This window comes from Canis lupus, chromosome 2 (assembly GCF_003254725.2).
Source record: "Canis lupus dingo isolate Sandy chromosome 2, ASM325472v2, whole genome shotgun sequence".
In the NCBI taxonomy this organism is placed as follows: Eukaryota; Metazoa; Chordata; class Mammalia; order Carnivora; family Canidae; genus Canis; species Canis lupus.
This window is the reverse complement of record NC_064244.1, coordinates 79553856-79623265: the sequence shown is the minus strand read 5'-3', so window position 1 is coordinate 79623265 and position 69410 is coordinate 79553856. Positions and strand designations below refer to the sequence as shown.

Below are 69410 nucleotides of genomic sequence, written 5' to 3'. Positions count from 1 at the left end.
CTCCTTGGACTATTTTAAAGGTAGTCCCACTAGAGGCTTGGAAACTTCTAAGCTGTGACCTTGCTCCAGGAGGCTACCCAGGCTACCCAACTCTGTAAACTAGCAGCCGTTTGGCCTTGGCAAGTCCCCTACCCGCATAGGGCCTCAGGTGCCTTCTCTGCTTAATGGGGTTGGTGACAACCAGGATGGCGTTCCTTGAGGGGGGGCCCCTGCACTAGTGCTTTACACATAGGGGTAACTGGATCCTCACGGCCACCCCGCGAGACGGCTGCTAGTGAACAGAGACGCAGAGGATTCTGCGTGGTAATGCTGCCCAAGCGTTGGCACCGCGTCTGGCCCTGGGGAGCACTCTGCTCTAGGAGTTGCCAGTGAGGGGCCCCTGGCTGGCTCAGCCGGTAGAGCTAGAGCATGTGACTCTTGTCCGTGCAGGGCCTAGAGCTTATGTAAAAAAAAAAAAAAAAAAAAGATTAAATCTGCATAAAAAAGAAAGAGAGGGGGCACCTGGGGGGCTCAGTTTTTGAACGTCTGCCTTTGGCTCAGGTTGTGATCCTGGGGTCCTGGGATTGAGTCTCGCATAGGACTCCCCACAGGGAGCCTGCTTCACCCTCTGCCTGTGTCTCTGCCTCTCTCTGTGTGTCTCTCATGAATATATAAATAAAATCTTTTAATAAAAGAAAGAAAAAGAAAGAAAAAGAGTTTCCAGTGAAACGGAGGGAAATCTATCCCCCTTGAGGAGAGAGCCCAGGCCCTAGGACCCTCTCTGGATGCCGACTACTAGGACCGAGTCAGGATGGGATGGTCCTCAGAGTTCTGGGCCTTGACACCCGCCTGTGCGAGGGGTCGTCGGCACATGCCAGGACTCCCTCTGGAGCCTGGTCAGGCCACCTACCTCTCTCTCTTGCTGTTCCCCCCGGCGGTGGCATGAGTCATGCCGTGCCGCCTCCCTGGCTGTAAGCCTGGCCGGCTACCTACTGTGCATCACGTTTTGATGTCAGGTAATTACAGCCATTACTGTCATTATGAAAAAGTTACGTGATCGTGCAGGTCCAGGAAGCCCCAAAATGCCCCGGGGGAGCTCCTCTCCACGGCTGGGCTGCTCGGGAGGAGGATCCTCCTTGCCAGCCAGTTCTGTCTTCCTCCGTTGGACGAGGAGCTCCTTGAGGATAAAGAGGGAATCTCCCTCATGGGGCCGGAGCTCTGGACACAAGATCTAAAAGAATGTTTTAAAATGCATGACTGAGCTGGCAAGAAAGGAAAAGGAGCACTCAAAAGCCAAAAATAGGTTAAAAAAATTAAAGATAAAGAAAGAAAGGCTGTGTACACACATCGAGAGGGGAAAGTGAGCCCTGGACTGGTAAGTCCCCCTGAAAGATGCCTGTAAACCAGGGCTTTGTTAGTTCGTCAATGGCAGCCAAGTTTACAAAGCAGGACAACTTGCCTCTTTTAGCATCAAGGTCTTTGAATCGTGGCAAATGCAAAGACAGTTGACCCTTGAATGACATGAGGGTTAGCGATGCCGACCATGCCTCGTCCTGCGTAGTCGAAAATCCCAATATAAATTTTGACTTCCCAGACCTACCTACTAAACAGCCTACTGTTGTCCAAAAGCCTTCCTGATAGCAGTCAATTAACACACTTTTGTGTGTTCTGTGTACTGCCTACTGCATCCCCACAGTAGAGTCGGCTAGAGAAAAGAAAATGTTATGATCATTGTAAGGAAGAGAAAATACATTTGCAGTTCTGTTCTGTATTTATCAAAAAGAAATCCAAGTAAAAGTGGACCCACGCAGGGTCCTTCGAGGGTCAACGGTAGTTGTGTCCACATTACCATGGTCAAGATCTACAAGGGTCTTCTCCTCTCAAATATCCGTGTCCCCCTGTAGTCAACCTGTTTTCTCCTCTCCGGCCCTTGGCAAACTCTTATCTGATTTCTGTCCCTGTGGTTTTGCCTTTTTGCAGGATGTCATAGAAATGGAATCCTATAGTATGTCACCTTTTGTGGGTTGGCTATATATATATTTTTTTTTTTAGCACAAAGCATTTAAGATTGATCATGCAGTTGTGCAACTGGTAGTTTATGTCATCGTATGATGTACCACATTTTGCTGATCCGTTTGCTTGTTGAGGGACATCTGGGTGGTTTGGAGTTTCTAGTGATTATAAATAAAGCTGTTACACACATTCACGAACAGAGAACGGTGTGAACGTAGGTTTTCATTTTACTCAGGTAAATAGTTAAGAGTGAGATCGCGGGGCTGTATGGCATGTACATGCTAGACTTTATAAAGGACTGCCGAACTGTTTTCCTAAGAGGCTGTGCCACTTTGCATCCCCTCCATGACCAACACTGTGGAGCTTTATTCATATATATATATATATATATATATATATATATATATATATATAATTAGCAGCTTTATTTTATGTTCTATATCAAGTGTTTTTTTTTTAAGATTATTTATTTATTTATTCATGAGACACAGAAAGAGAGAGGCAGAGACACAGGCAGAGGGAGAAGCAGGCTCCATGCAGGGAGCCCGACGTAGGACTTGATCCCGGGTCTCCAGGATCACACCCCGGCCGAAGGCGACACTAAACTGCTGAGCCACCCGGGCTGCCTGCTTTATTTATATTTTAAAGATTTTATTTATTTATTTATTTGAGAGAGAGAGAGAGAGCAAGCATGTGAGAGTGGGGGGGAGGAGCAGAGGGAGAGGGACAAGCAGATTCTGTGCTGAGCACAGAGCCCGACACGGAGCTTGATCCCACAACCCTGAGATCATGACCTGAGCTGAAATCAAGAGTCAGATGCTTAACTGACTGAGCCATCCAGGTGCACCAGGAGCTTTGCTTTTAATAGATGCACATGGGACAGAAGACATAGCCCAAGACCTGACCAGGTAGGAAGGGGGATCCAAGATCCCCCATAAAGTCAGAACCTCTGCAGACAACGTCTTCACTGAAAGGGTAAACTTGAAAAGTATCTATCTTCCAGGACATAGAAAGAAAGATGTTAATCTTGGCTTTGACTCACGATAAATGGGAAAATAAACTCTTCTCTGAACCAGCCCTCAGGTAAGACCAGAGCCCAAGTTCCTACTTCTCACTTGGTCCAGAAACTTCCAGCTAAGAAATTTTTTAAAATTTTATTTATTTATTCATGAGAGAGACACACAGAGAGAAGCAGAGATATAGGCAGAGAGAGAATCAGGCTCCTCGCAGGGAGCCCGATGTAGGACTCGATCCCTGGACCCTGGGATCATGAGCTGAGCTGAAGGCAGACGCTCAACTGCTGAGCCACTCAGGCATCTCTCCAGCTGAGAATTTAAAGTAGTTCCTGGTGGATAATACTCTCAGGTCTCTAGCAAAAACAAACTAAAATCCTTTCTGGAGGGAAACATGTCAATGAAAGCCTTATAAAATTCCCACAGATAGAGTCCTAATGATCATGAGCTCACAATGAAAAAAATTTAAGAACACACAAAAACCAAGGTTCCATGGACACAAGTTTTAATAGAAACAAGAAGCAGCAGAATCAGATCTGCCAACACTTCAGGGATGGGATCTAGAGCATTCATTTTAGGAAAGAAAGGTGCTAAATAATTTAAACGAGTAGAAGAAAGTATTGAAAGTATAAACAAGGAACAAGAGACTATCATGAATGACCAGGCATGGTTTCTTATAAAATTAAACATATACTTAGCCATATCCAGCAGTTGTACACCTAGGTATTTGCCAAAGAGAAAGGAAAACATGTGGGTGCCTGGGTGGTTCAGCTGGTTAAGCATTTGCTTTTGGCTCAGGTCATGATCCCAGGGTCCTGGGACGGAGCCCCATGAAGGGCTGCCTGCTCCCTGGGGAGCCTGCTTCTCTCTGTGCCTGCCACTCCCCCTGCTTGTGCTTGTGCTCGCTCTCTCTCTCTCTGTCAAATAAATAAAATCTTTTTTAAAAAGGTGCATATATTCTTAAGAAAATTAAAAAAGAAATGAAAACATATGTCCTAGAAAAATTTGTGCATGGGACGCCTGGGTGGTTCAGTGGTTGAGCACCTGCTTTCAGTCCAGAGCATGATCCTGGAGTCCTGGGATCGAGTCCCATGTCAGACTCCCTGCATGGAGTCTGCTTCTCCCTCTGCCCATGTCTCTGCCTCTCCCTCTCTGTGTGTCTCTCATGAATAAATAAATAAAATCTTTTAAAAAATTGTGCGTGAATGTTCATAACAGTTTCTAATGGCCCCAAACTAAACAACACAAATGTCCATCAACAGGCTGCTGGAGAAACAAATTGTGGTATGTAGTGGAGTGCTACCTAGCAATAAAAAGGGATAGACTACAGATACTTTCAACTACCTGAATTCATCTCAAAAACACCATGTAGAGGGGATCCCTGGGTGGCTCAGCGGTTTAGCACCTGCCTTTGGCCCAGGGCGTGATCCTGGAGTCCTGGGATCGAATCCCAAGTCAGGCTCCCTGCATGGAGCCTGCTTTTCCCTCTGCCTGTGTCTCCGCCTCTATCTCTATGTGTCTATCATAAATAAATAAATCTTAAAAAAATAAATAAAAATAAAATAAATAATAAAACGAGGTATATATATTTAAAAAAAACACCATGTAGAGAGAGAGAAGCTAGAAACAATGACACACTGTATGATTTAATTTTTATGAACTTTTCAAAGAGGCAAAGGCTAATCTATAGTGACAGAAGGCTGATTAGCAGTTGCTGGGGGTAGAAAGTAAAGGAGCAAAAGGACACGAGGGCCTTTTTTAAAAAAAATTTTTATAATGGAAAAGTTCTGTATCCTGATTGTGGAGGTGGTTACATGAATGTCAAAACTCATCAAACTGTACACATCATATAGATGCTTTTATTGTGTGCAAATTATACAACATAACCGCACCTCGGTAAATTATGCTTCAGTAAAGTTAATTTAAATAAAGCAATAAATTGTTGGGGCACCTGGGTGGCTCAGTTGGTGAAGCGTCCAACTTTTGATTTCAGCTCAAGTCATGACCTCAGGGTCGTGAGACTGAGCCTGGCCTTCCACTCTGCGCTGGGTGTGGAGCCTGCTTAAGATTCTCTCTCTTTCTCTCCCTCTACCCCTCCTTGTGGACATGCACGCTCTCGCTCTCAAAAGAAAAAGAATTAAAGCAATAGGCAGGCAGTGTGAAAAAGACTTAATCTGAGCTTCTAGAGATGAGATATACAAAATTGAAACAGAAAATATGACAGATAGGTTGCATAGCAGACTCAGCCGTGAAAAGAGCTGAGGAGAATCCATGAACCAAAAGGTTGGTAAATAAACACCCTGCGAGGAAGGACAACGAGGTGGAGACGATGAAGAGACGTGAAGGATGGGGTGAAAGCCTCTGAAGCAAATGGGCTCGCTCAGTGTTCTAGAAAGGGACAGCGGTGGAAATAAAGGAGCAACATTTTTCAAAGGGATAAAGGCTGAGAATTTTCCAGATGAACCTTCATACTCAGAAACCCCAGCAGGAAAAATGAAAAGAAATACACATCTTGACGGTTAGATCGAAATTTCAGAATAGTAAGGATAAAGGAAAGACTCCAAGAGCGGTTAGAGCAGTTACATCGCCTACGAAGGGACAGGGACAAGGCTGATAGGCCACCCTTGGTCAGAGACAGCAGAAGCCAGAGGCCACGCCCACAGGAGAGCTCAGAGGAAGAACAGATGCTTCGCGAAGCTTTCCTTGTGGAGCTTAAGGCAGTTTCAGATCTGGAAAAGCTGAGCGTGTGTACAGTTTCAGAGGAGACACATTTGGAGGAGCTCGCCAAGGAAGTGCTTCGGAAGGAAAGAACATGATCTTAGAAGGAAGGCTGAGCCTCAGATGGAATTGTGAGTAATAAGCATGTCAGACCCGTGGCTAAATCTAATTAAACACCAAATCTATAATTAGTGCTAATAATGTCTTTTTTGAGGGCTTAAAACAATAAAGTGAAAATACCAGACAACAGTAGCACATTAAGTCACGAGGGGGTGACGGGATTTAAAGTTGTCTAAGGTTGCTGTCCTGTTTTGGAAGGAAAGTAACTGTAGGGATTTATGTACATAGGCTTTAGGACAGAGGCCTGCAAACTGTGGCCCTTGGGCCAGATCAGGCCCAGCGCCTGTTTTTATACATAAAGTTTTATTGGAACACACCATGTTCATTCCTTTAAGTATCATTTATTGCTGTTTCCAAGCTGCCTATGGCAGCGGAGTGAGTGGTGGTGCCCAGAGAGCTCCGTGCGCAAAGCTCCTCCTGGGCGCTTGTAGGATGCGTTGGCCCTCGCCTGCTTCAGGGTAGCTACCGAAAGAAGAGAAACAGAGGCTATGACATTTAAACAGTTGAGGGAAAACAGAATGAGGAGAAAACTCAATTCAAAAAAAGAAACAAGAAAGATCTAAGATGGGGATCCCTGGGGGGCTCAGCGATTTAGCGTTTGCCTTCGGCCCAGGGCGTGATCCTGAAGTCTCGGGATCGAGGCCCACATCGGGCTCCTGCATGGGGCCTGCTTCTTACTCTGCCTGTGTCTCTACCTCTGTGTCTCTCATGAATAAGTAAATAACATCTAAAAAAAAAAAAAAAAAAAGAAAGATCTGAGAAAATCAAGATAATAGAGCGTGTAAAGCAGGATGTCAAAGTTGGGAGGCCTGGCGGGGGTCAATCTTTAGGCCTCTTCTTAGGCTCATCTTCAACATTTCATGCAACTTATGCTGCCCCTTCTTGAGACACTCTCCCTTCCGGACACAGCCACTCACTCTTGGTTTTCCTCTCCCACCCTGGCTGCTCCTTCTCGGGCTCCTCTGTTGTCCCCAAGCTCTGGAGGACTGCAGGGCATGGTCCCCGGGCCCCATGTCTCAGTTGTCTACACTCCAGCGTCCCGGCTTCGAACCAGCCCTGCAACTCCTACTGTCCTACCTCCAGCCCATCCTCGCCTCCAGACCCCAGTGAGGCGGCCCACCATGCCTCACCTCGTGGAGGCCTAACTGGCACCTCAGTCTCAACACCTGCAAACCAGCCTCCTGATTTCCAGCCCCATGAGCCAGCCCCTCACCCAGGGTCCCCATTTTAGCCAGTGGCAGCCCCGGGCTTCCATGACCCACACCCAAATGTGGAATCACCTTTGGCTCCTCTCTTTCTCTCATACCCCACATTTGATCCATCAGTGAACCCTATCGTCGGATCTGCCTCCCAAACCAATTTCAATCTGACCACTTTTTACCTGCTCCACTGCTGGTTTCTCATCAGGGTTATCATCACCGTCTCCAACTGGTCTCTCTGCTTCATGCTGGCCTCCAATGAGCTGTGGTCAGCAAGGTAGCCAGAGGGATTCTGTTAGAACCCGGGCCAAGTCATGTCTCCTCTGCTTAAACCCTTCCTGGGGATCCTCCACTCATGAAGATGTGTGAGACCCTTTCTTCTGTCTTGAAGGTCAACATGAATCTACCTTCCCCCTTTCTGACCTCATCTCCTAACACCCTGTCCCTTTCCCTGCACCATGCGGCCACACTGGCTTCTCAGCAGGTCCTTGGATGTGTCTTGGGGGTTTTGCACACTCTGTTCCCCTTCCCAGCACTCAGATCCCCCAGATATCCCCCATTGCTTGTTCGCTTGCTTCCTTCCGGTCCCTACTCAAATGTCACTGTCTGAGAGGCTTCCTGGCACCTGTGCAAAACAATCACCTTGGGGCACCTAGGTGGCTCAGTCAGTTAAGCATCTGACTCTTGATTTCGGCTCATGTCGTGATCCCAGGGTTGTGAGATTGAGCCCCACATTGGGCTCTGCGCTGGGCATGGAGCCTGCCTAAGACTCTCTCTCTCCCTCTGCACCTTCCCCTCCCCCCAAAAAGCCCAAACCAAAACCAAAACCAAAACGAAAAAAACAGTGGCCTTGCCCTGCTCTGTGGCGTTGAGCACCACGTCTTACCACTGCTGGCGTTAACCTTGATCACCTGGCTGAGGGTATGTTGGTCAATTTTCTCCACTTGTTATGATTTGAATTGTATCCCACCCCATTCCCTAAATACATGCACTGAAGTCCTAACCCCCTGGTATCTCAGAATGTGACCTTATCTGGAGATGGGCCTTTACAGAGGGAAGCAAGTCAAAAGAGGTTGTTAGGTGGGCCTGAATCCAGTACGCCTGGTGCCCTCATAATAAAGGGGGTGACTTGGAGACTGACATGTGGGGAGAACGTGGAGGTGGACCATTTACAAGCCAAGAAAGTGGCCAGGAAAGGTCCTCACAGCTGTCAGAAGGACCACCGTGCAGTCACTCTTTCGTCCCCCTTTTTGTGCTCTGTGCATTGGAAGAAAGTCATTATGTGCAGCCCATAATTAAGCTCTACCTCTCTGAGGTGAGAGTATCTCCAGAAGCTGCTTGGAATCCTTATCCATGGACATGGTATGTGTTAGTCATGCATTTGGTGTCTGTGTCCCTAACCAGCCTCTAGCTCCTAGGGCTTGATTCTGGCTCTTTGATTCACTGCTGTAGCTCAGCCTCTAGAACAGTGCCTGGCACACAGTAGGGACTTGAATATTCGAATGTCCAAAAGCAATGAGTCAGCAATGACAATAATTAGAAATGGACTGTATTATCTACTTTAAAGGCATAAAGGGTCCACGTACTAAAGAAACTCTCCATATATCAAATCACAGGAAGTTTGAAGAGTAGAATGGAAGAAAGATGAAAAGAAATGCCAACCTAAAGGAAGCTGGTATGGCTTTAACAATCACAGATAGAATGTTAGTTATTAGAGGGGCGCCTGGGGGGCTCAGCCGGTTAAGCATCGGACTCTTGATCTCAGCTTAGGTCTTTTTTTTTTTTTTTTTTTTTTTTTCAGCTCAGGTCTTGATCTCAGGGTTATGAGTTCAAGCCCTGCTCCATGCTGGGCGTGAAGCTTACCTAAAAAAGAAAGAAAGAAAGAAAGAAAGAAAGAAAGAAAGAAAGAAAGAAAGAAAGAAAGAAAGAAAGAAAATCATGGCTAAAACATTATTAGGAAACAGTAATGTAATTATTTATAATAACATTATATTTATAATGTTATAGTAATGTTATTATTTATACCAGAGAATAATTATAAATAAATAAATAAATGTATAATGAAGGGGGTTGTCCTGTAATGTTAAAAGGTTTGATACTTTGGAAAGCTGGAACAATTCTGAACTTGTATGATCTGATGTAACGAGTTCAAAATATATAAAGCTGAGTTTCCTTTTCTTTCTTTTCTTTTCTTTTCTTTCTTTCTTTTTCTTTCTTTCTTTCTTTCTTTCTTTCTTTTTTTCTCTTTCTTCTTTCTTTTTTTCTTTCTTCTTTGTTTCTTCTTTCTCTCTCTCTCTCTTTTTTTAAAAGATTCTATTTATTATTTGACAGAGAGAGAGAGAGCACAAGCAGGGGGAGCAGTGGAGGGAGAGGGAGAAGCAGACTCCCCAGTGAGCAGGGAGCCCTGTGTGGGGCTTGATCCCAGCATCACGTGATCATGACCTGAGCCAAAGGCAGATGTTTAACGAACTGAGCCACCCAGGCTCCTCTTTTTTGCCTTTCTTTTGCATATCCCAGACTAGGTACCAGAGAAGGTAGCAACCCACAAACATCAACAGGCACAGATAAAAAAAAAAAAAGCCCCACAAAAGTCTGCTTTCTCCAGTCAAAGAACCAGAAAAGAGGCAGCTGAGCAACATAGAACAATAAACTGCTCTGTTCCAGTCACACACCACAGAATGAACTGTCTCTGGTATCATCCCACCAGCAAAATTGAAAAGAATTGAAATCATACACAGTGTGCTTTCTGACCACAATGGAATTACAATGAAAATGAAGAACAGAAAAGTAACACAGAAATCCCCAAACTCCTGGAAACTAAAAAAATACACTTGTCAATGATCCACGGGTCAAAGAGGAAGTCTCAAGAGAAGTAAAAAAAATATGTTGAACTGGATGAAAATTGGAATATATCATATCAAAATGTGTGGGATGCAGTGAAAGTGGTGCCGGGAGACAAATCTATACTAAATGCTCGTGTAGACAGTAATGTAGAAGTCTCAAATCAATACTCCAAGCTCCGGCCATAAGAAGCTAGAAGAGGGAAAGAAACCCAAAGCAAGCAGAGGGAAGAACCTAATAAAGTTAAGAGTAAAAATCAATGCAGTTGAAAACAGAACAATAGGGAAAAATCAATGAAACAAAAAGCTAGTTTTTTGAGAAGATCAGTAAAATTGACAAGTGTTCTAGTCAGACTGACAAAGATGAGAGAGAGAAGGCAGGAATTGTCAACATCAGCAATGGAGCCAGGGATATCTATACAGACCCTGCGGATATTAAGAGTTAAGAAGGGAATGCTACAAACAACTCTACACACCTCACTTTGACAACTGAGATGAAATGGACCACTCTCTTGGAAAACACAACCAAAATTCACCCAGTAAGAGATAGGTGATTTGGCCCTGTAGCTATAAAGTAATTGAATTCATAATTGAAAAACTAAAGAGCACGCAGCTTTTGATCTTGGGGTTGTGGGTTTGAGCCCCACGTTGGGTGTAGAGATTACTTAAAGAAATAAAACTTAAAATACATACATACTCCTAAAAAAGAAATCTGGCCCAGGTGGTTTCCTTGGAGAATCCTCATTGAGAGAATTAATTCTGCACAATCTCTTCCACAAACAAATTCTGCACAATCTCTTCCTGAAAACAGAAGAGGAGCAGTCATTTTTCAATTCACTTTAGGAAGCCTGAATCTCACCTGAAAATAGAAAACAATAAAAAGATGACAACGTATCAAAATACAAAAAATAGGGATCCCTGGGTGGTGCAGCGGTTTAGCGCCTGCCTTTGGCCCAGGGCACGATCCTGGAGACCCGGGATCAAATCCCACGTCGGGCTCCCGGTGCATGGAGCCTGCTTCTCCCTCTGCCTGTGTCTCTGCCTTTCTCTCTCTCTCTCTCTGTGACTATCATAAATAAATAAAATTAAAAAAAAAACCCAAAATACAAAAAACACTAAAATCACAAAAAATATGTGAAGGTAAAATGGATTGAACTCTGAGCATTGGATGGGGGGGGGGTGGCGGATTTTAACACATCTCATTAATTGATGAGGTAGACAAGAGAGTGGGTAGCCAAGAGAAGGTTTGAGAAGCACAAATAACGGGCTCCATCCACACAACAGACGTGTAGCACTGCGCATCGATCATGGACAGACACCCATTCTTCTCAAGTGCAGGGAACAGAAGTGACAACTGACCATGTGAGGCCTGTGCAGAAAACAAGGCTCAACGAAATGGAAATAAATTGTATCATCCCAACAACATCCGACTCTAGTGCAATTAACTTAGAACTCAGTAAGGAGAGTAAGAAAAAAGCATTCGTTTGGAATTTAAAAAATATATATATATATTTATTTATTTTACAGAGAGAGAGAGAGAGCGCACGCGCACATGTCGGGGGAAGGGGTAGAGGGAGAGAACCTTCAAGCAGACTCCTTGCTGAGCCCCGAGCGTGGGGCCTGTCTTGCTGCAGCTGTGCTTGGAGGCTGATGCGGAGCTTGATCCCACGGCCCATGAGATGGTGCCTTAGCCAAAACCTAGATGACAGAGCCACCCAGGTGCCCCTTGTTGGGAAACTTATTTTTTTTGGAAACTTTTAAAAACAGCCTTTTTTACTAACCTATCAGTCGAATGGAAATTATGAACTGAACACCAGTGAAAAGGCAACATCTGGAAACAAGTGGGCTCAGCGAAATAGAGCAAGATGCCGCATCTGAAATGTCGATGGCCGGAAATAAGGAAGGCAGGAAATTAATGAATTAGGCACCCCCGGATTGAGAGGTTAGGAAAACAACAAGATTAGCCCAGAGAAAAGAACGAGGAGTAGAAATGTGGGGATTGGTGAAAAAATTAGGATTTAAAAAAATCTGAATTTGGTTCTCGGAAAAGATGAATTCAGTTGGCAAAGTTTGGGCAAGATTCATGAGGATAAAAAGGGAAAGGCATGAATAAAGGGACTTAGAGAGGCTGATGATGTGGAGTAGGCGACCCAAGGAAGCCACGTCAGTGCCTGGAGGGGACAGGCACCGTCTCAGATCTACTGGCTTTGGAAGGACCCCTAGAAGGGGGTCACCCACATCCTGCCATCTTTTGGAGGAGGCAAGCCCGTGCCTCTGGGAGCTTCACAGTCCCACTTGCAAACACGCAGGAGCTTGGGCCTTCAGGGAGGGCCCGCTTCTTTTCTGACAGAAGCTCCCACGGCAGGAATCCCTTCCTTTGATGGTAGCCAAGGGTCAGATTACCACACAGCTGCCTGCTGATTCCAAAGCAGCTACATCCCCGCCAGGTGTATGAGGGTTCCAGTTTCTCCACATCTTTGCCAACACTTGCTGTTATCTGTTTTTTGGACCATAGCCATCCTAGTGGGTGTGAGGTGGCCTCTCATTGTGGTTTTGGTTTGCATTTCCCTACTGACCCCCGATGTTGAGCATCTTTCATGTGTCCGGTGGCCATCTGGATGTCTTCTTTGGAGACATGTCTATTTAAATGCCCGGGGTGCCTGGGTGGTGCAGTTGGTTAAGCATCCCACTCTTGATTTCGGCTCAGGTCAAGGTTGCGGGGTCATGAGATGGAGCCCTGAGTGGGGCTCTGCCCTGGGTGTGGAGCATGCTTAAGATTCTCTCTCTCCCTCTCCCTCTGCTAAATGGGCTCTCTCTATCTCAAAAAAAAAAAAAAAAAAAAAAAACCCACAGAAAACCTTTGCCCATTTTGTAATTGGGTTGGCTTTTTGCTGTTGAGTCGTGAGAATTCTTGATATATTCTGAATATTAGACGCTCATCAGAGCACAGTTTGCAAATATTCACCCCCTCCTCCCTCTTCTCTCCATTGTCTCTCACTTTTTGGATATTGTCCTTTGAAGCACCAAAGTTTTAAATTAAAAAAAAAAGATTTTATTTGTTTTATTCATGAGAGACACACAGAGAGGCAGAGACACAGGCAGAGGGAGAAGCAGGCTCCCTGGGGGAGCCTGATGCGATCCCGTCACGGCCTGAGCCAAAGGCAGGTGCTCCCCCGCTGAGCCACCCAGGTTCCCCAAAAGTTTCAAATTTTGATGAAGCCCAATTTATCTTTCATTAGTTGTTAACATTAAATTTGTTTATTTTTTTAAAAGATTTTTTATTTCTGAGAATACACAGACAGGAGAGAGAGAGGCAGAGACACAGGCAGAGGGAGAAGCAGGCGCCATGCAGGGAGCCTGACGTGGGACTCGATCTCCAGGATCAGGCCTGGGCCGAAGGCGGCGCTAAACCGCTTGAGCCACCCGGGCTGCCCTAAATGAAATGAAAAATATAAGCCCAATAAGTGTGAAAACTCAGATGTAACGGACGGATTTCTAGAAAAATATAACTTATCCATACACCCGGGGTGTGCTGGTCAATGCTTCTCAACTGGCTTTCCAAACCGATAAAATACACAGGCGCGCACACAGAACCCCCTCTGGTGGTGTTACCAGTCTCCGTGCTGTGACCCTTCCCGCCGTGACCGGGGTCAAGCCACGAGTGTGACGTGGCTGAGGGCAGAGGTACGAAGAGATGTGCATGGTCCGGCCTCCAGCGCCCCGCTGAGCCACGACACAGGAAAGAGACACCTGCCGTGCCTTCCTGCACGTGAGGCCCCCCAGGCCCCTGCACCCCAGAAGAGCCGCGGGGGCTGCAGCTAGCGAGGGGTGGCTAGCCCGGGAGCTCCCGCCTCTGCTGGCCCAGCTCCCGCTCTGACGGTGGCCGAGCCACGGTCCTGCCTGAGCCTTTGAACCTCACCAGGCGTGCGTAGACTCCTGCATCGCAGAACGCCAGCGACCAGCTTCTGGAAACTGAGGCTCAGAGAGGCCCAGCAACGTGCCCAACGTCACGCAGCAGGACACGGCAGGGTTCGTCTGGGACCTCAGCCTGTGAACTCTCATCCCGGCCTCGGGACTGTGCAAACTTGGGTGTGGCCCCTCGTGCAGCCTTGGGCTGGCCTGGGGGTCCCCATGGGGTCGAAGGGACCCCCAGGTCAGGTGCGGCTCTGGCTACCCTGTTGCCTCGGGCGGGAGCTCAGCGAGCCCTGGAGGCCGCAGGTCAAGGCTGTGGTGGGGGCGGGAGGCCAGCGGGGAGCCAGCCAGCGGGGCCCTCTATCCTGCGACGACGGAGGCCGCAAGCTCTGAGCACTCCCCAGAGGAGGCGGGCAACCCCTGGGACCTTTCTGGAAGCTGCGGGTGCAGAGGAGGAATAAAGCGTGGGCTCCAGAGGCAGACAGCCCGGCTGGCGTTCCGGCTCCCCACACAGGTGCCGCGTGACCTGGGGTGAAGTGTCTCAACATCCTCGAACCTCCATCTCCTCTCGTCAGGGTGCCCAGGCCACTGTGACGAGCGTGTTCCTCTCCTTCCCCTAGTTTTCTCTTCCCTCCTCAGGGGATGCCGCTGGCTGGCCATGAGGGGCTGGAGGGAGGGGTCATGCGAGCCTCCATGCCCCCTGCCCCCCTCCCCGGGCCCGCTCCACTCGCCCTGGGGCCCCAGAATCAGGGGTGGGGAAGGGGGCTTCAGCCCCAAGGCCGATGCTCAAATATCCCCAACACAGATCTTTCTGATACCAGCTTGTTCCCACGAGGGCAGATTGGGGTGCAGGGCCGCCCTACTTGGCCCCAGTGCCGGGAGAGTCCCAGGCAAGGGGCAGGGGCCAAGCTGTGCTGCGGAGGTGCTGTGTGACCTTGGGCTAGTCCTTGCTCTGCCTCTGGTCCTCACCGTCCCTTTCTGTACAAGGCAGGGGCTCGGGCCAGCTCAGCCCTGGGGTCCCTCTGGCTCTGACCGTTGGAGATTCCTGACATCGGTTCATACAGAAGCTGCGCCCCAGGCTCCCTGGGCCAGACCAATAAACCAGGCTCATAAATGTCTGGCGGGGCCGCAAGCCTCTCTCCAATAAAAACTGTTTCCCAAACAGGATTGAGAAAGGCTAGCTCTGGGCGACCCTGAGTCAGGCCATCACGGGGGCACTGGTCCCCGGCCAAGGGTACAGGAAGCCAGCTCCCTTAGTCATGTGCCGCTCTTTCCTGCCTCCTTCCTCCCCTCCTTCCCTTTGGAGATAAACTTGGGCTCTCATCCTGCCTCCCTGTGTGGTCTTGGCCCTGTCACTTTTCCTTCTGGGCCTCAGTTTCTTCATCTGTCAAACAGGGAGGCCAGTCCTCGGCTGGCCTTGCTTCTAGATGATGAGAAGGCCCAGGGAAGACAGTTCCTGAAAGCTTTTTGCCAGAAGGAAGCGAATGTGGGATGTAAGAGTGACCCTCACCCTCCTTCCACAGACAGGAACAGAGTTTCTTTAGGTTCTTCCCCCAAACCATAGATTGTTCCAGGACAGAACTGTGCTTCCCCCCTTAGATCAGAAGGTTTGATAAAGAGGGAGAGGGGGGCTTTGCCTAACCCTACGAGGCAGGAGCCGTGTTTCCCCCATCAGACTAGCTGATCCGTGTGGTCAGAGGCTGTGCCTCCCCATCAGATTGGAAGCTTCTCAGGGGAAGGGGCTGTGCCTCCCCCATCAGAGACACAGCTCCCGAGGGACAGGCAGTTTGTCTTGTCTCTTCACTCAGTCTGGGGCTCCCGCAGAGCATGGTCGGTGCCTACCCCTTCCGACTGGGGGCTCCCCCATGGCCTCTGCTTTTCTCCTTGGGGGCCAGCACCCAGGATGACCATGTCATGGGCGACTGCTGTGTGGGCGGCTGCCCCCGGGGACCTGGGCTGGAGGTCAGGGAAATGGAGGCCGTGGGTGGACTCAGGGGAAAGCGAGCAGGAAGTAGAGCCAAGCAGGGGCTCGGAACCTGCCAGGCCACGCTGGCACCGGGCTGCCCCAGGGCAGTGGACCAGGGCGGGTTGGGTCCGTCCGGCCCAGTTGGAGCTGCTGGGCTCTCAGACTCGGCCAAACCCTGGCCGGCCTCACTGTGCCTTACCTGGGGGCCCCGTGCGGTGGCGCAGGGCTAGCAAGAGCTGCGTGCCTCACCTGCCCTCCAGTCAGTGCCAGCAGTGCTCTGAGGGCAGCTGCCCCGTCTGCTCATACAGATGGAAAGACCAAGGTCATGGAGTCGCTGCCTCAAGCCACCCCCCGCCCCGGCCAGTCTGCACACAGCATGTTAGCACCAGATCCTGGGGCTCCTGACTCCCAGCCCAGTGCTCCTTCCACTCCGCCAGCCTGCTTCTTGCAGTTGAGCTCTTAGGGGGCCTCCCCTCCTCTCCCAGGATGAATAGAACCCCCCTCCCCGCACCCCCAGTGTTAGCACTGAGCCTGGATAACTCAGGGGAGAGCCCATGGGCCGGTCTGGGAAGACTCGCTGTACCTCTTACCTCTGCTCCCGGCGTCATCCGGCCTCCTCTTTTCCCGTCCCTGGCTCTGCAGCCAGGCCCCTCTTTACAGGAAGCTTTCCCAGATTGACCCTGAGTAAAGGCCCGGGTGGATGCCTCGGGGTGGTGGTGGGGGGCCGGGGTCCCAGACCCCGGGGAAGCCAGCGGTGAGCACAGACTCTCTTTGAAGGCTCCTGCTTAACGTCGTGGCACGTGAGCGTCGAGGCCCACTCGACTTGCCACACGGGGCTGGTGGTTTCTCTTTTGCGTGTGGATTTATAGGCATGTTTCATACAGGCTGTGAGTCCTTTGTCAGATATGCAGGTTATGAGTATTGTCTCCTCTCTGTGGGAATTTAATTCATGTAGCCACTGGCCATCCCAGGAGCCCCCGTGACGACTGGCCAGGCCCTGCCGGTGCCGGGGCCTGGGACTCGCCCCTGCCCTCAAGAGAGCTCCCCTCTGGTGGAGGAGACGGACATGCAGAATGGGAGAAGAAGCAGTTATTGAGAAGCCGGTTCCTCTCGACAAGCTGACGTGATTTTCTTTACAAACGTTTTACCAAGGAGAATGTCTTCCAAACTCAGGTGGTGTGAAAAGAAAGGTTTCCCTGTGTTTGTTTTCTGGGCTGGGTCTTTAAATCCTTTGCAGGGAGCACTGCTTCTAGAAGCTTCCTTGGTTCCACAAGTCCCATGGGTGGACATGTGCTCACTTGGTGACCTCTCCGCTGGCATCTGCCCTGGTTTTGTGCCTTATGGCTGGACCCACCCATCCCCTATCCCCTCCCATGGTGGGGGAGCCTGAGGACACGCTTAGCTGATGTCGGTGAAAGTTAGGGGTGTCTCTTGTCCGTTCCGCATGGGAGTCCGGGTTGGGAGGCAGGGAGGTGGGAGGTGGAGGTGCCCTGGTGATGGCCTGGCCTCTAGGAGATAGGACAAGTTTGGGGGGGGGGGTCCTGAGCTGCCCTTCCTAGAAAAGACAGCAAGAGGTAAGCAAGGATATGACAGAGGGTGTTGACAGCTTTTAGGTTGTTGGCTACAGGCCATCTGGTAAGACCTGGAACCTGTTTGCCAAACACTTAATGAGATTTACTTTGTTTTTTTTTCACAGCCGGGCAAAGTGGCAGCGGCCCTGGCTTTAAGCTTTGGCTCCGTGGCTGGCTGCTGTGTGACCCGGAGCCAGTCACTTCCCCTCTCTGGGCCTCAGTCTCTCTGTCCCTTGCCCTTCCTCCTGCGCCCTGGCAGTGGGGAATCCAGTTTGCTTGGCTGAGTAATCTGATGGCTCCTAGCCTCAGTTTCTTCATCTGCACAGTGGGGATAAACACTACATGGGACAGGTCAGCGGGCGGGGGGGGGGGGGGGGCGTGTCCCCAGCACCAGGGGCAGGTGCAGAAGGCGGGGGGCTTGGGGAAAGGGAGCCCCTGGGGGAAGCAGGAGGTTGAGAGGGGACTCTCTGGGCTCTGGGATTCACGGGGCTCCTGGGTTCTCATCTGCCTCGCCCCGGGCCTCTTTCCTGCTCTCCCATCGGTGTCTCTGTGTCTCTTATTCTCTCTTATTTTCTGTCACTCCCTCTGTCTTTCGATTGTCTTTCTCTGTCCCTGCTGCTATGATGCTCTTCCTCACTTTTGTCCCTTTATTGTCTGTGTTGGACTCTCTGTCTCTGCTTCTTCCTGCCTGTGCCTTCCCCTGTCCCCTCTGCCCCCTACTTCTCTCTGGCTCCACTGGCCAGCGTGGGGAGGAAGCTGGAGCCTGGGTCTGACCACACTGCGTGCCCCGAGGCTGCCCGGCCCAGCCCTACGGTCAGGGTGATGGACCCAAGGGCTGCGTCAGGGGGCGGCTGGAAGGCCTCCCTGGGGACTGGGGCTGCTGGGTCGTGGTGGGTGGGTGGCCGGAACTGCTCTACCGCTGTGAGTCTTGATTTTTTCATCCAAGCCAAGCTTCCTGATCTCCCAGGGCTGAAGGCCCGGCCATTCCCTGTTCCTGTCCCTCTGAAACAGGTAGTCTTGCCAGAGTGATGAGGCAAGTGGTTTTAAAACAAGTGGTTCCCCAGGGGCAGAGCCTGGGTGGGGGTAGGGGGGCTGCTTAGAGAACAGAACATTCCCTGGGAGCCAGAGGCAGGCATGTAGGACGGCTTCCTGGAGGAAGCAGACTGCGAGGGGCCTGGAGGGAGACTAGCGTGCATGGAGTGCCCGCCAAGGGCCTGGCCCATGCTGCGTGCTTTGCAAACATGGCCTTGGAGTCTTCATCTGCAGAGTGGGGCTGAGCACAGCCACCACCTGGGGGGGGGTGTCACGGGGAACATGCTGCAGAGCCCAGCACTGGGGTCGAATGTGCACATAATAATTGTGCAGATGAGGCCAAAGCTGTCCTAGAGGCATCAAGTGGCTGCCCGTGGTCACCCAGCCGACGAGTGATGGGCCGGAGCTGGCCTGCCACCTGGACCCATGTTCTGTCTGCTGTTGGTACAGCCTGTCCAACTGCTGACCCCCCTACGCCCCAAATGCTCCTTCTGCCTTCCTTGGAGGGGGAAACAGAAGGGGCTGTGTGTCTTCGGACAACTTGCTGGCCCCCTCTGGGCCTATTAGTGGTGACAAATCGAGCTGGTGGCTTTCTGAGAGGATCTGCAGAGCCCCAGGCTCCTGATCAAGGGCTGCAGGTACTGCTGGGTGGGAAGGGTGAGTGGGTGGGCTTCAGACCCCTCCGGTGGGTGGTCCTGAGTGTCTACTCTTCTGTCTGTTTTCAGTGTAAACCCCTGAACTTCCAGCTTATCTCGAAAGCCTCCTCTTTCTCTGACTTCTTAGCAGTGTATGTGCCCCCCACCGCAGCGCAGCCATCAGAGCGCACCCCAAGGTGGGAGTCTGCCCCTGGGCTTGCCCCCAGCCCCAGGGCTCAGGCCAGGCCAAGGCCAGCAGGGGCCAGATGGCTGGGGCCCGTGTCATGAAAGCTTCCAGGTTTGAAGGGGCCAGAAAGACAGAGTTGGGCAGCTGGAATCCATGGTCTTAATGGTGTGAGGCATTTGGGACTCTTGAGTCCTGTCATCTGGCCTGTGCCAGACACGGGACAGCCTGGTGTCCCCAGGGCAGAAGGTGGGGGTGTGTGTGATGTCACAGGAGGGGCGAGGCCCAGTGGCCCCTGAAGCCAGTAGGCACCACCACCAGCAGAATGTGGTGCACACGAGCTCCGAGTCCCACGACGGGGCCGCGGCTCTGTTTCCATCCCCATTAGCAGGAGACCTCAGACTACGTTTCCTCCTCTGCCAAGCAGAGGCAAGAGCAGAGTGCTGCCCAGGTCTGCTCCCAGAGTGCAAGATGGTGCCCCAGAAGTGCAAAGCACCCGGCCGGCTCCCTGTAAGTGCTCAATGAACTCTGGCTCCCGTCATTACCATCCTTCTCTCCACGCATGCGTCCCGGGCCTCAGCACCTGTGCCTACTGGGGCTCTTGGAAAGCTTCCTCGTAACAGCACTTTCACACGCCCATGCTCCCCGATAAGGCAGGCTGGGGCCTGGTCTTGTTCCGCTACTCACGCCCTGGGCCATGGTAGAGGTGCCCGAGAAATCTTTGTTGCACGAGTGAGCAAGTGACGTGGGGAAGGGTGCTGGGCTCTTCTGTACAGTGGTTTCTCCACTGGGGGCCTGGGGAGGTGCTGTCTCGCAGAGGTGGTGACAGCTGGACAGGCCGGATCTAGATGGAGGGTCCCTACTGGACAGGGCTGCCCTATAGGAAAGAAGAGATTTTCAAGAAACCCTCAGGTGGCCTGAGGATCCAAGTTCCTAACTCTGAGCTTGATTTCTTGTCTTCTACTTCACTTGGCCTCCATGGGGCTGTGTATCTTGAGGCAAGTTGCTCTCCCTTGCTGGGCCTCTCTGTCTCCACGTGTTTGATAAGGCAGGTGGACTACGTTTTCTGGGGGTGCCTGCCGAGACCTGAAGCGTTAGGTGATGCCCAGCAGAGGTACTGTCCCTCACCCCTTTCCAGGAATGATTCCCCAGCTCTGAGTGAGCCAGTAGAAGGTGCCAGGCCTCAACTGCAGCCAGGTTGGCCAACACTGGGAGATACTGGACCTCTACTCTAGCAGCTGGGAGGAAGAGCCATCATCAGGGAGGGAACCCCTACATTCCCCGCTACTCCTCATTTAATCAAAGGCTTGAATAAAGTGAAGAGTATTCAATGAGGAGGGTCTGAAGGGTACCAAGCACATTTTACATTAGCACCCAACCCCAAAATATGACTGTGGATCAAGCCAGACCCAACCATAAGGATACTGTGGATCATGTAGTTCAAAATCCCACACTTGCCCCATTTGGTAAACTCCACTCCGGGATGGGAGGGGGATGTCCCTTAGTTTTTCAGGGCCCAGAAGAGTTGGGCTTCTCTTCTTCAGTTGGTTTAGTTGTATCTTGTGAGCACCATGATTCAAGAAATCGATTCTATTTCCCTCTTCTCGTGGGCCACCAGGGAACTCACAGCTAGATCTACCGACCATACAGATGTCCACCCCTGTCTTTCATTTTCTTTCTCCACCCTTTGACCTAATTTTCTCATTTGAAAAATAATTTTATCCAGGGTGTATTTTGTAAGCTGTCTCAAACACTTTCTACTAGGGTGTGGGGTAAAAATCCACAAAAGAAGTAAAAAATGTCGAGTCTTCCCTGGAGTGAGCACTGGAGGCAGGGAGGTGGAAGTAGGGGAGGGCAGGCAGGAAGGCTGGAGATGGGCTGAGCTTTATGGAGCCCCCCCCCCCCCCACGGGTCAGGAAGCAAATCCCCAGCAGGGGCAGTGAGCAAGGGTTAAAGAAATATGATCAAAACAGGGGTCGGGCACCGAGTGAAGAAACAGTTGTCAGGGGCCTGGTCTGGGGGGGCCCTGAAATGCCAGGCGAAGTTTCTATTTCTTGAGGATCACCTTTCTCCCAGGCACTTTTCATACGTCATTTTAAACTTCTCCATTATTCCCGACTTTACAGATTAGGAGACTAAGTCTCAGAGAAGTTAAATCATTTGCCGAGGGCTCTGAAATCTGAGAACTGGCTGAGCCTAGACTGGAACTGCACAGTAGGGCCCCAGCGTCTAGACTTTTCCCATCCAGCCACCCTCCTTTATCCGGGGGCCACAGGCCGCTGGAGCAGGCTTGTCGGGGGAAGGGCCGATCAGGTGCATGCTTCAGACGGGTCACTACTGGCCGTGGGGCGGAGTGAGGTGAGCCCGGGACTGGGGGAGCTGGAGGCTGCTCAGGTCTTGGCTGGAACTCGGGTGGGGGTGACGGTGAAGGGCAAGAGATGGGGCCAAGAAGGGTTTGGGAGGTAGAGCCGATGAGTCAGGTGGGGTGACTGGATGCTGGGGATGAGGGAGGGGAAACTGGAGAGGCACCTGGGAGGGAGGCCGCCCCATTTGCTGAGATAGGGGTGCAGGAGGAGGGGGAGCCGGTGGGGGGGCAGGGAAGGAGGTGCTGTGCCTGGGAGGCTGCTGAGTCGGCCACTTGTGGGGTGGGGCTGAGCGCACCTGACCGCAAGCCCCCTGGGCCCGTAGCGCCCGGCCCAGCCCCGCGTGTGATGCCATGAACGCCACGGCCACGTGGAGCCTGGGACGTGCCGGAGCCGAGGAGGGAGTCAGTGATTCCCGAAGGTCCGGTCCGGGGTGCCCAGCAGAGACCTGGGCCTGGCCTTCAGGCTCTCAGGGGACGTGCAGATTGAGTTGGGTGACTCATGGCCCTCGCCACTTCCTGCGATTAGAGCCACTGGCCCCAGGCCCTCTGGCCCTGCGGGAATCAGTGGGTCCCCTGCCTTCTCGCAATAGTTGATTCAGAGCCCCCGAGGCCCACAGGGGGTCCGGGATCCTGCCCTGGGTGCCTGGGGTGCGGGAAGGGATTGGGGCTCCCTGGGCGATCCCAGAGGGGTGAGTCAGTGAAGGAGCCGAGAGGCCTCTACGGGTGCTGAGCTCTGTGACGCCCAGAGCAGCACCTGCCTACCAAAGTGCTCAGGACACGTTGTCTTCAATCAATGAAAACCTTGAACCCAGACTTGGCTCCTGTGCCTCTCGTGTGCTGTCTTGTGTAAGTCATAGCTCTGCTCTGAGCCCTGGGTTTCCCGACTGGAAAATTAAGGGGTCCTAGAGGCCCTTCCAGTTTGCAATGGGTGCATCCTGGAAGGCCACAGGCCCCACCCCAATGGCCATCCTAGGTAAGCTCAGGCACAGGTGGTGTGGGGGTGCTGAAGAGGGGTCCCCCACATAGAAGAGCCCACAGCTGGTGTTAGCAACCATGGGAACAGCCCAGAACCCATTCTGACTGCCCGGGAGGCCTTGCCCCGATCCTGCCAAGCAAGGCTTACCCGGGCCCAGGTAGCTTCCCCTCCTGGGCATCAAATAACTTCCCCAATAACTCAGATTGGGATTATCCCTTCCCACCCCTTCCTTATCCACCAGTTTTTAAATCGTCCATGTTGGGCTCTCAGCAATGGCCCAAGAGCCAGGTCCGACTTACACGGGAGGCCTGACCTATAGGGTTCTAGTTTTAAGAAATACTCATATTTCATGCATTAGGCAAAGCAGGTTTTGTCCCTTTGCCACAGTCCCACCCCTCCCTTTTATGTTGCACCTGGCAGCTTCCCTCATTTGCGGTCTGCCCAACCCCGGAAGGCATCTGAGTCTGGAAGCTCTGCTCGAGCTCCTCAACCCCGTCTTGGGGATGGGGAGATGGGAGGTGGGGGCTCCCGGGTGAATGCGACCCTAGGTTCCTGAGGTCAGAAGAGCCCTGGAGGGCCCTGAAGTCTGCTCTTGGGATCTCTGCTCCAGCATCATTTCCCCAGCGAGGCCTTCTGTGATCAGCCTACTCGAACAGCACCCCGGGCCCTCTGCCCCTCTACCCTCTACCCTGCCTCACCATGTCCCATCAACTTCTGACGCCCCAGGCTTGGTCCTACATGTAGTCCCTGCCTCCCTTGCTCCTCTGTACGTCCCATGAGGGCAGGGCCTCGGATTTATTCACGACTCTACCAGCAGTGCCAAGAATAATGTCTGGCGCATGGTAGGTGCTCAGAATTGTTGCAGGATGGGGAACGTGAGTTCCCAGACATGGTAGCCCGGGCGCTGGACATCCTCTCTGCTGTGGTGGCCCTGGGCCATTCCGGGGACATCCTGGAGTCGTGCTAGGGTCCCACGGTCACTCAGCAGCTGACAGGCCCCTCCCCGTGTGCGGCCGTGTTTGAGGCTAAGGCGGGCAGGCCCTCCCAGCTGAAGCTTCCACTTGCTGGAGGGGAAGGGGGCAATGATGTCACTCAGCTCCCCCACCCCTGCTCCTCCCAAATTGGACCAATCAAGCCTGAAATTCCAAGTTCAAATAGACGACAGCAGGGGTGTACAGGATGTGCCTTTGCGGGTTGTGGGCAGGGCAGGGGCCCAGGCAGGTCATGGTGCCTGTAGGGAAACGTTCTCGGAGCTGGAGGAAAGAGGGAGGGAGGCCTCGAGCAAAGAGCGGGTGGGGGGGGGGGGCTGCAGGGAAGCCAAGAGCAGCAAATGCTTCTTCATTTTTCTTACAGAAAGATTTCATTTTTTTCCAGTAATAAAAATATTTGTTTACCAAATTTTTCAAACAGTACACACAAGCATAAGGAAGAAGGTAAACAACAACAACAACAAGTAAACACAAAACCCTCTCATTCTATCTCCCAGGGACCCGGTCAAAAATTATGAGCCAATCCAGGGTCAGATGGCCTGGGCTCAAATCCTGGTTTGACCACTTTCCAGGGTCAGATCTTGAGAAGGTCCCTTAGCTTCTTGGTGCCTCAGTTTCTCCATTTATAAAATGGGGCTGCACAGATGTTCCTCTCAGTATCTGTGTCCATTCTTTGCTACCCCCCTCCCTCTTTCCTCTGGCTCAGAGAACTTTTCCCTACAGACACCATGACCTGCCCGGGCCCCTGCCCTGCCCACAACCCACAAAAGGCACATCCTGTACACCCACGCTGTGGTCTATTTGAACTTGAGATTCCCAGCTTAGCTGGTACCTGCCACCTGATACTGTGGTGGGGATTAGGTGGGTGAGGGCATGGAAAGGGCTGAGCATGGTACCTGGCACACTGTGAGACCAGACAGGTGTCTGCTGGCATCTCGTCCCCTTTGTCACCATTATCACCGTCATTTTTGCAGATAGCTCTTCATGCACCGACCTTCTTCCCTTCCTCCCTTTGTCCCGTCCATCCATCCATCCATCCATCCATCCTTTCCTAATAGGAATATACCCATGCGCTCTTCGGGAGCTGCTTTTTATGCTCCACACTACATTACATATGAACAAAATGGCCCAGGCTCTGGTTTGTAGGGACAGCAACCAGGGCTGTGCGCCCCTGGAGTGTTGTGTTGCTAGATTCCGCGTCCACCGGGTAAACCTAGTCACCTTTGTGTCGGTGCCATTGAATGTAAAGAACTTTGCAGACCGAGAACACTTGCCCTCGGATGTGCTGGCAATAAAAAGACGTTTCAGGAAGATCTTCAAAGTGAAAGAGTAACCAAGTGAATGCTTATACCATTTTTATATTTCCTGTCTTCTTCATCGGGCTGGGGGCAGAGGGGTTCCCGGAGCAGAGACTGGGTCCCCCTCCTACCCCGTCAGACTGGCAGTTCCCCAGGCAAGGATGGTGCTCCTTTCTCCCTCTTTCTCTCTGCCATCCTCCCCCCACCAGACCTGTGGACGGTGGCAGTTCTGGTTGTGTGTCCTTACTCTGTCCTGTGCAATGGCTGCCTGGGGGCCGGAGGACCCTGCGGCCAAGGGGGTGTCCAGTGCTTCCCCAGGGAACCCCCCTTCTCCTCCTCCTTGACACCCAGTATGAAGGGAGCATGGCACCTGTCAACACTGCCTCCCTCGCAGGCCTAGTAGACACTTCCTGTCTAACTGGGAGCCCCTGCCCACCCTGCACACCCCCAGCCTTCCCCGTCCCTCAGGCCAGCCCTCTTATTCCAGCTGCTGCAGCCCGAAGCTCTCCCGTCATCCCCAACTCCCCTCTTTCTCCCACACCCACATGCAACAACCCTTCCCAGCCCCGTCCTCAAGAGCATTGAGAATCCTGCCTTCTTCCCCATGTTCACGGTTACCCCTGGGGCAGAGCCACCGTTGTCTCACCTCTTACGGTGGCTCCCAGACCAGAAATGCCTTCAGAGCAGGGACTGCGGTCTGTTCTGTTCTCAGCTGCGTCTCCATCGCCTGCAGGAGTGCCAACCCCTGAGTAGGTGCTCTGCAAACTCTTGTCAAGCAGGCCTGAGACCAGGCAGGGCTGCAAAGGAGGGATTTTGAGAAACGAATCAGGCCTCCCCAGCCCCTGGCTCTGAGGGGCCCTCCCCCATGGTGCTGGCCTGAGGGTGGCCTTTGCCATCTCTGGAGTCGGGGTACGAGGGCAGGCCCTCACCTCCTGGGGGTGGTATAGCGGGCCAGGGGGACCTGGGGGCAGGCCACGGCACTCCCACTTACTGACAGCGGGTCCTGCAGCCGTGAGTCTCTTCTCCAGAACGTGAGGATCCCGAGAAGAGTCCTTAGCGTTTCTTTTAGTGAATGCTTGCTGTCAGGCACTGCGCCCAGTTCCCGCAGCCCCACAGCAGTCACCGGGACGGGCACAGCTGCCACCGGACACCCGGGAAATGAAGCCACGGGGGTAGGGTAACCGCCCAAGGTCATAGGTTGTAAGAGGCAGAGCCAGGATTCGAACCCCGGAGGTCTGACTGCCCTGTGCTTCTGAGCTACCTGATTTCTCAGCACCGGAGATCAGATCCGCACCTGGCGCTTCATCAGCCCTCAGAAAATGCTGACGTCATTACGTTGGCGCGTTCAGACAACCAGGAGTCTGAGGATAGAGGCAAAGCTCGGGGAAGGAGAGACAGGGCCGACGGGGAGCTTCGGCTGGCAGCTGGGCCCTGCTCCCTGGGGACCCCTGCCGAAGCCCCCATTTCCCATCCCTCTGGGAGACCCGAGGTGCCTCCTCCCCTGGCCTCCTGGATTGACAGGCCTGAGTGAGAGGGCTGGGCGGGGAGCCAGGAGGTGGGGACTCCGGCTCAGGCAGCTAATCAGGTCACAGGGTGAAATTAAAAGGGAGGAGGAAAGCTCCGACCCGTCAGAAGGCAAGCTCCTTCCTGGCGCGACTTGGTGCCCAGGAGAGGAGCCGGGGCCATAGGAAGTGCAGAGGCCGGCGGCCAGGGGCACGGGATGGCCCCGCAGAGGTCTGTGCGGCTGTCCCTGAAGAAGCCCACCTACGCCGTGTGTGTGGTGGGGGTCGAGACGTCTGTGGACGTTCACAGGTGAGAGCTGAGAGGTACCCACCTGGCTGCAGAGGGCTGGGCCACCGGGGAGGACCCCAAGGCCACGGGGTGGGCGCCCGGTGGACAAATCGAACGTGCTGGTAGGAGATGGTTCTGACGGCAGGGCAGGTGGAGTGGGATGGAGAACTGGGGCTAAGGTTTCAGGCCCATCTTGGGGTTCCATCTCCTGGGCACCGGGGTCAGGTCTTTGGCCTCGAGGCCCCTGGATAAAGGTTCTAGCTCTGAGCCCTGGGCTCTGCGTTCTGATGTCAGCATGGGACTTGGGTGCAACACCAGAACGAACTGGTGCTCGAGACAGGGAGCGGGACTGGGCCACCCTGAATTTCTCCCTCTGCCTCTTGCCAACGACCCATCTGTCTGAGGTGGAGAGGTGTGGGGTGTGTGGCAGCTCGATCCTTGGAGGCCCGCCAGGGTGATTGGGATCAGGAGGGAGTGTCAGAGGGATGATTCAAGGAGTTAATAAAAGACAAGAACCTAGAATAAGACCCGGTCTCATGTTTGCCACCGTGATGACGATGGTGCTGGTGGCGATGGTAGCCCTGGTGACATCTTAAGGGCCCCAGAAGAATCGGCTTCTCCCTTTGGCCTGAGTCCTCTCTGTCCTGGCTCTGCCCAGATGGGGGCCCCGGGAGCTGGACTTGGGGGGTCTTGGGCAGCCTTTCCAGCTCTGACACTGTCTATGGACTCCATCCCTGCTGGATCAGATGGGGCTGGAGCCTCTGCAGATAAGGGGCTCAGGGTGGAGGCCCCCCTCTCCGAGGAGGTGGGGGCTGGGGAGACTGGGCTCTTGCTGCACTCCTGGATCTCAGGTGCTGTGCTGTCCCAGTCTGGCTAGTGAATGCAGGGCCTGACTTCCCACTTGGCCTCAGGTGAGCCTGTGTCCCGGAAGCCCTCCTGACCCCTCTGACAGTGGCTTGCGGCCCCAGGGACAGGGCTAAGGAGGGGGAGCCAGGATGCATGGAGGCCGGACCTCGGCTCTGAGTCCTGTCGGAAGCCCTGGTGTGGGGCTGCTTCTCTGGGACCAGCCTAGACCTTATTTTCTCCTGTCCCTTCAACGTAGCGTTTCCCAGGCTTAGCAAATGGGAAACCAGGGTGCCCAGTTAAGTACGCTTTTGAGAGAGACAACAAAGAATTATTCCAGCATATTGTCTGGGTCATCCTTATGTTTTTAAAAACTGCTGCTTAGCTGAAATTCATATTTAGCTGGGCCTCCAGCTTTGTCTGGCCACCCTGCTTTCACACCAAGGGCAAGGAAGGGGTGGCTAGTGGGCGCCCACGGTCCGATTCCGGACCTTTGCTCTCATCCCCAGGGGATGGTCATCCAGGCCTCTACTCTCATCCCCAGGGGACGGTCATCCAGGCCTCTACTCTCATCCCCAGGGGATGGTCATCCAGGCCTCTGCTCTCATCCCCAGGGGAAGGTCATTTCAGAAACTTAGGCCTACATGGTGCGGCTGACTAAGGCCAGAAGCATTTTACTGGGAGCCCGGAGACACGGGTTCTGGTCCTGGCTCTACTGCTGACTTGCTGTCTGGCGTGGGCCAAGTCACTGGCCCTTTGCTGGGCCTCCTCCCTTATCTGAGTCCCAAGAGGGTGAGCTAAGTCCCCTCCCTCTTGGGGAGGTCAAGCACCAGATTCTGAGCTGGACAGACTTGGTTTGTCATCCTAGCTCCATTCGTGGCTGTATGCCCCGGGCAAGCCGCTGCCCTTCTCTGAGCCATGGCTTCCTCAGCTGACAATAGCACGGACCTCCACGGGGCAGGGTGGGGAGTAAATGAGACCCTGGCTGTGTAGGGTCCCTGGAAGGCAGAGACGGTGCTCACAGCTCCGACAGCTCTGTGGGCTCCCTGTTCTCTGGTCCCTTTTCCTCCCATCACGTCTCAGAAGGTCAGAGGAACAGAGGACAGATCGGGCTGGGTGTGGTGGGAACAGAGGGCTGTGCTGTCTGGGAATCCCTTTGGGATCACCAAGCACCTCAGCATCCTCAGATTTGGGCCCTGGCCCAGCCATGGAGCATGAGGAAGCTGCCTGGGTCAGCCACAGCTGCTGTGCTCTGGTTGACCCTGGGAGGGGGCGCTACTTCAGTGCTATTTCTGAGTGAGCACTTTATTTTGTTTTATTCTACTCTATGCTATTTTTTAAATATTTTATTTATTTATTTATGAGAGACACAGAGAGAGAGAGAGAGAGAGAGAGAGAGAAAGAGGCAGAGGGAGAAGCAGGCTCCATGCAGGGAGCCCGACGTGGGACTTGATCCCAGGACTCCAGGATCAGGCCCTGGGCTGAAGGCGGCGCTAAACCGCTGAGCCGCCCGGGCTGCCCTATTCTATTCTATTTTAAACACGGGGCTTGAACCCATGACCATGAGATCAAGACCTGAGCCAACTGAGCCACCCAGGCGCCCCCTGAGTGAGCATTTTGAGAGATCCCCACCCAACAGCCCTTGAGGACCCTTCACGCTGGGCATTGGTCTTGACTAGGGATGTAGCCACGGAGGGTCTCTAGAAAATAAAGCTTTAATCTGCAGCAGTTTGGTTTAAGAGTAGATGTAAGGAAGAACTTCCCAGCCATCTGGTCTGGGATGGGTAGAGAAAGAGGCATGAAATTATCAGCCTGGGAAGGTTTGAAGAGAGCCTAAAGGTCACCCAGGGCCTGGGCTGCACATGATGATCAGTGTGGGGCCTCTCCACCCCCATTGCCACGAGTCTGGCTCCAGCTGAGACCAAGCAGGGGTCTCTACTTAGCCTTTGCTGGTAAAAGTGGGGGAGTACCCCGCCCCTGCACCGAAGAGGTGGTTTGTGGGTCACCTGAGCTGCCGGGAGGCCAAGCCCCCCAGGAGGGCCAGAGGGTGGGCATGCGGGGTGACATCATGGGGAGTGATGAACTCCCCTGGTGCTGTGTGCACTGTGTGGAGCAATGTTTGTCTTTGGGGTAACTGTGTGCCCCAGCCCCGGGAACCTTTGGAAAACGCCCGACTCTGGGTGTGCTAAGATTCTACACCATCCCCTCACTCCATGGCCTAACTCACCATCCTGACCTGTCACCCCAGCGCGCTGGCTCTCCATCCTGACCCTCCCGGTCTGGTCAGACTGCTCTGCTTGTCCCTGCCCGTGCTTGGAGGTGGCCCCCAGAGGACGCACGCCAAAGAAGAGGGGGTGGGCGGTGTGGGGGGGAATCGATTCGTGGTGCAGTCTCACCCCCTTTGTCTGCCCAGAGGCCAGAATCAGAGCTCCAGGCCAGAGGCGGTAATGAATGTTTACTCCCTGGCCAGGACGAGAAGGCTGGCTGGGTGGGGGACACAGACATCCTCCCGGGTCCCAACCCAGCCTCCCCCAGTTCTGCAAAGCATCAGGGCAAAATAGAGTCTTCAGATCAGGCTGGCGGAGTTCGGGTGCCCAGAGAGGAGGCCTCCGCAGGCCGCTGATGAGCCAGATACTGGCCCCAGGCTGCTGCTTTTCCCTGGGCTGCTGTGTCTTTCCAAAACCCCGAAAATGCCAAAACAGAGTTATAAAACCTGTGGTGTGTATATTCTTAATGTTTACATTGAGTAAATTGATGCTTTTAACGTGCACAGAAGTACAATGAAGCATAATTGTGCTGCTCACGGGATAATGACAGGGTTGTGGAGACGCTAATTCGTATGACGGACAGGCCCCAAGAGCCGGGCTGGACCTGGGCTGAAGGGCCGGGTGAGGACCGTGTCTCGGCCCGGCTCCCTCCTGGGCCACACCGCATTCCTTCATTAGAAGTAATGTCACAGTTTAGACGTGAGGTGCTTGGAGACTTCGGGGCTTCCCTACGCCGCGCGGATGGCGATCCATGTAGAGTGTGGACACGGGCCGTGGAGTGTGTGCTCTCGGAACGGGAAGCGTTGGCATCGGGTGGTCCTCCGAGGTCAGCCGCTCCTCCATCCTGCAGGCGTCCCTGCCTCCCTGGTCCGCCTGGCCACCTGCCATTTGAGACCACGGGCCCTCCCCTCCCTGCCACTCCCATCATCTCTGGTCTTTGAACCCAGCCTCATTCTGCGCCTTCGGTTTTCCTTCCTGCCGCCCTCACTGCCAGCCCCCAGCTGCCCCTTCTCCGCCCAGTCCCTGCCCTTCCTCGCTGGGGGGCCGACCAGCCGGGGACCCTGAGAGAGCGCTCGAGACTCCAGGAATGGGAGGGTGGCTCACATGTGACGTGGATTCCTCTCGACCCCAAAATGCTCTCCGTCTGACATGTCCTCAGCTTCGCGCCCTCCAGAGAGGCTTCCACTCCCTTCTTGGTGGCTGCTGAGCAGCTGTTTAGCTCTGCCAAGGGGTCCTGAGGCTTGCAGATGTTGTGGGCGGGATGTGGGCTAGAAGGAACTGGCAAGTGGCCCCTGGGTGCCTCAGTTGGTTGGGCATCCGACTCTTGGTCTCGGCTCAGGTCGAGATCTCAACATTGTGGGGCCGAGCCTCATGTCGGGCGTGCCATCTACTTGGCATTCTCTCTCCCTCTCCCTCTGCCCTCTCTCTCTCTCCTTCCCTTTAAAATAAATAAATAAGTAAATATGTGAATCTTTTAAAATAGAGAAAGAAAGAAAGAAAGAAAGAAAGAAAGAAAGAAAGAAAGAAAGAAAGAAAGAAAGAAAGAAAGAGCTGGCAAATTCCTCCCCAGCTATGGGGGGAGCCCAGGAGGTGGGCCTCAGCTGTGGGCCTGGACGGGCGCCCTGCAGACAGCACGAGGGAGCTGGGACCATCTGGGAGCTCTTGGCGGGGGCCTGCCCTCTCCGGAGGTCGGGCGCTGTGTTCGGGCCTCCAAATGGCCCGGGGAGGCCAGTCACCCGCACTGGAGTCCACGGCCACGTGGGGCCCTGAAGGTGCTCCAGCCACGGCTGTGAGCCCGCCCGCCCCCACCGGGGTCCCGGGCACCACGCTGGGACGGGTGGGCTAAGGCAGGGCTGGTTGGACCCCGTGGCGGGTACAGCTGGTGCGTCTGCTGGGCCCGGGCGAGGACTGGGAAGGCAGGCGGGTTCCATCCTCCCCGGGCACCGAGGGGGAGCTCTGTGGCGCTGGGACCATCTGGGAGTCAACGCAGCACCCGCTGCTGAGAACAGGGTGGCTGGTAGTCACGACCTCTGGGTGGGGCTCAGGCTTAGACTTGCAGGCTGTGTGACCTCGGGCCCGTGGCTTAGCCTCGCTGTGGCTGCTCCGCCCACGAGAGGTGGGGATAACATTGCTTGTTGTTCATACCTGTGGCTTTGGCCCCCATTTTACAGAAGAGGAATTTCATAAGGCACGAAATGCATACGCACGGGCATGCATGGTGACCCCACGGGGAGAGGGAAGGAGTGACTCATGGGTGACTTCCTATCCACAGCTCTGGGCTTGCGCTCTCTCCGTCTGTCTCTCTCGCTCGTGCGCACGGAGAGGTTCTCGTCCCCAGCCCCTGCGTGCCTCTGCTGGGGAGGCCTGGCGCTGAGACTGGCACCCCCCGGCCCAGCCCCCACTCCCAGGAAGGCAGGGGGTCCCAGGAAGGCCTGCCCCGGGTGCGCCCTCCTTCCTTCCAGGCCCTGGGCGTGCCCCTCCGTGAGCAATGACAGGGCACAGGTTACCCACGATTGTAATCTCTGGGAAGGAAGGGAAGAAAGAGGGAGAGAGCACAGCCCTGCCCTGCGCCCTTCCAGGTTGAGGCGAGAATGTGTGCCCGTGATGGGGAGTCTGCAAGGTGCCAGCCGTTTGCCTTCCCCTGACCTCTGTCAGCCGCAGCCAGCACCCCGGGGAGGCCCAGGGAGAAAGCCGCACCGGGGTGGGGAAGCTGGGGGACCTTCTGCGGCCTTTGCCCCATGGTGGTCACTTAGCAGATGCCTCTGCACACCTGCCCTGTGTGCAGCTCCGTGCTGGGCTCGGCACTCGGCGGGGACACGGCCCAGTCCTGCCCGTCACGGGCTCCTGTCGCAGTCTGGGAGCCAAAAGGACTTCAGGATGCGGATGTTCCCAACCCACATGTTAGTGAAGGGAGGTACGGGGCTCCTCTTATCCACCAGCCCTCGCACCAGCACCTGCTCGCTCCCCAAGCCCTGGCGACCGCAGGGACAGGGGTGACACCGTAGCAAGTGCTCACTGCCTTATCCCGATGAAGTGTCACAACAAACCTGTGCGGTACAGACATCTCAAATGATCCCCAAATGGCAGTTGAAGAAAGTGAGACGTAGAGAGGTCAAGGGACTTGTCCAAAGGCACGCAGCCCACGAAAGGCTGGAGCTGGGATTTGAACCCAGGTTTACTTCGACCCCCAAAGGCCTCATTATCCTTTTTTTAAAATTTTTTTTAAGGCCTCATTATCTGAGCATCTCCTCCGTTGCTGGGTCCGCTCGAGGGGTGGAGTGGGGTCAAGGCTGAGGTTGGGCTTTGGAGTCAGTCCCCGGTGGGGTCAAATCCCAGCTCTGTCACTCAGGTCCCCGTGTGTGGCCTCCCTTTGAATCTCAGTCTGTAAAATAGGGAGAGGAATATTTAACTTCCCTGCCCCGCAGGCAGGGCCCAGGCGATGGAATTGGAGTGGGATAGAAGTGCGGCGCAGACCGTGGTGTGGACTCGTCGAGGGCAGGGCCGGGGCGATTCCTCTCTGCTTTCACCGGACACACAGCAGGTGCTCGGGGAATGTGCGCTGAGGCCGAGCGGCCAGCGGCACTAACCGGACGCTCCATGTGCCCCTGCGGGGTGATGCCCCTTAGGATGGGAGCCTGCAGGGGGCTGGTCGGCCCGCTGGGACTGTCGGCCACGGCGGGTCTGGGCCCCCAGCAGAAGCACCCCCAGGGCTGGCCGCTCCAGAGAGGACCCGCCGGCTGGCATTCCTTGTGGCTTCAGTCCAGAAAACTCCAAGTCTAGGACATTGGGAGGTGGCACCTTGGGGGCATCCAGTGGGCAGGTGTCCAGTCAGGTGTGAGGGTGGCTATTGGCTCGGCCGGGCCAGGCAGCTCAAGGGCTGCCCACTGGCTCACTCTTCAGTTCTTCCATCTGATTCTACATCATTCTCTTCTCCTGCCTTTGCCTTTGCCCAGCACGGTGCCCTGGGCAGCCCTCCAGGGCACACGAGTCCCATCCCCACCCACCCAGCTGGAGGCCGAGTCAGCACCATTCTGCCCTCCCTGCCCAGACCCTAGGCTGGGAAGAGGGGCCCCAGACCCCCAGCTCTATTCCCAGGGGCTGGTATGATGGAGGGCATGGGAGGGACTTCTCCACGACTATTGTGTTTCTCTTCTCCTCGGAGGCCAAGTGGTAAGTAAGGTGTGGCCTGCTGAACCCCCGTGGGAGGAGGCTTCCGGGAGCCAGGGTGCAGCTAAGCAAAGGAAAAGCTTTCCAATTACCTGAGCTGTCAAAACACAAAGGAGTGTGAGGTAGTGAGTTGTCTGTCACCGGAAGTATTCAAGCACAGCCCTTTTAAAAAATTTTTATTTATTTATTCATGAGAGACACAGAGAGAGGCAGAGACACAGGCAGAGGGAGAAGCAGGCTCCAGGACCCCGGGGTCACGCCCTGGGCTGAAGGCAGATGCTCCACCGCTGAGCCCCCCAGGCGCCCCTCAAGCACAGAGTCCTGCGGGGGGCAGCAGGCAGGCCAGGATGATCTCTGGGACCCTTCTCCGACCTGAGGCCTATGAACACCCTGCAGAGGACTCACTGTTTAGGGCAAGCAGGAGCCAGGAGGTCATGGGCGCTGGCTGCCCTCTTGCCCTGCACCGACCTCACCCCTGCAAAGTTCAGGTGCACGTGTGGCGAGGAAGGGACATGGCTTTCCTGACTCGGTGCCCCACACGCTGCCTTGGCCACCGCCTCCGTCCCCCACCCACTCCCAAGCAACCATGTTGAGGAGCTTGTGTTGCAAGGTTTCGACATTTTCCTTTTTCCTTCCTACATCTTCCCCACCTAACTCATCCTTCCGGTCCCCGCTGGGGGCACGCTCAGGGCACGCATGCTCCTTTTAACGTCAGCCAGGCCAGCACAAAATAGAAGACAAACCTGCTGCTCCCTCCTCCCTCTGCCAGCTGTGTGACCCTAGGAAAGTTACTTAACCTCTCTGGGATTTCTTCGTGGGTCAAATGAGGACAGCAACACATACCTGGGAGGGTGCGTGTAGATGAGATCATGGGTGTCAAAACCTGAGCACATGCCTGCAGCATACCCCTCCCCACTATTACCCCCGGGACACCCTGTGCTTACGCCTTATCAGGTGGGGGGGCACACACCTCGCCACAGCAGGTGGGCTGGGTTCTTGCTGACTTGAGATCCTCCGTCCCACCCTCTGCACCTCCTTCTAGGAGATTCTCTAAGCATTGACTCTTCTCCTTGCAGCCTCTTTATGAGCCTGGCACACAGGTCCAGGCTGGGCACGGGGCGCAGGGATGCGCAGGACGAGTCAGCCAGGACGCTGCTCTGGGTGACACAGACGGATGGTGAAGGGGCCCCCAAGGAAGGTCTGAACCAGTGCTGTGGGAACACAGGGGACGCGGAGAGCTGGCCCGAGTGGGCTGGTCTGCTGGGGGTCCCGGGGACAGTAACCGTAACGGTGGCAGTGGCACTAATGCCTATGAAACTCCTACTGTGTGCCAAGGGCTTGAAATGCATCATCTCATGGGATCCCCCAACAGCCCTAGGAGGTAGCTCCCTGGGTTATGCCCCTTTCACAGAGGGGGGAAGTAGAGGCTCAGAGCAGTTGAGTGAGCGGGTTTGAGCCCACGCTCCACACAGAACGCGCACTTCCCTCCGTGGAAGAGGTGGCAGTTGAAGTGGGTCTTCAAGAATGCAGAAGGTTCCACTGCCCCCATCCGCATCCTCACCCCGTGCCCCTGCAGAGGCAGGAGAAGGGCTCTGGGAAGCAGGGCAAGGTGAGGGCACCCGCCGGTGGGCGTCAGCATGGACGTGATGACAAGGACACGATGACTGCATGCGTGGGAATGACGGAGACCCTCTCCTCTGAGGGGAGCTTTCACATGCTTTGTGTCACCTGCCTGTGAGGTTGGGGTGGGGCTGGGGGCTGCACCCAAGGGCGGCAAGCGGGCAGGTGTCACCTGGAGGCTCCTAGCCCACAGCCCCCCCCAGCAGCCCTTCATCCACGGCCCCCGCAGATCCGGGAGCCCGAGCCATGGGGAAGGCAGCGCGAGTCCCCCCCTTCGAGGACCGGGCGGGTTGGGGGAGGCCGTCAAGGGAAGAGAATCTGAGCTGCAAGTGCCTGCCCCGCATAACCCATAAGCCGCCAGGCATGCGCACCAGCCGGAAGCCGCAGCCCCCTCCCAGGGTCCTCTCCTCCCCCCCCTCCTCTCCCCCTCCCCTTCCCCCTCCTCTGTCCCCTCCCCTCCCCCTCCCCTCTTCTCCCCCTACCCCCTCCTCTCCCCTCCTCTCCTCCTTCCTCTTCCCCCTTTCCTTCCTCTCCCCCCTTTCCTTCCTCTCTCCCCCTCCTCCCAGTCTGCAAAGCTCCCGCTGGAGTCCCCTCAGCTCTTTCACACCTTTTCCACCCTGAGCAGCGACCTAAGTGAAACCACCTGGGTGGCGGTGACAGACCAGGGAAGGCTGCGGGGAGCTGGGGGGGGTGGGGGTGGGCTAGAGGGCGGGAGACACCTGCAAGGGTGGAGGCGGAGCCCTGGGCGTCCCTCCTGCCTGTCGCCCCCCCTCCCCGAGGCCCGGCCTCCGAGGGACTCACCTGGCACCTGCTGGCCCAGGACCCCAGGGATGGCAACAGCTGAGCAGGGGCACGGGCGGCGAAAAGCGGGCTGGGCTTGGAAGCCCCAGGGCATTTGTTCCCGCTCTGGCCCCTCTTCCTTTACCGTCTTGTTATTACTGTTACTGTTATTTCTTACCCTAAATAGGGAGTCCGGAGCCAGGGCCGTGACTTGGAAATGTCACCTTTTGCCTGAAGCTGGGGATTGGCTGCACGGAGCCCCGCCCCCTCGAAAGGGCAGTGCCTGGGGCTGGCAGGTCCTGGCTGGGCGTCTCCACCTCCGTGGAGCTGGAGCCCCTCTGCCGTGGGTGCCACCGGCCCTCGGGGTGCGCGGGCAGAGGCCCTGGGGCCAGGGGGTCGGATTCTGGTCCAGCGCAGCCCCCCCCCCCCCCGCTGCCCCCAGCCTGGCAGTCCCAGTTTCTGGCTTGCCCTGTCCTCATTGTTTGTGCCCCTGGTGGGTGCTGGGCACCAAACGGGGCGCTCAGGTGCCAGTAGCATTAGAGAGAGCAAAGTGGGGAATAAAATCCCTGCATTCCAGAGGGAGACGCAGGAGGGAAAGGCAATAAGCAAATACGTCAAAATAAGGAGACTGTGTCAGGTGGAAGGAAGCTGGCTCACGGGGGAGGGAGCCTGGGCCTCATGGTGTCTTCCTCTCACACTGTCCTAAATTGGGCAGAGAAGACCTCTCTGAGAAGGAAATGAGGGCCGGGGACCCAATGGATATCTACCAGCTGAACATTCTGAGCGAGGGGAACGGCAGGTGCAAAGGGCCTGAGGTGGGCGTGAGCTGGGCGCGCTGGAGGCAGAGCAAGGAGCTGGGGAGGGCGGAGAGGGGAGCCAAGTGGGCAGGAAGCCAGTTTGGCTCTGTGGAAGGCTGATGAGTGGGAGGGACAGCATAGGACTTTTTTTTTTTTTTTTTTTAAAGAGGACCCTTCTACTGTTACATCCAGAACAGACTGAGGGCCACAGGAGTGCAGGCGGGAGACCAGCCTGTTGTAAAAATCCACGTGGAAGCGGTTGGTGCTCCGCCCCGGGGTGTGAGCCGTTGGGGAGGTGAGAGTGTCCGCTCTGGAGGCGACGTGAAGGTGGAGTCCTTAGGCTTTGCTGGGGCGCTGGGTGTGAGCGCGAGGGAGGGAGGGGACCCCAGGCTGAAGCCGAGGATGGAGTGGTTTAGATCACGCAGGGGTGGGGAAGTGGGAGTTTGGTTTGGGACACTTTAAATCAATCAATCAATGAATCAATATTGCTTTTTAGAGTAGAACTTCTTTTACTTTTTTTTAAAAAGATTTTTATTTATTTAGTCATGACAGAGAGAGAGAGAGAGGCAGAGACACAGGCAGGGGGATAAGCAGGCTCCATGCAGGGAGCCCGACGTGCGACTGGATCCCGGGTCTCCAGGATCAGGCCCTGGGCTGAAGGTGGCGCCAAATCGCTGAGCCACCTGGGCTGCCCTAGAACTTTTTTATTTTTATTTTTTTTAATTTATTTATTCATGATAGACATAGAGAGAGAGAGAGGCAGAGACACAGGAGGAGGGAGAAGCAGGCTCCATGCTGGGAGCCCAACATGGGACTCGATCCCGGGACTCCAGGATCGCGCCCTGGGCCAAAGGCAGGTGCTAAACCGCTGAGCCACCCAGGGATCCCCCTAGAACTTAAAAAAAAAAAATTATTCCAGTATCTGACATACGGTGTTATACTAGTTTCAGGTGCACAATATAGTGATTTGGCAACTCAGCGCTCATCATTTTAAGTGTGCTCATTAATTCCCATCCTGCCCCCGGCCTCCCACCCCAACCTCCCCTCTGTTAGCCATCAGTTTGTTCTTTATAGTTAAGAATCTGATTTTTGGTTTGTCTCTTTTTATCTTGTTCATTCGTTTTGTTTCTTAAATTCTACATATAACGGTAATGACGGGATATTTGTGTTTCTCTAACTTATTTCACTCAGCATTATACCTTCTAGATCCATCCATGTTGTTGCAAATGGCAAGATTTATTCTTTTTTATGGCTGTATAATATTCCATTGCGTATATAAAAATATATATTTATATACTATAAATATTGTATGCATATAGTATACGCATGTTTATACATGCATATTTATATATTTTTATGCATCTTTATACCACATATTTTTTATCCATTCATCTATCAACAGACACATGGGCTGCTTCCATAATTTGGCTATTGTCGATAAACTTAAGGGTGCATGTATCTTTTCAAATTAGTGTTTTCACATGACTTGGGTAAACACTCAGTAGGGGAATTACTGGATCATAGAGTAGTTCTATTTTTAATTTTTTGAGGAACCTCCATACTATTTTCCACAATGGCTGCACCGGTTTGCATTCCCAACAGTGCATGAAAGTTCTCTTTTCTCTGCATCCTCACCAACACTTGTTGTTTCTTGTGTTTTTGAGTTTAGCCATTCTGACAGGTGTGAGGTGATTCCTCATTGTGATTTTGATTTGCATCTCCCCAATGATGAATGATGTCGAGCATCTTTTCATGTGTCTGTTGGCCATCTGGATGTCTTCTTTGGAGACATGTCTGTTCATGTCTTCTTGCCATTTTCAATTGACTTATTTGGGTTTTTTGGGTGTTGGGTTGTATCAGTTCTTTATATATTTTGGATATTGACTCTTTATTGGATATATCATTTGCAAATATCTTCTCCCATGCAGTAGGCTGCCTTTTTGTCTTGTTGATTGTTTCCTTCACTTTGCAGAAACTTTCTATTTTGATGTAGTCCCAATAGTTTATTTTTGCATTTGTTTCCCTTGCGTCAGGAGACATATCTAGAAAAATGTTGCTATGGCTGATATCAGAGAGATTACTGCCTATGTTCTCTTCTAGAGTTTTTATGGTTTCAGGGCTCACATTTAGGTCCTTAATTTATTCTGAGTTTATTTTTGTGTATGGTGTTAGAAAGTGATCCACTTTCATTCTTTTGCTGCCTAGTTTTCCCAATACCATTTTTTGAAGAGACTGTCTTTTTCCCAATGCATATTCTTGTCTCCTTTGTTGAAGATAATTGACCATATAATTGTAGGTTTATTTCTGGGTTTTCTATTCTGTTCCATTGATCTACATGTCTATTTTTGTGCCAGTATCATACTGTTTTGATTACTGTAGCTTGGTAGTGTATCTTGATATCTGGAATTATGATATCTCTAGTTTTGTTCTTCTTTTTCAAGATTGCTTTGGATAATTTGGGGTCTTTTGTAGTTCCATACAAATTTTAGGATTATTTTTTATAGTTCTGTGAAAAATGCTGTTGGTATTTTGATAGAGATTGCATTAAATCTTTAGAGATTTTTAAAATTTTTTTTTAATTTATGATAGTCACACAGAGAGAGAGAGAGAGAGAGAGAGAGAGGCAGAGGCACAGGCAGAGGGAGAAGCAGGCTCCATGCACCGGGAGCCCGACGCGGGATTTGATCCCGGGTCTCCAGGATCATGCCCTGGGCCAAAGGCAGGCGCCAAACCGCTGCACCACCCAGGGATCCCCTAAATCTGTAGATTATTTTGAGTAGCAGGGACACTTTAACAATATTTGTTCTTCTAATCCATGAGCATGGAATATCTTTCCATTTGTTTGTGTGGTTTTCAATTTCTTTCATGTCTTATAGTTTTCAACATAAAGGTCTTTCACCTCCTTGAGTTTACTCCTAGGTATTTTATTATTTATAAAATAATTTTTATTTATAAATTTATAAATAAAAGGTATTTTTATTTATGGTGGAATTATAAATGAGATTATTTTGTTAATTTCTATTTCTGCTACTTGATGTTTAGTGTATAGAAATGTGACAGATTTCTGTATATTGGTTTTGTATCCCGCGACCTTACTGAATTCACTTCTCAGTTCTAGTAGTTTTTTGGTGTAGTCTTTAGGGCTTTCTATATACGGTATCATGTCATCTGCAAATAGTGAGTTTATTCCTTACCAGTTTGGATATCTTTTATTTCTTTTTCTTGTCTAATTGCTGTAGCAAGGACTTCCAATACTATGTTAAATAACAGTGGTGAGAGTGGACATCCTGGTCTTGTTCCTGATCTTAGGGGAAAAGCTCTCAGTTTTTTACCATCGAGTATGATGTTAGCTGTGGACTTTTATTTAAGACTTAAAGGTATGTTCCCTCTAAACCTACTTTATTGAGAATTTTTAAAAAGTTATTTAAATTCAATTTGCCAACATATAGTATAACACCCAGTGCTCATCTTGTTGAGGATTTTTATCATGAAGGGATGTTGTACTTTGTTGAATGCTTTTTCTCCATCTGCTGAAGTGATCATATGGTTTTTATCCTTCTTGTTATGTGATGTATCATGATGATTGATTTGCAAATATCGAACCACTCTTGTATCCCAGTAATAAATCCCACTTGATTGTGGTGAATAATTTTTTAGTGTATTTTTGCTAACATTTTGTTGAGGATTTTTGCATCTGTGTTCATGAGAGATATTGGCCTGTAGTTCTCTTTTTTGATGTCTTTATCTGGTTTTGGTATCAGGATCATGTCCTCATAGAATGAATTTGGAAGCTTTCTACCTCTCTGTTTTTTGGAATAGTTTGAGAAGAATAGGTATTAACTTTTCTTTAAACATTTGGTAGAATTCACCTGTGAAGCCATCTGGTCCTGGACTTTCATTTGTTGGGAGTTTTTTGATTACTGATTCAATTTCATTGCTGGTAATCAGTCTGTTCAAATTTTCTATTTCTTTCTGATTCAGTTTTGGTAGGTTGTATGTTTCAAGGAATATATTCATTTCTTCTAGGTTGTCCAATTTCTGACACGTCATTTTTCATAATATTGTCTTACAATCATTTGTATTTCTGTTGTGTCTGTTTATTTCTCCTCTTTTGTTTCTGATTTTGTTTATTTGAGTTCTCTCTCTTTCTCTTCGAGTCTGGCTAGAAGTTTATCAATTTTGTTTGATCTTTTTAAAGAACCAGCTCCTGGTTTCGTTGATCTGTTCTGTTGTTTTTTTAGTTTCTATTTCATTTATTTCTTCTCTGAGTTTTAGAATTTCCTTCCTTTTACTGGTTTTTAATTTTGTTTGTTGTTCTTTTTCTAGCTCGTTTAGGTGTAAGATTAGGTTGTTTGAGCTTTGCTTCTTGAGCTAGGCCTGTATTGGTTATAAACTTCCTTCTTAAAACAGCTTTTGCTGCATCCCAAAGATTTTGGACCACTTTCATTTTCATTTGTCTCCATGTATTTTTTATTTCCTCTTTGATTGCTTGTTTCATTGATCGAAACATTCATTGTTTAGTGGCATGTTATTTAACCTCCATATGTATTTGTGGTCTTTCTAGATTTTTTTCTTGTGGTCGACTTCTAGTTTCATAGTGTTGTAGTCAGAAAAGATGCATGGTATGACTTTAATCATTTTGAATTTTTTGAGACTTGTTCTGTGGCCTAATATGTGATCTTGATTCTGGAGAAAGTTCTGTCTGCACTTGAAATGAATGTGTACTCTGCTGTTTTAGGATGGAATGTTCTCTATGTTTCTGTTATATCCATCTGGTCCAACGTGTCACTCCAAGCCACTGTTTCCTTGTTAATTTTCTGTTTGGATGATCTGTCCACTGATGTAAGTGATATGTTAAAGTTTCCTACTATGATCGTATTACTGTCAATTACTTCCTTTATGTTTGTTATTAGCTAGTTTATGTATTTGGGTGCTCCCAGGTTGGGTGCATAAATATTTACAATTGTTATATCTTCTTGTTGGATTGTTCCCTTTATCATTATATATGGACATGTTAAATTTAAAGTGCCCGTTAGACACTCAAGGGAGATGTTCAAAAAGCAGTTAACTATATGGGTCTGGAGATGGAAAGTAAGGGTTCTAAGCATATCAACATGGTGATCATCATGGGGGTGGGTGTCACCAGACAAGAGAACTGAGCACCAGGTAGGCTCGAGCCAGCTGGGGCACACTTACAGGAGTGCATACTAGGTGACCGTGCCTGTTGCTTAGTGCTACTCCAATAATGCAGTCTGGAACTGGAGGGGAGGAAGCCACAGAATAGAATCACAGGCCCACTGGACCCACTGGTAGCTGGATCTGAGCTAAACCCATTGGTCACCTGACCACTGCAAGCCTCTACTCTGACTGGCAGATGGCCATGAAATGTGAGTCTCCTGCAATTAGCCTCAGTTCACAGCTCGTGTCCAATATAGCTGGAAAAGTCTGATTATTTCCTTTCCCCCAGTGCATAGTCACCTGGTAAAGATTGTGAATTCCTTTGGAGAAGGCTAGGGGCGAGGTGAACAGTACACATTTTTAGCAGTAGCGCAGGGTCCTTCCCTAACAGGACCCAATTCTCCATTTTTTTAGGAAGTTTATGAGCCTGTTGCCAAACACAGCCATGACAGTATTTAAAATTAAACTCTATGTGCTTACAATTCAATAAATTATGTTTAAAACAAAGGTAATAACTCAAAATGCACCACTTCCTTACTATTTTACTATACTCTACCATGATCTATGCTCTGAGGTCATTCACCTTTCTATGGTAGAAATTGTTATTTAGGGGGTGCTATTGTGCATTTCTTTGCGACTCTGAATTCAATGACATTGCATCGGTAACTTGAAATTGACCATTGGTGGAAGTCTCTAGACCACAGAAATTGGCAAAGCCTACAAACCGGAACTCCATTTATTGTTTTATTGATGAAGGAAAGTAACGCAGATTAAATTTAAAAGTGTGTTACATTGTGATTAGCACAAAAAAGTGAGGTGTTTGTCCAGTATTACGTGGCTCAGCAAAGAAGTTGCTAGTATCACCAATAGAGTGAGGCCAGTCTCCGTGGCTTCGCTTTCATTTTACTCTTGAACACAAATGAAAATATCAATCCACATTTATGTCACGTATCACATTTCATGACAACATATCTATTGGGGAAAGAATGAGCAGATTGGGATGCGACTCTGTTGGTGGAGCTGTGGTTGAATGGCCAGCATGGTTTGGCTGTGGTTGCGGGCGGCATTCTGTAAGAATTTGGGGGGGGATTTATGGGATTTACAAGTAATTTTACAATGAAGAGTCACATATATTGTACTATTGTTAATATTCTGTGTGCTACACATCATTGGCATCAGTAACATTAATAATAAACTTAAATATGCACTCGCCCCACAACTGGTAGTGGTTAACGGGGGGGCCAGCCTGCCCCTGCCTGGGCACTCTGCAGTTAAGAGGGCAGGGCAGCAAGGGAGAAGCCCAGGGGAGGAGAGGAGAGCCTGTGTCCCACAGGCCAAGTGAGAAGTGTTTCAAGGACGACAGCTGATCGTTTGGGTCCGAGGTCCCTGATGGATCTCAAGAGGAGGAAGACAAGGGACCTCTGGAACTGGCATGAGAGCGGTTTCATTGGCACAGAGAGGAGGAGACCCCGATTAGGGGCAGGTTATAGGGACAAGGGGAGACAGGATTGGGCAGCAAGCACACACAACTCCCGAGGCATTTTTCTGTAAAGGAAAGGAGCCAAAGAGACAAAGGTGTGGCGTCTGAGCTGTCACCCCCCACCTCTCCACCTCCGGTTGGGTGGATCATAGGCGAGAAACAGAGGGAGAGACAGGGCGGCCCAGTCCTGTCCCTGTCTTGGGTACCAGTTCATTCTGATGCTGCACACAAGTTCCACCTGGATGTCGGAACGCACAGCCCAGACCCCAAAGCCTGGCCCCAGGACTTGGCTTATCTGCAACCTTGGGACCAAAGACCCCAGTGCCCAGGAGATGGAGCCCCAAGATGGGCCTGAGACCCTAGCCCCTCCCTACCAGGCTCTCCAGCCCCCACAAATGTTGTGAGGCTGCCAGGCAGTGGTAAGAGTCACTTGGGGTTGGCGGTCATGAATCTGAGTGGAATGAGATGGCAGGTTAGCAGGTGGTATCGGTGGGCTGCTGGTGGCGGGCGCAGTTCTTGGTAATGACAGAGTTCGGGGTCTGTCCTGGGCGAGGGTGGCCGAGGCTGGATGGGGGCCAGGGTCGCCTGAAGAGGAGGAGGTCAAGCACTGGGGCGCCAGGGTGCTGGCCCATCACCCCCACGGCTACTGAAATAGGAAGTGGGGGCAGCAGCGCTGGAGCTGGTGGCAGGAGCCAGTCCCCTCCAGGAATGCGGGCAGAGGGACAATGCCATGGAAGTGACAGAGAGGAGCACACTGGGCTCCTGCTCATCTCGGGGCCCAGCGGTAGGGGAGGTGAGGGGGAAGTGGCCCCATTGGCAGGGCTGCAGGGGGGCCCCTGCCCACTGTGGGGTCAGGCTTCTGTTGTAGTGCAGAGGTCAGGGAAACACTCTGAGATGTGGTTGAGGCCACGGTGCAGGTGACAGCACGTGGGACTGTCCAGGAGTGGGGGCAGGTGGGAGATGGGGTCAGATGAGAGGGTGAGCGTCTGGGGTACTTGGGTTTCTAGGGTGACTAATGAAACCAGGATGAAGGGCAGGCAAGATAGGAATTCCTGAAGGTACCGGGCCCACGGGGATGTGGGGCCACGAGTGTGGGGTGGCGTGGGGGGGTCTTGCCAGTGGGCCCACAGGGCCCCAGCCCCTTCTCCACTCCGGCCGCATTTATAAAATGGGGATAATGATAACTGCCTTGCTGAGCCTCAGAGATCAGGTGCTGAGCAGGACTTGGGGTTGTTGTAACTCTGACCACTGACACCATTATCATCGGAGGCAGTCTGATGGGCACAGGTGACCGTGGTGGGGGTTACGGAGGGGTGACTGGTTACTCTAGAGGGTTCAATATCTCAGTGGGTCCTCAGGGGTCCAGGAAAAGATAGAGGCCGGAGGATACACCAGAGGACCCCTCTGGCCCAGCATCTTTGCAGTCAGGTGCATCTAGCAAGTGGACATGACCTTAAGTGGTGGCCTTGAGGCTGGTGGCTGTCTGGGGAGCGGCAGGGGAGAGCCATGACAAATAGGGGAGGGAGAAGGACCGACATGTCAGTGCTGTTGTCCAACTGCCCCTCTAGGGTATGGGCTCCCCATGGGGGGCCTAGCTTGAGGGATAGGGAGGAGGGGGAGAAGGTGGGGGCAAGGCACAGCATTAAATGGGGTGGTGGAGGGTTTCACTGAGAAGCCTTGAAGAGGGTAAGGAATGAGCCTTGTGGATATCTGGGGGGAAGAGCTAGTGCAAAGGCCCTGAGGCAGGACAGACTGGGAACTGTGTGGAACAGCAAGGAGGTCAGTGTGGCTGGAGCAGAGTGGGCGGGGGGAGCTCTGTGAGGAGGAGAGGTCGGGAGGTGGCAGGGGCAGATCACAGGGGGCCCTGTAAGTCCCGTGAGGCCTTTGCCTTTTACTGAGTGACGGAACCACTGCTTTTGAGGCAAGGAACAATACAATTGGCTTCAGTGGGCCGTGTGCAGGGCAGGCTGGAGGGGGCACAGGTGGGTCCGGGGAGACCCCTGAGGAGCTGCCCAGCAATCGGGTGGCGGCGGTGGGGGTGGTGAGAGGTGGACAGCCGAGTGGGTTTCCTATCGGGTCGGGGAATTTGGAAGTCCAGAATGGGAAGGCTTGGGGTGGGGGTGGGGGTGGGGGTCCAGAGGTCTGCTGCCTCTGCTCCGGGAGCCTCAGGGACCGCTGACGGAGTGGGGGGTACATGCCGTGGGTTGGCCTCACACCCTGCTCCCTTTGTCTGTCTCATGTCCTGGGTACTGTGTGGGATCCAGCGAAAGGGCCCTGCGCCTAGGCCGAAGCCCCACGGCCAGTGCTCGGCTCCCACTCCTCGGGTTACAGATGGGGAGACTGAGGCCGGAGGACAGGACAGGTGCCCAGGGTGGGTCACATCGAGCAGGGAGGGAGCCCAGGCTGCCCGGTGCCCAGTCGGCCGGTCTCCTGGCCGGGGGCAGGCCCCTCCCGCTCCCCTGCCCAGCTATTGGGGGTGCCGCTGTGGGGTCTCCCTCGGGGCCCCCTGGAACCTTTCCTCTCTCATTTCTGGCAGTGATGTGCCCAAGGGGGCCAAGACCTTCGGGGTCTCTGGGAGCTCTGGAGTGGAGGTGTTTGTGGTCTACGACCCAGCACGGGTGACGGTGCCCCCAGATGAGTCCCGCTGGCCGCTGGCCGCCGACGTGGAGGTGACCCTGTCCGTGGACGCGGCCAGTAAGGACTTGAATGATCTCAAGGTAAGAGGCCACGTCTCCGCGGCCAGGGGCTGCGTCTCCCACCCCCGCCCAAGCACAACCCCATTCACCCATCACTCTCCTCGGCCAGACCCCACGAGGCTCTGATGCCGACACCCGCAGAGCACATCTTGGGGCTGCTCCGCAGACACCCCGGGCACGCAAGCCCACCCGAGCCTGCCACGTCCCCCCTCCACGGGTAGATACTCCCATGAAAACAGCCTGCCGACTCACCCCCTCAAGTTCGCGGGCGCCCTCGTGTTGATCCCTGTGACCCGCCCACGCACAGACCCTAAAGCCCTACGTGTGGCAGGTGGGGCTCTGTAGCGACACCCCGTGCACACGCACGCACGCACGCACACGTGCCCGAAGACACGGGCGCCTATCCAGATGTCGTGTGTCCCCGCATCGAAGAAGAAAGCTTCTCTTTCACGGACAAGCCCCTCGTCACCCGCCCCCAGGCACCCACCACACACATGGACACCCACTGGTCCGTGGACACGGCCCTTCCTCCCCCGACGGGGAAAAGGCAGAGGCTGTGCAGCTGTTGAGAGCCTGCCCTGGGGCCTGCCCTGGGGCCTGCCATGGGTTCAAATCCTGCCTCCCCTGCTTACGGGCTGCGAGCCGGCAGGGAGCGCCGAGGCCCTCCCTGTGAATGGGCCCGGTCTCCTGGGCCCATCTTGGGTGCTCGCTGAGATGGCCTGGGTGGAGCGCTTGGCATGGGTTCTGGACGGTGGGAAAGACTCTGTGGCCATTGAGGTGGGGGTGGGGAGGGCATGTGGTCATTGTTCCCGTTTTACAGATGAAGAAACGGAGGCCTACCAGGCTGAGTGACTTGTCCGTGTCAAAGGCGTCAGCTGCCCCTTCCCTCATTCCTCCTCCCTGACCTCTCCGTGGGCTCCCGAGGGTCCGGCTGTGTCCTGTGGGATCCACCCCGCCCTACTCAGCCCTCCTTGCTCCTCAGCCCAGCCCTGGGGCCAGGGAGGCATGGCCAGCCTCTCTAGCTGGGCAAGGCGGCTCTGAGTCCAGGCCAGGAGCCTAGAACCTTGGACCTTCTGCAGTGGGGAGCACCTAGAGACGCCCAGGCCGCCCCTGCCTCTAAGCGGGACTGTCAGGGTGTCTCCCCACGCCCCCTGCCACTACCATCTCTGAAGGGGTGGCCGTGCCGGCTTAGGGCTGACTGTGTCTGTCCCCACAGGTCAAGGTGTCCTACTTCGGGCAGCACGAGGGCGGTGCCCTGGGCCACAGCGTGCTCTACCTCACTGGCGTCGGTAAGCACCGCCTCCCTGGCTCCCCGTGAATCCCCTCACCCTCCACCTTGCCCGCTTGGGGGTCTCAGGGGGCCCCCTGGTGCCAGGCTCATGGCCATCTTCCTCCACCTTGAGGAGCTTCTTCAGAAGCCTTCAATTGACCCAGGGAAGGAGACCCAGCAGTGCTTAGGGCCACCATAATCCAGAAACGGCACTGCCCACGGCCCAGCAGCTACACCCACGTGGGCCTCCTCCATCCCGAGTCCCACCTGCCACCCCCTGGACTCCAGGGGTCCACGAGCCACCTTCAGCCAGAGCCCGGGCAGGCGGCTCTACGAACTGCAGAACCAGCACCTAGAACCTCAGGCCTTGTCCCCATCGACCAGAGCCAGGGCCACCAGGAGCCAGCAATCCAGCATCCGTAGATATGCAAGAAATTCAAGGGCCAGAGACTCGGGCCCCCCAGCATCCAGGGCCCCAGGGGGCGGCCACACGGCCTCCTGGGCATCGGTGTGGTCCCCAGATAGGTCCTCCTGGGTCCCGTGGGCAGAGCTCGCCGGGGCCCCGGCCTCAAGGGCGTGAGGACAGAACTGGCTCCGGCTCGGCAGCTGCTCTCCCTCCCTTTTCAGACATCTCCCTGGATGTCGACACGGCTCGCAGGGGCAAGGTGAAGAGGAGCCACGGCGACAAGGTGAAACTGCTGGCTCGCCCACGACGGCAGGGCTGGCAGGCGGGCCCGCCTGGGGGCGATGGGTCCGACCGTGTGGGGAGCCCATCTGCAGGCTGCCAGGCTGGGACAAGTGGGCGTAACTTAGACTGTGTGACCGATGTGCCGGGCGACTCGTGCGCGAGCCTCCCTGAGTCCATCTGCTCCGCTTAGGGCTTGGGGTTGGCTCTTTTGCTTGATGCCTCTTCCTTCGCTGTATTTGCACCCCCTCCCCCCGACACGGTAAGTGCCTCATGGAAGGTTGTCAAGTGACTGGCTGAAGTTGAAGGCTGGGAGAAGACAAGGCCTCTGGCAGAGAGGCTGGGTGGACAGGAGGGTGGGGTGGGCTCAAGGCACGACCATATGGGGAGTATCTGAAGCCATCCTGGAAGGGGTAGGAGGTGTAGTTTGTAGGGAAAGAGCCACGAGGACAGGCTTTGAGGACAAGATGAGGAGGGGCAGCCTTGGGGGGTTGTGCGGGTGGCTCACTGCACAAGGTTGCTTGGCTAAGGTGGTGTGTGGGGCTGTGGCACAGGTCACGTCTTGCGCCCTGGCATAGGGCAGCATTTACTAAGAGAGGTGGACACATGTGTCCCATGGGCTAGCAGTGGCCCTGTGAAGTCCCCCAGATGAGCGTGAATCCCACCCCTGGGACTGGGAGCTGATTTCCCAGAGCCTTCCTTTCCGGGACGCAAGGCAAGCGGGCCCTGCCCTGTGGGGCGTGCGGGGGACTGAGCAGAGGTGTGTCAGGGAGAGCTGCAGTCAGAGGCCGGGCTGCAGCATCCTTCCACCTCAGCTTAGGCCTCCTTGCAGGGCCTGCGGAACTGAGGGTGGGTGCCAGAGATGTCTGCGGGACAGGGCCCGGGAGAGTGCTGAGAGGGGGGACGTTTCCCTGGGATCATCCAGCCAGTGAAGTTCAGGGCAAGGCAGCCTCTGTCCCCCAGGCAGGGCCAAAGCTCAATGGGCTGGTGAAGGTTTTTTCTGGAATAACCTCCCTCCTGAAGGCGGGACACCACCCTTCCTCCTCCAGGGCGATGGCCACTGTGTAAGGTTGCACAGGTTGTTCACTGCAGAAAAGTGGGGTGGATCTGGGTCAAGAGACCTGGAACTACAGTCTCCAAACCTATGATCCCTCCTTAAATCTTGAAGCAAACCCCGAATACGCAAGTCTCTGTGTTAACAAAGCAGCCGGCCCTGGCCAACTCCAGAGCCCCTTCCCAGGCCCTCTGGGTCCCACTGACCCCCAAAGCCTCTTGTTTTTATTATAGAAAACCTGGCGCTGGGGCCCCGAGGGCTATGGGGCCGTCCTGCTGGTGAACTGTGACCGGGACAGTGTTATGTCCAGAGGGCCCGACCTCACCGACAGCCAGCTGACGTCACTGGACGGTGCGTGACGGAGGGTGTGCGGGGTTGGCCAGGGCGGTGGTGTGGGCAGCAGCGGCTGGGGAGGCGGTGGGGGCGGCCTGTTGGAGGGGCGCAGGGAGGGTGGTCTCAAGGGCACCCGTCCTCCAGACCTGCAGGACATGTCCCCCATGGTGCTGAGCTGTGACGGCCCAGACAGGCTCTTCGACAGCCACAAGCTGGTCCTGAACGTGCCCTTCTCGGACTCCAAGCGAGTGGGGGTCTTCTGTGCTAGGGGTGAGTGGCCTGGTGGGGCTGCTTCCTCCCGGCTCCGCTCATCCTCTGCTCCCCAAAGCCTTTCTTCTCTTACCCCAGCCCCATCTTCCAGCATCTTCCGTAACTCAGCTCGCAGCATGCCACCTAAGAAGGAGGTTCCAAGACGAGTCCCAGGTTTATAGACGGGGTAACGGGCTCGGATGCACGATTCCGCTGTCTGGCGGAGCAGGGATCTGAACCTGGGTCTCCCAAGCACCAAGGCTCCTGCTCTTTCCATGGGTGCTCCGTCCTCTACCCAGGGGGCCGGCTCGAGGGGGAGCGAGAACTCGGGAAGCAGAGGCCCCAGCCAGCCCTGAGGACCCGGCTGCTCTGCTAAGAGATTTTATGAATCACAATCTGTGGCTTTAAAACAAAACAAAAAAACCAATCCTTAATCCTGACCGGCCTGTGTTCATTTTTATAAATAGCAAGAGGCTTCTCCTGCCCTCATCTTTCTCCCCCCTCACCTCCCTCTGTGCAAACGGACCCAGAACTCGTCGTTCTGGCCACACGAGCCTGGCAGGAGCCAGAACCTTCCTCCCAGGCCCAGTCCTGGGAGGTTAGGAGGAGGCGCTGCTTGGAGACACTTCCCGCGACACCAGAACATAAGCAGCGTCTTTGAGTGAAGGGATGACCTTTCCTGCTGAGAAGAAGAGCCTGCCGGGGGACATTTCCTGGGCACCCCTCAGCGGGGACAGACGGGGGCACAAGTCCTACATGCCAGGCGCTTTTGCTTTTTTAAAATTTTAATTTTAATTTCTTCAGACCAGGCTTATTTATTTATTTATTTATTTATTTTTAAAGATTTATTTATTCATGAGAGACACAGAGAGAGAGGCAGGGACACAGGCAGAGGGAGAAGCAGGCTCCATGCACGGAGCCCGACGCGGGACTCGATCCCAGATCCCAGGATCACAGCCTGAGCTGGAGGCAGACACCCAACCACTGAGCCACTCAGGCGTCCCTTTCAATTTATTTTTAAAAGCGCCTGATCTGGGGACCCCTGGGTGGTTCAGCGGTTGGACACCTGCCTTTGGCTCAGGGCGTGACCCCGGGGCCTCGAGATCGAGTCCCGCATCGGGCTCCCTGCATGGGGCCTGCTTCTCCCTCTGCCTGTGTCTCTGCCTCTCTCTCTCTCTCTCTCATGAATAAATAAATAAAATCTTTAAAAAAAAAACCCTAACCTTCTAAATAAATATATAAAAATAAAAGTAAATTGAGGTGAAATGCACATAATTGCAAGCAGCCACTTGAACGCGGACAGCTCAGGGGCGCTCAGTGCATCCTCGCTGCTGCGCGACCACCACCTCTTTCTAGCTGCAAGACTCACCCCCACATAAAGCCTCGTGGCCTCAGCACTCAGTCCCCATCCCCTCCCCCTCCCCGCCCCCCGCCGCCCCCAATCCTAGGCTACCAGGACTCTGTCCCTGTGGACGTCCCTACCTGTGTTGGATATTCCCTGTAAATGGAATCACATGATACGTGGCCTTTTGCGTCCGGCTTCTTTCACTGCGCATAATATTTAATATTTTCAAGGTTCCTCCCTATGGTAGCGCGTGTCAGTACCTCGTCCCTTTGCGTGGGTAAAAAATATCCCTTTCTGTGGACGGGCTATGTTTTGGTTATCCATTGTCCAGTTGATGGACATTTGGGTATTTTTCACCTTTTGTGCCAGCTGCTTTTATCTCTTTACCTGATTTTTAAAAAGATTTTATTTTATTTATTTATTCATGAGAGACACACAGAGAGAGGCAGAGACACGGGCAGAGGGAGAAGCAGGCCCCATGCAGGGAGCCCGCTGGGGGACTTGATCCCCGGCCCCGGGATCACGCCCTGAGCTGAAGGCAGACGCTCCGCCGCTGAGCCCCCCAGGCGCCCTCTTTATCTGATTTAAGGCTCATGCTGACCTCATGAGACACAGATGAGGAGGTGAGGCTCAGAGAGGCTGAGTCATTGAGCCAGGGTCACACAGCCTGCCCGTGCCAGGGCTCGAGGGGAGCGCAGGTGGCTCTGGCCGGCTCCCCGGCCTCTGGTCTCCTTCCTCCCGTCCACAGTCCCAGCACGGACGGGCCCTGACTCTGGTTTCCCGTAGGCGGCAATTCCCTCGAGGACTACAAGCAGGTGCTCGGGCCTCAGCGCCTGTCCTATGACGTGGAGCGGCAGCGGGGGGAGCGGAAGATCAACTTCTTTGTGGAAGGACTCGCCTTCCCTGACGCCGATTTCTTGGGGCTGGTGTCCCTCAGTGTCAGCCTGGTGGACACGGGGGTACGTACCGCGTTGGGGGGCTGGGCTAGGGGGGCTGAAGGTTTAGGGGACCAGCCCAGAGCCTCTAGGGCTGGTGGCCGGAGGCCTGGGGGAGCTTGAGGCCTGATGGGGCTCTCTGCAGGGCCCATCTAGTCCTCATTTCCCCCCCAGACCCTGCCTGAGGTGCCCCTCTTCACAGACACCGTGGCCTTCCGCGTGGCTCCCTGGATCATGACCCCCAACACCCAGCCCCCCCTGGAGCTGTATGCGTGCAGGTGAGGCCTCACCCCTCCTGCAGCAATCCCACCATCTCTGGCCTCGCAGAGACAGGAACAGAACGCTCCTGCCTGGATAGAGGCATCGAGGTCACCCGCGGGTACAGGCTGGGGCAGGGGGAGCAGGAGGCTGGCTTGGGCCGGTCAGCCCCACCGTATCCTGTGCAGCGAAGGCCCGGCTGAGGTCACCAGCTCTGGCGCCGGGGTCCCTGCCTGTGCAGCCCTAGGATGGCTTGGACCTAGACCGGGTGGCGAGGCTGGGCTCTGCTGAGGCCGTGGGCAGGTGCAGGAGCCTGGGTGCACCCTGCTGTGGGTGTGCCTCTGGGCCTGCAGAGAATGCAGGAGCCCAGCCTCCACATTGGCTGTGGGCCCCCGCCCAGCCCCGGACCCTCGCACTTCTGCTGTCTCTTGGGGCCCCGGTCAGGCTTGGGCGGGTGAGCCTTGCTTGGCAAGGCCGCTCCGGGTCCCTGTGTCAGAGGTCAGTCCAGTGGACAGGCCCGCAGCTGACCTGGAGCCTACGTCAGGAGGCAGGAAGGTGTGGAGATGTAGGCTTGCTCCGCAGGCGTTCGGAAGAGAAGTCTTTCTTTCCCTTTGCTCAGTGACTGCACCCTGACCCCTGTGCGTAGGCCAAAGGAGCAGGGGTGGCTGGGGCTCCTTGTCCCTGCCCTGCCACCTTAACCCCGTCTGCAGGTGACCTTCTCCCTGGCTGCCCTACTGGCCGTGTGCCCGGCCTTCGGGCTCCACACACCTGGGCTTGCCCCTCCCCTTGCACCCACCCCCTGATAGATCTGGGGACACGATCTGCATCTGCCTTCCTAGGGTAGGGGCTGTGTTTGAAACCCTATACCCAGGGACCACATGGGGCCGAGTGCGGACGGGACCCAGGCCACCACGGTCAGAGGTCATTGTCACGTCCTCTCTCCTCGTTTCTTACAGTGTGGTAGACTCTCATGGCCCAAATAAGAAATTTCTGGAAGACATGTCTGACCTAGCGTTGAAAGCCAACTGCAAGCTGGTCATCTGCCCTCAGGTTGAAAATCGAAATGACCGCTGGATCCAGGTGGGTGCTGGAGCAGTGGGGGTGGCCTGGGATGCCTGGGTCCCCAGCCTTCACCCTGACTTTGGGAAATGGGGACTGCACAGGCTCCGAAGCATCCTTGGTCTCCCGATAGAAGCCAGGCCTCGGTTGGGACGGGGTGGCGAGGCGCAGGCAGCTTAGGGTAATGCCTGCCCACTGCCCACGTCACCCCAGTCTCTCCTGTTTCCCCCAAATGCTTGGGTTCCAGACAGAGTCGTCTCCCAGTTGGGGTCCTAGGAGGCCTCATCTGCACCCCCGAGGCACATACCCCCAGGTCTTAGGGGGCAGCTGGGGCCCCGTCCTGGTCCAGGTCACCTCATTAGGCAAATCACACTCCGGGACACCGCTGTGATCTCTTCTTCTCCCCTCCCAGGACGAGATGGAGTTTGGCTACACGGAGGCCCCTCACAAAGCCTTCCCAGTGGTCTTTGACTCCCCCCGAAACCGAGGTCTGAAGCATTTCCCTTATAAGCGGATCCTGGTATGTGGCAAAGGGCAGAGTGGGGGTCCCTTGGGTGGCTCCCCCTATAGCACCCTGCAATCGGCCTTCCCTGGTCCTGGTCTTTGTCCTTAGGGGGCGAAAGGGACACGAGTGGAGGGCATGCAAATGACATGCAAATTACATGCGAGTGGCATGCAAATGACATGCAAATCCCCCCTGTTCCAGGAGGGACAGGAGTAAAGTCCTCCTGGGGAGCCCTCCTCCCCCATGTGGGTGGGGGCCAGCAGGGGAGTTAGCTCTGGGGAGACCAAACTGCCTTTTGTGGGAGATGCACCGTTCGTCAGCTCTCACGACTGGCTTTCATGAGGCGGGGCCTCTTCCCAGGTAACAAGTGTTTTCTGAACACCTGCTGCTGCCAGGCCCCATGCTGCCTCTCACGCGCAGGATGGGGACAGAGCCGCCCCGGCCACCGAGCTACCGTGTGTTCCAGGCCCCCGGCCCTAGCTCTATAGATCACCCCCCAATCCTGAGCCCTGTGGATAGCTGCTGTTTTGATCCCCTCTTTCCCCGAGGCCTGGAGAGGTTAAGTAACTCAGCCTGGGCCACGCAGCTCGTGGCACCGAGATGCAAAACCAAGGGACTGTCTCCGCAGCCCTCCCACTAGGCGGCTCTGCCTGTTTACGGGCTCCCACACCCCCGGCACCAGCACGGTGCCCGTGTCCAAGTGGGGGCCGTGAGCGGGGAGTCCGGGAGCTCATGATGGGCACCCAGAGCGGGGCGCCAACCTCAGCCAGAGGGGCCGGGGCCGGGTCCCAGTGCAGGTGACAGCGAGCCCTGCGGGGTGACTCTGTATCAGCCAAGGGCCTGACCCCAAGCCCAGGCTCGCCCTGGCCTGGACGTCCCCTGCTGGTCTCTGCCCTCATCGTTACTCCGTCCCCCCTCCCCTTGCTCTGCGTCTAACTTGCTGTTCTTTTCCTGCCTGGAAGCGGAGGCAGGATTTTCCGACCCTCTCTCCTCCTAACACGGGTGCTCAGAGCTGCGGCCGTTTCCGAGCGTGCAGCCTGGCGAGCACCTGCAGGGGCCGGTGTGCTGCGTGCTTGTCACCTCTCACTTCAAAGTAGTGTCTGGTTTCTGCTTGGACTTCTGCGTTGACCTATGAGTTCTCTAGAAGCAGCGTGTTGCCTGGTTTCCCAACAGTCGGGGATTTTTTGAGTTACCGTCCTGTTTCGGGCTTGGACTTTAATTGCACCCCCACCCCAGCCCCTACCCCACAGCTGTCACTTCCTGTCCTAACTGACCCCTCATTCTGGGGTGGGGGGGGCTTGCTGGTCCTCCCCTAGGGTCCCGACTTTGGATACGTAACCCGGGAGATCCTGTTCGCCGGCGCCTCCAGCCTTGACTCTTTCGGCAACCTGGACGTCAGCCCGCCGGTCACCGTGGGCGGCAAGGAGTACCCCCTGGGCCGCATCCTCATCGGCAGCAGCTTCCCCAAGTGAGAGGCCTGGCGGGAGGTGGGGGGCGCGTAGGGACCCCCCTACATACACCCTCCAGGTCTCTGGTCTGAGAAACAGTCTTAATTCCCGTGAGCGGTCCTGCAGTCAAAGACTGAGACCTAGAATCTTAGATTTGAAAGCTTCTGGAATCTTTGGAGAAAACTCACGAACTAGTGACTCCCGGTCTCGGGCCTGCCTAGTATTTCGTGAGCCTCATTAGTCACCCACTACGTATGTAGGGGGAGGCCTTACGTAAAAAGCCCGATTTCCAGTTTCTTCTGAAACATCGGACTTGCCAGATGGTGCAGAGAGGCAGGAGATGCACCCGGTGACCCGTCCCAGGAGGAGGTTAAAATAGCTGCTGTTCTAGCAGCAGCTGAAAGGGCTCGCAGGTCACCATGTGGCTACAGGCGAACGGCACGACACCAGGGCGGTGGAGGTGACTTGTGGGTCCCTCCCTGGACAGCTGTCATCAGGCAGGACACAGGGGATTTAGAGGTTAGTGCTTAGACAGGTGACAGTACCTGCTAAATCCCGCCGAACGGGCCCCCACCCTGCCTGCAGGCCACCCAACAACAGGGTGCGTGGCATAGGGATCCTGGGGGGGCCGTTTGTTTCCTGCCTGGGGCGTCAGCACACGCCAGGCACCAGAGGCCACCTTCTCCTTTGGGTGTGGGTGGGCATGGAAACCAGGTGAAAATGTGAAGCCCTGACTGACACCCAGAGTGGCCAGGCAGTGACAGGAAGGCCACTCAGCCTTGAGCGGTGGCCCTGGTGGCCTCAGGGCTGCGCCCAGGCGAGGCAGGGTCTCCTGGCACCGACACCAGGCACGTAGCTGGGTGGCCAAGCTGGGTAGAGCAAGAGGAATGCTCACCTTGCGGGTGACTCATGCTCAGACACCATCCGGGTCCCGATCCGCTGCCCCAGAGGTAGAAGGACCTTGGGGCCTCTGCCGGGTGCTGGGTGGTCATCCCGCACTCCAGAGGGGGACCCAGGAGGAAGGAGCGCAAGCTTCGGAGCATGCGTGGACTTGGATTTGAGTCCTACCTCTGCCACATACGAGTCACCTGTTTTTGGGGTCTACCACCTAAGCAGGCCTGACGACAGTGCCTGGCATGCAGTGGGTGCTCAACAAACTCATTCGAAGCTATTACCCTCATGCCCAGGATGTGCCAGGCACGCTGGAAGACACGGGGGTATATTAGGGCACGACAGATATGTTATGAAATGAACACGCTATTTTATACCCCTGCCTCAGTTTCCCGTCTGTGAAATGGGTCTATTAAAAAAAAATCTCTGTGCTAGCTGCATAATCAGCACGAGTGTGGACGAAGAATTCATGATAACCGCCTTCTGAACGTGCAGGTATTGTTTACCTGGGCCCCGGCTGGGGGTCAGCCACGCAGCAGGTTGGAACTCACTGGACCACAGGTTATTAATCACCTACTACTACGTACCGGGAACATAAGGATTTAGCCGTCACCTCATTTAATTCTTGGAACAGCCCTATGAGGCTGGGACGATTGTTATTCCCATTTCACAGATGAGGAAGCTGAGGCTCGGAAAAGCGAATGGAGTGCACTCATTCGTGCGTTTGTTCACTGATTGTGGAAATGTTTCCTGAGCTTTCCCACATGCCAGGTCTGCGGCCCTGGATAAAAGAAATGTTCTAGAAGCTACTGGGCTCAGAGCAGGGGCTGGGGATAGGGACGGGGTGGGGGACCTCCAGCGGCCCAGCCCACCGGCCGTTGTGTCGACACCAGGAACGAGGTCCTCGGTAAACGGAGGGGGTGAGGCTCGGAGAGCGACAGCCACCGCCCAGGGTCCCACAGCGAGTTAGCGCTCTCGTCAGAATCCAGAGCTCCCTCGGCCGGGCTCATGTGAAGGTAGCGCTCAGCCTGCCGCCCGGGCGCCTGCCTCAACCTCTTCCTGACGTCAGCCGTGGGCAAACAGACACCCCACGTTCGTCCTCGCAGGGAGGAACAGACGGCGGGCGGGCCTAGTAGATGGGTCGGTGATGTCAGATAAGGGAGGCCCTGCCGAGAAGCTGGCATGGAAACGGAGCCCCGAGAGAAGCGAGGGCCTTAAAGATGTGGGTATTTGGGACGGAGAAGCGCCAAGGAGTGGAGGTGGGCCGTGCAAAGGCCCTGAGGTAGGAGTGTGCGGGACATGAGAGGGGCCGCAAGGAGACCTGCGGGCTGGAGTGGCGTGAGCCAGGAGGGGCGTGGGGGTGGGGGGTCAGAGAGCTCAGCAAGGCCCCCTTCAGATCATGACCTGCGTCTGGTATTTGTAGGGATGTGGGGGCCTCAGGCCAGCACCCCCTCCACCCTCCGCTCCCGTATCTAAGATCATCTTTAAGCAGGTCTGCCCCCTGGTGGTGACTCGGAGGGCAGGTCAGCCTCTGCTGGCTGGGGCCCCTGCCTCAACCTCCCCGAGTTCCCTGCTCAGGAGCGGGTTCTGGAGCCTCACTCTTCACCCTCTCAGTGTGTTTAAGGCGTCTTTTTAACTCGCCGGCACTGTCTTCAAATAACAGGAATATAAGAGATGTGTTTGCCCGCAATCCCGTCCCCCAGAGCAAGTTAATGTTGTCATTTGTCACTGCCCAGCGTCGAGTCTATGACATGATTGGGTGACAGGGACCATGGACTGTCCCTCCCCGCCAGCCCCCCGGGAGCTCACGTTCTGGTGTCTGACATCAGACAGCATGCGAGGTGTCAAGCGTGCTAGCTAGCACCCCATACGGTAAAGAAACACAGAGCCGGGAAGGGGATTAAGGGATTGTAGCAATTTTCAAAGGTCTCCTAGAGAAAGAGGGTGACATTTGAGTTCAACCTTGAAGATGGAAGTGACCATGGGGTGACGGGGCGTGGGAAAGAATTCCTGGTACAGAGGACAGCATGTGCAAAGGCCCTGAGGCAGGGCTGTCCCCGGTATGGTCAAGGGGCAGCAGGAGAAGGTGCTGTCCCAGGGGAAGGTGGAGAGGGCCCAGAGTATACAAAACATTGTTCTGACTTTGGACAAGTCACCCCCTTGAACTTGCAGGGCCTTGGCTGCCCCATCTGTGAAATGGGGACATGGCCTTGCCCAAGGCAGTGTTGAAATCCCTGCGCACGTGCAGGCGGCTTTCAGTGACGTCTCCTCCCACAGCCCTGAGACCCCAGCTCCCGAGACCCCCTCCCTGTCCCCTCCCTCTGCTGGTCCAGGGCTCATTTCAGGAAGTGCTGAGGATCAGACAGGCGGCGTCGCGCACAGATGACGGGGCAGTGGTTCTCTTGCACACGAATGTCTGCCTCCCAGGGGGTGCAGGGCCCCACTTTGGGAGACGCTGGGCCGAGGGAGGGGCTGGGCGTCTTGGGCAGAGGCAGGCCCTCCGAGTCCCGGGACGTGGGGTGAGGGTCTGTTGTTCCCTTTAGCAAGCGGAGCTCGCTTGTTTGAGTCTCTAGTGGGAGGAGCGGCCAGGACCTTCCTGGCCTCGCGGAGGATGCTTTGTGGCAGGAGGGGGCGGACTGCCTGGGATGATGCTCAGGATGCACAGTGAGCTCCTGGGAGCACCGGGCCGGGGGGCAGGAAGGGGGGACGAACGACGACCCGTTCGGAGGGATGTCACGAAGCTCAGACAGCGGTGGGGGGCTCAGGACGTGCACCCGCGGGGAGCCAGCAGCCCATCGGCCTGAGCTGACCCTGCTCTCTCCCTCCTGCCCCAGGTCCGGTGGGAGGCGAATGACCAAGGTGGTGCGGGACTTCCTACAGGCCCAGCAGGTGCAGGCGCCCGTGGAGCTCTACTCCGACTGGCTGTCCGTGGGCCACGTGGATGAGTTCCTGAGCTTCGTGCCCACCTCTGACCAAAAGGTGCGTCCCCTCTCCTCCTGCCTGGGCCACCCCTGCCCCTACCCAGCCTGAGGGGATGGGAGAGGGCAAGGCCGCCTGGAACCAGCTCACCGCCTCTGTGCGTAGTGGGCTCAGAGCCAGGGCACCCTGGGGACCAGATGGTGTTAACCAGGGGAGGGGGGCTTCCTGGAGGAGGTCAGAGCTCCTCAGGAGGGCACTGATGGGCTCCACTGCTCATACACTCGCTCTCACGTTGCTGTGTTTGCTCTGATCCAAACCTCTCAGCCTGGACCAGGGAATGACAACGCTGATGATAATAACTGGTAACATGTAGGGAGCACCTATGATGTGCGTGTCCTTTATTTTATTTTATTTTATTTTATTTTATTTTATTTTATTTTATTTTATTATTTTATTTATTTATTTATTTATTTATTTATTTATTTATTTATTTTATTGTTTTATTTTATTTATTTTATTTTTTGTTCATTTGCTTTAGTTTATTTAATCCTCTAACAGTTCCATCTGATCATGATCCCCATTTTGCAGATGGAAAAACTGAGGCTCAGAAGGGCAATTACGGGTAGGGTGAGATTCAAAACCTGAGACAGAGGGCTTGGCCCCCTTGCAGAGTGGGGCCCAGGCCTCAGAGGGCAGGTGGCCCGGGAGGGGAGACCTCCCAGCAACCCCTGGCTGAGTTCCCTGGGAGACAAGGGCAGCCAGGCAAAAAGAATGGCTTGGACAAAGGCCTGGGCCATGAAGCAGCTTGGAGAATTAGGGGAATTGCGGAGAGGTCTTTGTGGCTGGTAGGTGGGACCCATGTGTGGTCTGGCCTCTGAACTCAGGCCCCTCCTGGGTTTGGGGTCTCCTGCGTCCAGGGGGATCCTGTCCACTGAGCAGTCCTCCCTCCCTCTGTGCCAGGGCTTCCGGCTGCTCCTGGCGAGCCCCAGCGCTTGCCTCGAACTGTTCCAAGAGAAGAAAGACGAGGGGTATGGGGAGGCCGCCCAGTTTGATGGTGAGTGCCAACGACCCGGTCACCCGTGGGGACCCCATCCTCTGGGGGCCAGCCCTGGGCACCGGCCTGCCTTTCGTGGCTAGGCCTGTTAGCAGGCCCTTTGCCTTGCTCGTCAGCTCAGAGCCGGACCTCGCTGTTCCCCCGACATCCTCACCTGGGAGCTAAGGATGAGGGCCCTCGGGCTGCCCTCCACTGGGCCCGGCAGGGGAGCCAGGAGGTCAGTGGACTGGCCCAGGCACACGCAGGGGGTGGCCTCCTCTGCAAGACTGGGCGGCTCCTGGCCACACCCCAGGAGGGGCACCACCGGAAAGAGTGTGCACCCTGCTGATCTCGTACCCTCCCCCATCCCTTTCCCCGGAGGCTCCGAGAGGAGTGCTTGGCCCAGGACTTTCCCTGGGATGTGGGATGAGGGATGCGGATGCAGGATGTGGAATGTGGATGTGGGATGTCGGACGCAGATGTCAGATGTGGATGCGTGATGTGGATGTGAGATGCGGGATGAGGGATGTGGATGTGGGATGTGGATGAGGATGCGGGATGTGGATGTGGATGCGAGATGTGTGATGTGGGATGCGGGACGCGGATGTAGGATGTGGGACGCAGATGTGGGATGTGGGATGTGAAATGTGGGATGCAGATGCAGGATGTGGGATGCGAGATGTGGGATATGGGATGCGGATGTGGAATGCGGGATGCAGATGCAGGATGTGGGAGGCGGATGCAGGATGCGGATGTGGGATGCAGGATGCATAGGGCTCTGGGCTCAAGAGTGGAAGAGGTGAGAAGCCAGGTGGGTGGTCAGAGCCCCGCTGTGGACCTGCCTCTGGGAGCTGACAGACGGTCCAAGGGCCTGGCTGGCCCCCTTGAGCCCCACCCCCACCCCCCCATGGATCTCATCACTCTCACCTGGAAGGGATGTGGCAGTGCTTCAGGACCTGGGTTCGAGTCCTGATCTTGCCGTTAGTGGCTGCGAGATCAAGATTGCATTCGAAACCGCTCAGTGCCTCAGTTTCCTCTTCTCTGAATTGGGGGTGATAATGAACCCACCTAGCCTCGTTTTGAAGATTAATCATAACCTTAGTGGGGTGCCAGAGCGTGGTGGGAGGCCAGTGACGGTAGCTGTGCTGTAATCACATAGTACCGAGCCACGACCCCCTGCCCGAGGAGCCCCTGCACTTGCAGCCAGAGCCCGAGGGCAGGGTCCCCAGGCTTTCTCCGTCCTATCTTCAGCCCCCGGCCCTGAGGTGGGAGAACAATCCTGGCCCAGGTGCTGCGGCCCCAGGCCCGAGATGGCCCTGGGCAGTCCGCCCTGAGCCCCGTCCTGCCTTCTTTCTCTCGCAGGGTTAAGGCACCAGGTGAACAGAAGCATTAATGAGATGCTGGCGGACCATCGCCTCAGGAACGACAGTCTCTATGTACAGGTGAGGCGGCCCGCCGCTCGCTCTTGAGGGTCCCCACACCTCCCAGCAGAAGCTGCCCCAGGAACTGCTGGAGTGGGGGTCAGGGGCTCAGCCCCAGGGCCTCTGACTGTCCTGTGGGTAGGCTAGGGCCTCTGCCGCAGGGAACCCCCAGTCTGATGGAGGAGACAGCAGGGGCCTCAGGGAGCGCCCAGTCGGATGAGGGAGATCTAGGTCTACTGGGGCGGGGGGCGGGGGGGGGAGTGATGAGTTTCCGGAAGCAGAGTGAATTGGGAGAGATGTGGTGGAGAAATGGGGCCCCGTGGGGTGAGTGGTGGGGTGGGTAGGAGTTAAGGGGACCTGGCCAGGGGACACCAGGCGGGAGGGGGTCTCTGGAAGGGGCAGGGCTGGAGCCGACCGCATGCAAGGTGCAGGCCGGGTGCAGAGCTGGAGCTCAGGAAACGGAGGGGGCCCTTCGCTTCTCCTGAGTGGAGCCTGGCCCTCTCCCAAACTGCCGACATGGACAGGGGTACGCGCCGCGCCGTGGCCGGGGCCGTGTGGTGTAGCGGCAAGCGCCTTTTGGAACCAGAAACTGTCAGGATCCAAATCCCAGCTCTGCTGCCTCCTAGCTCTCTGCCCTCGGGCGGATCACTCGTGACTCAGTTTCCCCATCTGGGAGGGGCACACAGCTATTGGGAGGACGGATGGAGAGTGCCTGGGTGCCCGGCGCTCTGTGGGGGCCTGGCACGCAGTGGGCGTCCAGCCAGCGTTAGAGGCCCCCTGGCTCCCCGGGTGCGCCCCCTCTCTCCCCCTCCCCCAGAAATGCATCGACTGGAACCGGGAGGTGCTGAAGCGGGAGCTGGGCCTGAGCGAGCGGGACATCGTGGACATCCCCCAGCTCTTCTCCCTCAAGGGCTCCTACGCAGAAGCCTTCTTCCCTGACATGGTGAGAGCGCAGAAGGAGGTCGTGGCCTGTCCCTGGGGCCCGGCAGGGTCCGGAGGGGTGTCAGTAGGGGTTCCAGGGGACAAGCGCCTCCTGCCCCACACAGACGGGCACAGAGGCTGGGGAGGCCTGGTGGACCTCTCCCGCGTGTGTTTGGTTTCTGCGCAGGTATAGAGCATCTCCATCGGTGGCTCTCAACCGGGCGATTTTGCCCCCTCGAGGGCATCTTATTGCCACAGGGAGGGGCGTGCTGCTGGCATCTAGTGGGTGCAGGCCAGGGATGCTGCTAAACCTCCTTCGGTGCCGACGGCAGCCCCACAACTTAGGCCTCTTTTCCCTCCCAAGTGGAAAAAAGAAGCGTGTTTTGGTTTCGGTGTTTTCAGGCTTCCAACTGTGGGCCTCAGCTGCGCGCTCTTCCCCGCACCCCGGCCCCCAGCCGGCTGCTCCCCAGTGCGGCTCCCGGGGCGGGCAGGCCGGCGCAGGGTGGCGGCTTCCCTGGCTGTCATTAAGTCAGGCCGCTGACAAGCAGATGCACAGATGTGATCTCACTGGGGTGGCCTCTGGGAGGGGCCGGGCGATGCTATCTGCCCTGCGCTAGCTAAACCATTAACACCTTGGGAAAGGATGTCAGGGTGGTGGCAGCTTGTGGAGTGGCTCCCCAGGATGGGAGACCTTCCCTCGTCAGCCTGGGCCCTTTCATCCCTGTCACTGGACAAGCCGAAGGGTGGGGGTGCGTCCTGATCCTGACTGGAGGCACGTATCCGGGGTGGGGCTTCCCTGCCCGGATTTGCGCTCACTCCTGACTCCTCACTGTGGGGTCCTGGTAGAGACCTCCAAGGCAGGGCTTCATCACCTTGGCTCTGCTGATTTTGGGCCCGAATCCTTTGCTGAGGGGCTGTCCTGTGCATCATGGGATGGCTGAGTGTCCCTGTCCCCTGCCCACTACATGTCATTAGCACCCCCCTCATTGTGAACACCCAGATGTCCTAGGGACAAAATCACCCTGGCTGGGAGCCACTGCTCGAGGGCGGTGCTGTCTCTTAGAAGTGTCTCAGATGATGGAAACGTTCTGTGTCTGCACAATACGACACGGGAGCCCCTAAACCGCATGTGGCTACTGAGCACTTAAAATGTGGCTAGTGTGGCTGGGAATGAAATTTGTACTTTTATTTCATTTAAATTTCAACTGCTGCATGTGGCCAGTGGCTGCCTTACTGGTCAGGGAAGGATTAAGGGGCATCCAGGCTCTGGTTCTGGCTGAAGGTTAGGGGAGGGCCTGGGCCAGAGCCCATGACCTTGGCCAGCCCTCTCTGGGCTGTGGCCTTGCCCACACCAGCTGGGAGCCCCGACCCCAACACGCACCCCTCTGTGGGGATCTCTGAGCTTTGGTCCAGACCCCGCTAAAGGATCCCAGTACGTCCTCAGGGGAGAGCCCATGGGGGACACTCCCTTAACCCCCTCATTTGTTAGATGGGGAGACAGGCCCTCTGAGGAGGGTGCTTGCCTGGCCTGAGGTCACCCAGCACATGAGGAGCCTCCCATCTCCTGAGTTCTCATCTAGGAAGAAGCAGACCCGGACTGGCTCCCCTCCTGGCCTTTTGTGCCTCTACGTGCCCCACTTCACTCAGCACATCCCAGCCCATCAGGGGGCACGTGGGTAGCTCAGGACCAAGGCCCTGGCACTGACCCCAGAGGATCCTCCAGCTTCATGATGGCCCTGCAGGGCAGACCTGATGGTGACAGGGCCACGGCATGGAGAATGTGAGAGCGCAGAGTCTAGGGCAGCCCATCCCGTGCTGAGATGACCCAGCACTACCCTCCAGACAGCAGGTCCAGAGGGTCCCCTTTGAACTCCAAGCACAGCTCCTCTGGCCATCAATGTAAGGCCGAGGTCTTCTCTGAGACCCTTCCATACCCTGCCCTGGGGAGGCCTCCCTTCCGCAGGGTTAGGGCCCTCAGCCAGGGAAGCAGGAGATGTCCCCAAGGGCTCCTAGCCCCTCGCCCCAACTCCTCGGCTCCCCCAGGCAGCTGTAGTGCTATACGTTGGTGGAGTATAAAGAGTGTGAGTTTGGGCATGAGTTAGACCCACATCGAATTTTAATCTCTCCGTTCTCTGATTGTGTGGCCTGGATTATGTTACTAACCTTCCCAGCCACTGACTCAGAGGGAGGAGTGAGGTTTAGTGATGATGTATCTGGCACACAGGAGATGTTCAATAAACCATAACACTTATCAGGGCTTCCCGGGAAAGGTGAGCAAGCTGTGCACTGCACAAGGGCTCCACACCTGTAAGGACGTGCACGCTGTAGACCTCATAGGTATTTGTTGTCTGAAGTTTGTGGCAGATGATGGTAAAATCTTGTTCTAACATTTATTTTCCAACAATTTATGTTGGAAAATTGACCATTTTCTGATAGATGGAAGAAAGTATTGGAGGAATACTTTCATTCCTATAAAGCTGCCATGGGTGTTCCCGGCAGCCCCACCTGGTATGAATCCTCTCTTCCAACCACAAATCCGTTTCTTTTCTCCATAGACCCTAGTTTTGGAGCAAGTGCCCATCCTGGTGGCCCAGGGATGCTGATGAGGATGGGCCAGGCCTGGGGATGGGTCCCCCATGTGTAGAGCATCCCCAGCCAGCAGGGCTCCCCTCTCGCCTTCTCTTCTGCAGGTCAACATGGTGGTCTTGGGCAAGTACCTGGGCATCCCCAAGCCCTTCGGGCCCATCATCAACGGCCAGTGCTGCCTGGAGGAGAAGGTGCGGTCCCTGCTGGAGCCGCTGGGCCTCCACTGTATCTTCATTGATGACTATTTGTTCTACCACGAGCTGCTGGGGGAGATCCACTGTGGCACCAACGTGCGCCGGCGGCCTTTCTCCTTCAAGTGGTGGCACATGGTGCCCTGAGCCCACCTCCACCCGCCATCCTCTGTGCCCACCTGCCAGGGAACCCCGCCAGGGTGAGGGCGAGGAGCCTCCACCCGGCCTCCATCCTCTCAGGGGAGCCTCAGGTGCATCTTCCCGGGTCCTGGACACGTGCTGGCCACCGCAGGCCCCGGGGTACAGCCACAGACACCACGCACCCTCATCCCTGGAGTGGCCGCCCCAGCCCAAGGACTGTCCTCATTCTTCCCTCCCTCTTCCTGATCCGAGGTTCTGGAAAAGAGCAACCACCTTAACATATTCAAGGACGGCCGTGCGTGGTCATGGTCGTGCTGGGTCCTTGCTCCTCTGTGCTGATATTCCTTTCGTGTCTGCACCAGGAATGGGGCCCAGAGGGCCTGAGCTCGGGGGTGGGGGCCTGGGTCCGGGCACCTGTGGTTCCTGTCAGAGCAGGAGCAGAGAGGTGGGGCACCCCCTTTTCTCTCCCAGCTGTTGCCCCCATGCAGGGGACCCTCAAGCTGTGACCTCCTGGCACCCCTCAGCCATATTTATAGAGGCCAATAAGCACAGGAAGGCCGAGCATCTGAGGGCCTGTCCTAAAAAGAAAAGGCAACAAAACCCCTTTAATGCCTGACTCCAGCCTCAGAAGGGTGCTTGTTACCTGTGTAGGAAGCCTTTAATTACGAGTGCTGGCAGCTTCCGGCCCCCAAACGCTGTGAGGCCAGAGAGGCCTCCGGGGGCCACCCAGAGGAAGGCTGGCAGGCGGGAGGCCAGGGTGGCGGACGAGCCTCAGGGCCTGGCCTCTGTGTCCCAGGTGTCCTCGCTTCGGGTTTTGTACCCTGAATGTGAAGGGGGGCTGGCGGTTCCAGATGTCACAGGGGGCAAGGGCCCAGAGGTTAGGAGAGGGTGGGGGGGCCATTAGGTTATCTCTGAAGGTGGGGTTTAATTTCCTTTAATTGTCTTTAATTATTCCCCTTGGTCCCGCTGGCAGTGGGAGGAACGGCTTGCCCAGTCCCTCTTGGCAGCCCCGAGACCCTGCGTGTCACCTGGGTTTCCCTATAGAGTGACCCCCCTCCTCCGGCAGGCCTGTGTCCCCTCCCAGAGAGGGGAAGAGAGTTGCTACCAGGGTGCGGGGTGGCTAAGAGCCTGGCCCCGGGTGAGGTCACCAGGATGTGTACAGGCAGGTCGGCTTGGCCGGTGCCAGGCGAGAGGTATCCTTCTCCAGCCCCAGGCAGGCATGGGCACAAAGGACCCAGCCTGCCCCCTCCCACCATTGCCTCTGGGGCCATCCTGGCGGCTCTCGGCCCTAGCCCTCCACCACCGGGGCTTTACAGAAGCCCCTGGTAAGACTGGGGCCGGGCCAGCCAGCCCCTGGTAAACTCTGTGAGCCACGGACTACTTAGCAATCAGAAACTTCCATGGAAACCCAAGATCTGAAGCGGATAAAATCAGGACTGCTATGGTTTAAGGCGGTGGGGGTGCTGTACCTGGGTCCTCCCCTTCCAGAAGACTCTGAGGACCCCACTCACAAGTCCCTGGTCTAACTTTTGCACTTTCTGCTCATAACCATGACCCAGCCTAGACTGAGCCAAGGAGAGAAGGGAGCTCTTTGGGGGCCAAGAGCCTGCAGCCAGGGTTGAGGTTCTCCAGGGAAAGGCTGTGGGTGGAAGGGCAGGGGCATTGCAGAGTGATAGGGAGGGCGGGGAGCAGGCCTTCTAGAGCTGCCCTGGGCGTGGGAAGCTCTGGAATTGCTGCTAGAGTTGTCGGAGGGCCCTAAAGTCCCCTCTGAGAATGTTCTGGACGACTGATCACCTCCTGCTTGATTAATAAAAATGTCAACATGCATTTCTTCAAGTGGCTGCCTCCTTAGTGTCTGTTTGTTGGGCTGTAGGGAGGAGGGGAGGAGCGAGGGGGGCCCTCCTTCCAGTTCTCCCCACCGTGCCCCAGCTCCTTGGCTCAACTTCCGCTGGCCACGGGCAGTTCCTACCTGGCTGGGAGAGCCCCAGGGCCAGTCAGTGCCAGGCAGGCAGGCAGGTAGGCTGATTCAGCAGGATGGCTGGCACAGGCCCATTGCTCTGAGGCCAAGTGCCCGGCTGAGATGGATATCAGGGGAGGGGTGGGGCCTGCCTCTTCTTTCCCTAGGCTATCTCTTCCATCTCTCAGAGCGAAGGCAGAGGCAGGAGATCCTCCAGTGGGACTGGTGCCCAGGGCCGAAGGCCACTAGGATTCCCTTTCATTCCTGCCTCTAAAGCCTGCAGGTTACCCAGCCTCAGTGGTCTGATTTCAGGGACCTGGAAATATCACCCCCTCTCATCCTACACACTGGCTGCTGCCTCAGATTCTATCCTCTGACACTCATTCACTTTATTTTACCTTTTGTTATGGACTAAAAGGCAAAAAGCTGCTGCCCATCAGTCATCGACACTTTAGTCTGAATGAACCACAGATGGGTTTCTAAAACCTGGTATTAACAGGGGAGAGGCGAAGGCTTGGGTCTATTTCTGAAGGGAGATACAGGGCTCTAAGGCGGAAGCTGGTCCTGCCCCTAGCACTGTGGGCCAGTCCCCAGGAGGAAGCCCCCACTTTCTGCAGCAATTCCCCAGCTGTGCTCATAAGCGGGTAGGGAGACTGTTTGGGGCTTCCTCCTGAGTCCAGATCTGAGTCTGCCATCAAGCCATTTTCTAGCCAAAGAAGTAAAGCTGTCATTGAATTCAGCAGCCCAGCATCTCTCCTTGGGAACACCCTTCCCAGACTCTGGGATAGAAGAGCACCATTCTTAGAGTCCTGCTGAAGATCCTTGAGCTGCTGGGCGTGCACCCACTGGGGACACTGGGAAGCAGGTCCTTGTCCCTACCCTGCCTCAGACTGGCAGCATCGCCAGAGAGAAGGGAGGAAGCTTCTATTCAGCACCTTTGGAGCCTGGCTGGGTAGGGTGTGTCCCCGCCATTATCTCTGCCGGGCTGGTGATTAGCCACATTTTCTACAGATGAGGAAACCGAGGCTCAGAGAGAGGGAACCTATCACCCAAGGCCACATAGCTGATGCATGGTGGAGTCGGGGTCCCCAAGACCCCTCTCCTGAGAGCCCTTGCTCCTGCTGCTTCAGGTGGCCAAATGCCTCCTCTGGCCTCAGTTTCCCCCCCTCACAAGTGAGCCTTCCTGCTCCGACATTCTAAGTTCTTCCTGGCCAGAGAGGGCCACCCACCCCTTCCACAGGCTTTTGCCATGTGGTCAGAGTGACAACGCCAGTAATAGAACGAGGCCGGGCTCCACACTAGAGCTCTGCCCACGTGGGCCCACGTGAGCCCTGCAACAGCGTTTTCAGAGGCGGCAGGTGAGGCACAGAGCAATGAAGCCACTTGTCCCCAGCCACACAGCCAGCACGAGGCTGAGGCAGAGCTGCCTCCAGTCCTGCTTCCACGCTCCATGCTCTTAAGAAAAAGGCAGGTGTTTCTCAAAGTTTCTCACGATGCTTTGGGGGTGCTTATGAAAAAAATCCCGATGCCAGGAGGCACCCCTTACCCGCTGTGTCAGGCTGGAGGTGGGGCCTGGGAGCCTGCATGTTCACCAGCTCCTCCAGCAGGGTGGAGAGCTCCCCGCTAAACCGTATCAGCTCTGGAAATGCAGGAAAGGGGGGTGAGGAGGAGGAGTGTGGGAAGTGAGGAGGGCGCCCAGGTCAGCGCCCCACATCTTCGCCTCCCCCCGCCCCCACCCCCCAGGCCCTGGTGCCCCAGCCCCGGTGCCTGCGGGGACTCG

The 69410-nt window shown here is 55.1% G+C and overlaps 1 protein-coding gene across 2 annotated transcripts; it reads left to right on the top strand.

The window, feature by feature from the left end:
- The first annotated feature begins 26432 nt into the window (after positions 1-26432).
- PADI1 (peptidyl arginine deiminase 1) lies at positions 26433-67509 on the top strand. Of its 2 annotated transcripts, none has more exons than XM_025447442.3 (16): positions 26433-26622; positions 46270-46450; positions 47646-47718; positions 48327-48388; positions 49672-49789; positions 49916-50041; positions 52152-52324; positions 52475-52578; positions 53515-53638; positions 54030-54137; positions 55439-55590; positions 59296-59440; positions 60341-60434; positions 61776-61855; positions 62652-62777; positions 65446-67509. In XM_025447442.3, exons 1-16 carry the CDS (start codon positions 26531-26533, stop codon positions 65677-65679), a joined length of 1992 nt encoding a protein of 663 aa, XP_025303227.3. In that variant the 5' UTR covers positions 26433-26530; the 3' UTR covers positions 65680-67509. The 2 variants fall into 2 exon arrangements, with proteins under 2 accessions (XP_025303227.3, XP_048962703.1); XM_049106746.1 differs by lacking the exon at positions 65446-67509 and adding an exon at positions 64336-64688.
- Positions 67510-69410: the final 1901 nt, after the last annotated feature.

Excerpts from the sequence above, each read along its gene's own strand:
- PADI1 (XM_025447442.3), top strand. The coding sequence starts at position 26,531 with ATGGCCCCGCAGAGGTCTGTGCGGCTGTCCCTGAAGAAGCCCACCTAC. Across the intron at positions 49,790-49,915 it reads CCAGCTGACGTCACTGGACG|ACCTGCAGGACATGTCCCCC; the intron begins GTGCGTGACGGA and ends CCCGTCCTCCAG. Across the intron at positions 53,639-54,029 it reads GAAATGACCGCTGGATCCAG|GACGAGATGGAGTTTGGCTA; the intron begins GTGGGTGCTGGA and ends CTCCCCTCCCAG.